This window comes from Silurus meridionalis, chromosome 4, assembly GCF_014805685.1.
Source record: "Silurus meridionalis isolate SWU-2019-XX chromosome 4, ASM1480568v1, whole genome shotgun sequence".
Lineage (NCBI taxonomy): Eukaryota > Metazoa > Chordata > Actinopteri > Siluriformes > Siluridae > Silurus > Silurus meridionalis.
The window spans coordinates 12,445,841-12,517,929 of record NC_060887.1 but is presented as its reverse complement, the minus strand read 5'-3'; the positions used below and the strand labels follow the sequence as shown (position 1 = coordinate 12,517,929).

General features: G+C 40.7%; 1 protein-coding gene and 1 long non-coding RNA gene across 7 annotated transcripts in view; both read right to left on the bottom strand.

The window, feature by feature from the left end:
- The window catches only part of cicb (capicua transcriptional repressor b), a 50,959-nt gene extending 32,322 nt beyond the window's left edge, over nt 1-18,637 (bottom strand). For 2 of the 6 annotated variants that reach the window (XM_046846260.1, XM_046846262.1), the window contains exons 1-2: nt 18,412-18,635; nt 5,851-9,595 (exon numbers count right to left, since the gene is read on the bottom strand). In XM_046846260.1, the coding sequence (XP_046702216.1) occupies nt 5,851-9,481 (3,631 nt within the window). In that variant the 5' untranslated portion in view covers nt 9,482-9,595; nt 18,412-18,635. Of the gene's footprint in view, nt 1-5,850; nt 9,596-15,238; nt 15,306-18,411 lie in introns of all 6 variants that reach the window. The other 4 variants (XM_046846263.1, XM_046846265.1, XM_046846261.1 and 1 more) reach the window with 3 other exon arrangements.
- A 38,194-nt stretch (nt 18,638-56,831) lies between these two features.
- LOC124383944 lies at nt 56,832-63,274 on the bottom strand. Its single transcript, XR_006925308.1, has 5 exons — nt 63,206-63,274; nt 58,950-59,064; nt 57,923-58,001; nt 57,624-57,787; nt 56,832-57,053 (listed from the first exon to the last, which is right to left on the bottom strand). It is a non-coding gene; the product is annotated as an uncharacterized LOC124383944 (long non-coding RNA).
- Nucleotides 63,275-72,089: the final 8,815 nt, after the last annotated feature.

The window sequence follows — 72,089 nt, the reverse complement described above, 5'->3', positions numbered from 1 at the left end:
TGGAATCAACAGATAGACCCGAGACTACACTTGTATCCTCTTTTAACAGATGGATCAAATTATTAATTTCAACCCTCTGGTATATTTTGCTTTCTTAATTTTTATGAGAATATCAAATTGTATCAAAAGATGTGTTTCCAATTTTTTGCCATGACTTTGAGCTTTAAGGGTTTTTTCAGCTGGAACTGTGTTAGAAAAAATGAGCAAACAATTTCATCCTAAAGACTGAAGATGAGCAAGACGAAGGACTGGCACAACAACGCTCAGATCTAAACCTCGATTGAAACAGGTTAAACATGTCCACGTAGGAGTGAAGCACAGAATTTCTTCTTAAAGCTGACATTTTAAATACACTTCAATTGACAAAAGTATTGGGACGCCTGCCTTTTTCATCCATATATGGTTCTTCCCCAAACTGTTATTACAAATTTGGAGGCACACAATCACATTTTCCCTTCAAATAAACTCAGAGACTCAAACCAACCCAGATCCATATTAGGTGTCCACAAACTTTTATAAAAGTAATTGTGTCGTTATTGTTATTGTGTAGAAAATTATTCACACAAAGTGGACGATTACAAACTATGATTTGTCTGAAAATTAAACATCAAACTGTCATTAAATTTGTCATCTTAAGAGGATTCACTGAAGTGATGGCAACGAAAAGCAATACGAAAGAATGAACACTTGTATTCATTATGAAACATTTATGTGGAATAAAAATGTAGTATAATAAAACATAAAAACACTAATTAACGGATGCTGAATAAATAAACTCTCTTATGTGACTCTTTCCGGAGAATTCTCAATACCAGAAGTTCACTTGTCTTTTTAATTCAGCAGAAACACATTTGGGTTTTTTTTTTGTTTTGTTTTTTCACTGCAAATGTACATGCAAAAAAAAAATCCATGAAGTAAAGTGATCAATCTTTAAGCACACTTTGAATCCCTGTGCATTCTGTCAATTTAGAACAGTGAAACAAAAAATACATACAAAAATGCCAATGAACTCTGGCCTAACCAAGACACCAAATACACTAAATGTCCAAAAGTTTGTGGACAACTGACCGGAAGATTCATTTGTGTGTTTTGAAAATCCCACATTAAATCTCCATTCACTGTTACAATATAACCTCTAATCTTCTGGGAAGACAGGTGTCCCGATATCTTTGGCTATATAGTTCAGCTTATTTCTAAACGGCTAAAAAAAAATTTACGAAATGAGGTTGTAATGTAATATCAATGTATATGTAGTATAGAAGCAATTCTATTTTACTCCACACTAAAACAAAGAGCCAAACACAAACTCATGTCTGAAGTGTGATAATGCATTCTAATAATTGATTGTAAGAAATGGCTGCGCATGCCAACCACGCTTCAGCTGATCAGCTTCCAAACAGGATGACTGGACACAGGAACGCACACTTTAATAAAAAATAGTAACTAAAAGAGGCCTTTGTTGCTAACTGCTGTACGGTGCACAAGGCTGGAGGAATCAAAGAAAGGAACGAGAGAAGCAAGACGAGGACAGGAATACAGAGACTGGGTCAGACGAGGAGATGAGGAAGACTAGGAGAAAGGCATACGCTTTTGCAAGGACGCAATCTTTAATAAAATTCACATCATTTTATAAGTTTCGAGTTGGAAATAAAAACACTTTGTCCTCATTCTCCTATTAACTCAATGCACTGTATAAAATATAATTTTGAATTGAGGTACTCAATCTTTCTTGAATAAATTTAGCACACCAAATGTATTGGGACACCTGATTTTTCCAGACATATGTGGGTCTTTCCCGAACTATTACCACAAAACCGGAGGCACACATTTGAACGAGATGTCTTTGCCACAAAACCAGCACCAATGGTTTACATGGGTTGGAGTTATAGAGCTCTGACCTCAACCTTATTGAACCTTTGGGATGAACATTGAATGCTGGCTCACCTCACTTACATCAGTACATGACTTTGCTAACACCCTTGTAGGTGAATGAGCACAGAATTTACACAAGCACACTCCTAAAACTAATGGAGCATCTTTCCAGAAGAATGGCATGGCAGTTATTGCAACAGCATATTGCAGGGGTCACCAACTGGCGGACTTCGGTCTGAATCTGTACGGCAAGATGGGTCTAGCCCGCAAATGCCTTTTCACATAACAGAATAAATATATGCCAAACGCTATTTTCTAATAAAATCTAATTTATATCAGGCACACCAAGGTCAGCTCAGTAAGCCGTTTGGGTCGCTACTACAGTTACTATGCGCACTGTTGCTACGATCAGACATGCAGTTGTGCGTGCAATGAAGGCAGCAATGAGCGATGCAAGAACAGATAAAACTTTCAGTGAGTGAAAAACAATGGCAATCTTGAAAATAAGGAAAATTGATGCTGGAAACCGAGTTTTTCGAGATGCTTCCACCTATAAGTTCAACTCAGTTCAGTCTAAATGACGATTTTATTTAATTTTCATTTGAGGTTATTAACATTTTTAGGGATGTAAAGGAACTGTACAAATGAACAGATCAAATGTTTTTTGCACTTTTGCATTTTTTCAACACTGGCACTTTATTTTTTGCCTGTTTGTGTCTCTGAATGATTTTGCTGATGATATTTTACCAACTTGAAGCATAGAGACAAGAGAGCAATCTTAAACATTAGATACATTTAGTTAGATAGAGACAATAAGTGTAAAGTTAAAATGTAATATGAGATTTTTTTATTTCTCTTTTTTACCAAGTGAGGAATGCGTTCGTTACTTATGATCTGTGATCTCATTTCAGCAGAAACAAACAAAAAAAAACACTTTAAGCCTTTTCTTTTATTTATTTATTTATTTTTAAATTTTTTATCTATAATTTGTCCAATAAAAATGTTGTCTACACTCATTTCTCTAATCTGGCAAAAAGCATCAATTCATGTTTTTAGGTATATAATCAGCTGGCAAGGAGGATTCATTTACTGGACCTTAAGCAATTTTAGTTGAAGACCTCTGACATATAGGATCCAAAATAGGGAATTCAAAAAGCTCAAATTAAATTGTTGGATGGCAACAAACCTTTGTCCATATAGTGTATGAATACAGCATTCCCACATAAATGGTGCGTCAGAACAACCAGGATAATTAAGCTGCCATTAGAAAAAAAATTTATTTCTTCTTTAATTTAACCAGCCACCTACCTTATGTCTATTTCTGATGTGATCACACATGGAAAGCATGTACTGCCTACCATTTTGCAAGATTTGTTCTTGATTATGCAGAGACACAGATCATGAATTTGTTTTTTTGTCATCTTGAAAAATACAATTCAGCTGGAATGTGGCAATATTTAAAACATATACCAAGGTTTTATGTCATGTAAAAAAAAAACTCTCCAATTTTGTTATATATAAATGTGACCACATTTCAATTCTATTTTATGTTCTATTTAACCCTTTCCCTTTCTATTCCTTACCTGTGTGCACTATATATTTGACTATGTGGATGAAATTTCAGTCCTTTCTTTCTTAGTGAGTGCCCTTTTTTTTAAATATTATGACCATTAGTCGTAGAGCGCAACTGGATTCCGGCCATATTTTGTTTCATTAGAACTGCTGCCCAGTATTAAGATTAAGTCTGTCGCTCTCTCTCATATGCAGACGACTCCTCAGGATGTGTGGAGTAAAACCATTTCTTTCTCTCTATTTCTGAATTGATTTTTCTGTGGAGAAAATCCGAAAAGTTGCCAATCCGTCCAAATCTCCAAACCTCTTTATTATTCCTGCATTGAAACATGAGATGTTCATACATCATGTCATTCTCTTTTCCCTCCCAATCACATAGGCAGATTATGCTTATGTCAACTCTCTGCATAGGATGGTAAGTAGCTGATAAATGGTACCTCTATACCTGCATCCCGAAGGCTCATCCAGTCTGACAATAGCCTACCAGTTAAACACCACGTTCTACTCAGGCCTCTGCATTATCAAGGAACGACACTGGCTCTGCGCATGCCAAGCTATGAATAAGCTATGGTAAGCACTAAGCTAGTTCTAACCCTGAAGATATTTTAGAGTAAGGGTACTCTGTCTATTCCTCAAGTTCTTCTTTAGTCCACCCAGACACTCAAATAAATTTTATTTTGCCAGGCAAAGTAATAAAAATAAAATCTGCTGTACACTATGTACAAAAACAATGCTAATGCTAATTATTGTAATGGGAAAATGATATAAAAAGTGCTGGTAGGCTATCAGTAGAGACAAGAAAATATTGTTGACTAAACTAGTTATAAGTGAACATGCATGCAGAGAATCTTCACAGGTCCACACCTTGCCTTACAGTGAACAACTAATCTGCTGGGGTTGTATATCAGTGCAGTGTCAATGTCGAAATGGAACCTACTCCATCTTGGCTAAAGAAAAATAAAAAGTAAAATAAAAGTTTTTCAAAATGTAAATTTAATTCATGACATGTTCAAGTATTGTTGTTAAAAGTGTCATTAAAGTATTTTGTGATTTGTAAAGTGATTTGTGGATGGATGGGGAGGATTAAGCGAATTATTTGCCGAGTACAGCGAGCCGAATCAGCGTGTGCTGTGGGTAGGCTTAGTGATGCTAGCGAGTTAATGGCTACAATTTGATTTGTGCAGGTAGTAAAGCTGGCGAAGCAGCCACGTTTATTTTGTTTCTTTCTTTATTCCTTCCAGAATTGTTTGAGTGTTGGCAAAAATAAACTCTCCAGTACTGCTGCGACCCTGTAACGACTCGTCATTCCACAACACAATGCAAAGAACACGAGCACCCGTCAGAACTGAACACGACCGGTTACATTTGCATCTCCTGCTTTAACATAAACTCAATCCAATCCAATTCCATTCAATACAATTTTATTTGTATAGCACTTTTAACAATAGACTTTGTCCCAAAGCAGCTTTACAGAATAAATAGATTAAGAATATACAATTTAGTGTAATAAAGTAGCCAGACATAAAAACGGAACCCATCCTCATCTTACTGACACTGAATGTTCATTATAGCTCCATCATTGCTGAGGTCATAATCTGTTCATTGATGGTTGCTTGAATGCAAATCTGTTCATGGCAGTTGCAGAACTAACCTATTGTAGCAAACTGTTTGCATTAATTAAGGTCTAAATCCATCTTCATGGTAAAATAGTCAAATAAATAATTATTAATTTCACTAATTTAATAGTAATATAAGATTGTATCTATAATTCACTCTGTTATCCTTATTAATTTACAGTATATTAATCTGTGTATGATTATATATTTATTTATTTATTTTACAATTTGTATTTTTTCTTTGCTGTCAAATATGCCACATATAGCGCATACTCTGTATATCAAATAGTAAAGGTTTTTTACTTTTCATCTGTACATTACAGCACAGCAAAATTCTTTCTTCAAATATACCAGCTATGTTAGAAAACTGGTGTCAGAGCACAGGGTTAGCCATGATACAGCACCCCTGGAACACAGAGGGTTAAGGGCCTTGCAGCTTGGCAACACTGGGGCTTGTATCCTGCCATTCCAATCCATAAGCCTTAACCACTGATCTACCACTTCCACGATATGAAAAGAAATGGAGCTTCCACTACCAAAATAAGCCACCAACAACAATTACTATACATTAGATATAGCATAAGTAATTAGATACATATACCCTTACAATAGTATAAAAAAATAATAGTATAAAACCAAGATAAATTTTTATTTTTTTTTAAATAACATGTATTGGTGCAAGTATCCACTTGGCCCAGTGTCACACAAATGAACCTTTAGTTAACTGTTGACATTTAATACATATTAAAGTACTTCTTAAAATTTCTATTAAAATATAAAAAATTCTTACCAGTTCCTGGTCGTCCCATAATGATGTCCTTGCATGGCACAGGATGCAAAGTCTCTGCAGGAAGTAAAAGTGGCAACAAAGCTGTTGGGGCAGGATGACATGGAACTGGCTGCTGCAATTTTGTTATTCCACACTTTCCTTGATCTCCTCCTCCTGAACCAAAGGAAGCCGAATCAGGGGCAGGACTGGGCACAGATATGCAAGCCAAGGTAGGGCTAGACTGAGTGGTGAGGCTTGTAGGGTTGGAATTCGGAAGGGAAGAGATGGAAGACACCAGAACCAAAGTTGATGAAGGGCTATGCAATAAGACGGCCCCATTAGTGGAAGCTGCACCATTAATTGGAACAGGCATCTGTAATCCTGCACTAGACAAAACACCAGTCATGCTGTCATGCTTGGGATTTATACCATCTTTATCTGCAATCTTTACCAGTGGACATTCTGTAAATTTTGCCAACGGTACCTCAGGATTTCGTACAATTACTGGAGAGTCTCGCAGTGTCTGCTGAGGGACTGCACGTTGTGCCCCTGATTCTAAGGTTAAAGGAGAAGGTGGGAGTGAAGAAGCTGTGGATGAGGTGGGCCTTTTACTGTGAGAGAAAGTGGTTGTTAAAGGAGAAAGTACATGAAAGGAAGTGCCTACTGAGAGATCTCCTGTGCTATGGTCCAGTTCAAGTTTGGTGCCATCCTGCATAACAAGAGCAGTGGGTTGTGAGGTATCTGATTTATGCTTGTTAGGACTTACAGGTACAGTAAAGGTTAAACTGGTTTGGAATGGTGGTACAATGCCAGATGCAATTCTCTCCCGATCCTTCTCTGCCACTAAGGTACTAAGCTTGGAGTTGCTAGTACCACTGGTATGTCTGTGTCGACGAGAAGGCAAGACTGTTAAAGTTGTAATAGGACTAAAATTTGCAGGACGAAAACCAAAGAGTGGAGAAGGGGAGGGAGAGGGAGTCGGAGAGAAAGGTGACTGATTTGATATAGGGGAAAATGAGGGCGTCCCTGATCGTGAACTTCCCAAAGACACTAGCATGGTAGCAGCCTCACATTCATCAAAGTCAAACCGTGAAAAATCCTGTGGCAAAAGTGATGGAAGAACAAGACGTGGTCGCGAGTCAGTTCCCCGACTGCTGGTCTCACTACTGTCTCGTGATGTCTCCTCCCAGTCAAACTCACTGCTCGCCCCACCTCGCAGGTCTGAAGGGGTTGCAGTTCCTGAACTACTCCCTCCTCCTCTCTTTAGCTCCCGCTCTCCACCTGCACCTTCAATCTCTTTAGTGCGCATGGAGAGATGTCGAGAGCAGTAGCCCCTACGTTGAGACTCTTTCATGCAACTGTCCTTTGAACATAAACGCCGCCACTGCTTTCCATTAAATTTTTTGCGAATACCATTGGGTGTACACACCACGTCACCTTTCTTATATATTTGCTGAGCAGCAGAAAGTGGAGTTCGTGATCGTGAGGAGGAGGCAGACGATGAGGCAGAACTCCCTGGGGTAGGGGCAGATGGAGTGGAGGTCTTGTCCAAGGGTATAAGAGAACGTTTTGAGTTAGGTGAGGGCAGCACAGTTGTAGAAAGGGGTTGCAAAGGAACTCCATTGGAGCCAACAAAAGCAGACAAAGCGGGTTGATGAGTGCTGCCAGATATTGGAATAGTCAAGTGGGTGCCCAAGGTTGTGCCAGCAAGACCTTGGACAACAGAAATGGGACTTGAGTATCCAGAAGGCTTAGAAATGAGTTGTCTATGGTCATTGGGTCTGATTGATTTAGGTACTCTTGAAACCAAAGTTCCTACTGCATCTTGAAGAGGTGCCAGATTAAGCCTTAAAACTTCCAAATCAACCTCTGGAGTCTGTAGTTGTTTTCTTTCTCTCTCTCTTTCTTTTGCTCTTTCTTTATCTGTGTCTTCAGCCACCTCTCTTCCGGTCACTATGATTAGTGCACTGTTTGACATCAAAATTGCTGGAGAGGGTGTAGATGAAGAAGTTGGTGTGCCCTCATACAGTTGACCACCAATATCAGAATTCTTCTGAGGTGGCCTAGAACTTCCCATAGTCATTCCCCTACTAATCTGACACATCTCTCTCTCTACATCCATATCTTCTCTTCTTTCTTTTTCTTCTTTCTTTTGCACTTCGCCTTCCCATGGTGGGACAAGAAGGCGCAGGCTCTGTCGGGAGACCCACACAGCCTGAATTCCAGTTCTCTGTTGCTTTTCATCTTGTTTGTTTCCTGATTTTTTGTGATTATTCTCTTCTTGCAGTAGCACTCTGTATGGGCAAGCAACAGCTGGATGGGAATCTACCTGTGACACTACTCCTTCCCTATACCATTCCTTTCCTTTATCTTCTCCATAAGGCACACAAACATGTGTCCCGACATCCACTGGATCATGGCCTGGTGGAGGGGCATCTAAAATAAGGTCTATTGTTTGGTCTGGGTGATTTACCAGTGTATTAAATGGAAGCAAAAGTTGCATCTCCTCCCCATCAATATGCAATTCTATACTGAGCTGCTCTTTGGTAGCCCCACGCACCACACCACGGATAAAAACACACTCGCTAAATGCCTCTTCTCCTTTTACCTCCTTCATTCTCTGATGACGAGCTAGCACCCTCTGATTCTTGAGTCCTTTAGCCAATGCCTCAGCTATTTCCGAAAAACTTTCTTGCAAAGGTTGTTGGTTGTTTTGGGTAAGGAGTGGATCAAAGGATAGTGGTCTGTTTAATGGGTATTTTGGTATGTTTAAGGTAGTCCCTATATTTTGGTACACATTAGAGGGCTCCACCACCGGAGATTTCTCACTGGCTGTTTCTGTGGACGATGAGCAAGCTGAGTTTGGGGCAACCTCTCCAAATGCAACTGTTTTCATCTGGTCCACTAGGCTTTTTGTAACACATGGAACTTCATCGTTGATAACCTCTCCCACATCCCCTCTCAGTGATGAGGTTTCTGTGCTTGTTTTATAGTCTGCTAAAACGTTGTTGTTTATGTTAGCAGTCTTTACAACATCTTCATCTTTCATCACAACATTATTAGCTAGAGGGAGGCTATTAGGAGTAATAGAGTTACTAAGTTTACCGAGGTGATTGCTATTAGGTGCAAGCGAAGGTACAGGAGGAGTGATTGGAGAGGGGCTGACAGTTCCATGTTCATACATATACTTTTTCTTAGGCACTCTGGCTTTGAAGGTAGCTGTTTTCCTACTGGAGAGTGTGATGGGACTATGATTGGTTATAATAGAGTTGCTTTTGTCGGAGCTGTTGGCTGCCGTGTTTGTGCTGAGTGAGTTGCTGGTTATACTGTTTGTCATGGTAATATTATGTGTTTTTGAGTTAGTATTTTCAGGAGTAGTCATTTTATTGACCCTTACTACAATTTGTTCGGCTTGGTCTACGTCTACAGACAGTCCTTTTATCTGTCCTTTTAGCCCTTCCTTGTTGGGAGTATTGCTCCTCTTGGCTGTCTTTCCTTCAGAGTTGTCCAACTTGGACGGAGCATTTTTCTGGGATGACACTGCAGCAGGTGTAGTTTGTGATTGTCTGTCATGTTTATCGCCTCTCTTCCTCACACTTTTTGCCCGTGTGGACAGAGGAGAGCGCCCTCTCTGTTTTTTCAGAGATCTCATCGTTGTCCACCTTTATTGAAAAATCTCGTAATCTTCTATTATGGATTTCTTTTCTTCTTATTCCTAAGCGGGCTCACTCAGAGTGGCTTTGATGTTATTACACCTTGCGACAGTCTGTAATGAGAAAAAGGGAATTTGCCTTAGTGTATATGTGAAAGAAAATAAAAAAATAGACAAACTAACAACATAGCAGTGAGGAAAGGGGTCCAAACTTTTTCCTATCATCCTGAAGCCTTCCTGCTACTCTGAACCAGGTACAGGTAAAACCCCTTTTTTTTTCCAAGAATGTATGGTAACTCTCTTTGGCCTGCTATCGATTAACAGGACACAACAAAAAAACTTCAAAAACATTCACAGCTCATATTATCTGAGATGATATTATCATAATCATGTTTAAGATAAACATCAGAGTCGTAAATAAATGTGTGTTTTAGTGGTAGCTCAAGTCAAATCAAATGGCTTTATTACAAATGGCTTTATTTCAATCATATACATTTGTACAATACAAAGTGTGAAATGCAAAACAGTTTCTCCAGGACCAAAATGCTACATAAGAAAACATAGAGTTACATGAGAACTAGCAGTACAGTTCGAAAACAAAAGTAGATCTACATACAGGACCACGTAAAGTGTGTGCGACCCATATTTTTGCAACCACAATACAATAAGAAGCAAGTTTTTTTCATTATTACTTAAGCAACCGCTGGCAATGTTTCTGGCTTCTTGCCATTCTGTGTACTACAATAACCAACAAATGTTTTTGTCCAGGCCTAAAATTTTTACCTCATAGGTCTTTTGATGGTATAACACTATTACCAGACTGTAAAATAAATGTAATGAACAAACATAAATTGTGGTTTACCTTTTGCCCTTTTGCTTAAAAAAAAAAAGGCAAATGGAAGTAAGAAGGAAATGTGATGGTATTTTATTCCCAGCAAACTGGAGTAAGCATTTCACAGTTCTACTGATTCACTTTTTATCTAAAAAGTTGTAGTTAATATTTTTTCTATATACCGGTAATCCATAGTCCAAAATTTCATTGAGATAAGAAACCTAATAAAGTGTTACAAAATCCTGCTTGTATACAATGTTAAATGATACACAGATATGTGCAAATGTCTTTTTAAAATTTCCGTACATGCAAAATTACTATACCCTGCAGTAGACGAAACCAAAAAATCAAACATTATGAATTGTGATTGCACTTTATTCCTTTATAGAAAAAATTTACTGGTATGCTATGCCAAGCAACCTGGAGGTAACATGTCACAGTTCTACTGAATCCCTTTGTCTGGTTGCCAGGCCACCTTAATTACAATTTTTATATTAAAATTTTATTCTAACTTCTAGCACCCTATCTGGCACACTTTTTCTTTGAAATATACATGATAATGTGTGAGAAATCATGGTTAATATAATATATATATATATATATATATATATATATATATATATATATATATATATATATATATATATATATAACTATAATTTCCCTGAATTAAGAAAAACAGCTTCAGACACACTTGGAATCCAGACAGCTTGTTGCTCCAAATGCTTTCGTCAATTGGAGATTTCTTTCTGACCTTGCAATCCAGTTCCAGAGCAGTTCAATAGGATTTAGGTGTGGTGCCTGGGCAGGTCATTCAATGATAGATAACACTCCACTTACAGAGCTTAAACATATTCTTCGGGTATTCATCTTGTTTGTTGGTTCCAATTAGTCCCAGTCTGGATGGAAATGCATGGTGGTGAAGTATAGAATGGTAGCCATGCTGGTTCCATGTTCCTTTTACCTACAATAAGTCTCCACTGTTCCTTGCTCCAAAACAACCCCAAACCATTAAGCTTCCACCTCCATGATTGACTGTGGGTGTGAGACAGTCTGCTAACATCTTCTCCCCTGTACTACATCTTATATAAGGTCTTCATATGTTAACATAAGTCATTCACTGTTCAAAACTTGTTCGTTTTTTGCCTTTTACTGTTTGTTGCACATAAGCAAAATAAATATTTGTGTCTCAAAAAAAAAAAAAAACAACACAAAAAAAAACCAAAAGATGTGCATGTAACAATATATAGCAAACATGTCAAATATGTTCTCTTTCTATCTCTCTCTCATACATGCACACAATTTTTTTCATGGAAAAACATATTTAGCTTCCATGCAGCCCTACAAAATTGTAGGAAGTGAAAAGGCTTGGCACGTACTGTGTTTAACTGGAAATACACCAGTAGTGCTCTCTCTCTCTCTCACACACACACACACACACACACACACACACACACACACACAGACATATGATTCATGGTCCAAGATGCCTGTGAACGGAGAATGTGAGAACTCTTATTTAGACATTTAAAGAAATATGCTGCTGAATTCGATTGCTGTTGATCTGTAACTGACTGCATTAGCACCAGAGATTCCTGTATATTAATGTGTAAAACTTTTTTTTTTTTTTTTTTTACTGGTGAGGATTTACACTCTATCTCTTTGTGAGGAAAAGATGCTTTACAAATATACCAAATAAATGACTACAAATAGCAGTGGTCTGGTTAAAAAAATTAAACCAGTGTTTGACTGGCCTTGTCTTTAACATCCATCAAATTGCAACAAATCTTTATGTACACTTTTGTGTAGTTTTGTGTAGAAAGAAATCAGTTGGTCTATTCTTGAAACTTTGCCATAATAGTGGTTATATGGAGACATACACAGTCTTGATCTTTCTGTGACTGCGATTTAATATACACTACATGGACAAAAGTTTGTGGACTATAGAATTCGCATGCGATTTTTGCACATCCCATTTAGTGCCTCTTGGCTGTTATAAGCTCCATTTATCTGACCGACCAAAATCATTTCTATACTATTTAACCTTAATAATATTGCATGTATAATATTGCAAAATCATTGAAACAGCACCATAATAAATAATAAAGGATAAAAGATCATGCTATAAAGGATGACATTCAATAACAGCATGTCATTTTAAACTATTAAACACCAGAGTAAAAATACACAATATGGACGAAGGTTTGTGGACACCTGAGCATAAGATTCGTATGTGCTCTCTAAACATTCCGATCGACATATAGTCCTGCTCAAATGTTCAACCTCCATTCTACTGGGAAGATGTTCCACTAGATTTTGAAGTGTGCTTGTGGGGATTTTTTGCTCATTTAGCCACAAGAATGTTTATAAAGTGATGTAGGGTGAGAGTTTGCAGAGTTTGAGGTCAGAGCTCTATAGCAGGCCACTCAAGATCTTCTATGCTGGAACAGTTTTGGGTCTCCTAGTTCAAGTAAATGGAAAATTGAAAGCATCCACATCCAATCCACAATACAATATACAATTGTGTGCCTCAGAATTTGTGGTGACAGTTTTGGGAGGAACCACATACGGCTGGAAAAGTCAGGTGTCCCAATATTTTTGTCCTTGTAGTGTGCTTAAGCTCAAATGATATTTAGACTATTTCTATTTAATTTAGTTTAAATTAACAAGCACCATGACCATGGTCTGACTTCCTGTCAGAACATGAACTGTATTGTATTACATAAGCATTACATATTAAATACATACATATTACATGACTACAAGTCATACTGTGGTAAAAGTGTCTCTCAATTCCCTTATTCTGGAATGGAAGTGGCTATTGTGATATACAAGAAAATTTATTAGTTGCTGCAGTTTTGATAATAACAAAATAATAAATAAATAATAAGGATAAAAAAATAACAATAATAATTATTATAATTATTATTATCATCATCATTATTATTATTACATTTTTCCAAGCAAACCTCCAATTTTTAGTCACATTACAGCATACTGGAAAAACAAGCCAAACTGGGGAAAGGATTATAAATTAGGACAAGAAGTAATGTTTTGTTGTCAGCATTTATTAAATAAATGCTGCCATTCTTTTAATTGAAAGCTGTGTGTATCCGAACGATCCCTCGATCCCATTTGTTCATTATGATATAACAGCAATATCGGGGCTATGAGTAGCGTCGATACCTCGTACTGATTTGATCCTGGCATCCTCACAGTGACTTTCTTTTTTTTTATCCCTCTCTTTCTATCCCTCTCTCGGTCTCTCTCTTCAGGCTTCTGCAAAGTTGCCAAGTTCTGCGAAATGTCACAGGCATTACGGAGACATGAATTGAGATCATTGGTGAGTGGGGTTCGTGTGCACGAGCATGCGAGTCAGTCAACATCATACTCACGCCAGTAAATCAATAAATAATATGTAAAAGAAAAGAATTATAATTTGTTAAAAAAAACAATAATAAATGAGCAAATAAATAATAATACTGTAATTATAAATTATAAAAAAAATTGCTTCTTTTTACCTCAACAGCAGTATATGCCTACTAATATAATTTCTATCTAACTTTAATAATATTGTATGATAATTATAACAATCAATAAATAAAAAGCTCATGTTATAAAGGATGTCATTTAAAACAATAAAAGTAAAAATGCAGCATATGGACAAAAGTTGATATTGAATTGTAGATGCTTTTTGAACATCTGATTCCACATTTAGTCTCCTTTTGCTGTTATAATAATCTCCACGCTTCTGGGAAGATGTTCCACTTGATTTAAGAGTGTGCTTGTGGAGATTTGTGTTCATTCAGCCACAAGAGTTTTGGTAAAGTCAGGTACTGATGTAGGTGAGGTGAGGAGGCCTGGTGTGCAGCCAGCATTCCAATTCATCCAAAAAGTGTTCAGTAGGGTTGAGGTCTAAGCTCTATAGCATGAGATCTTCCACTCCAACCCATATAAACAATATGATCATGGAGCTGGCTTTTTGCACAGGGGCATTGTCATACTGGAAAAGGTCTCCTACTTCAAGTGAAGGGAAAATTAAATGCTTCCTCATTCAAATACATCCTATACAAATGTGCACCTCCAAGCTTGTGGTAACAGTTTAGCGAATAACCACATATGGCTGGGGGTCAAGAAATGGCAGGTGTCCCAATACTTTTGTCCATATATATTTTGCATTTTGTCCAGTGTATAACAATATAATGCACATTATATTTCCAGTTATAAAAAATATGTACTTATTAACATTGAGATTACTTCTCGAGAAACATTTCCTTTCCTAATCTGTTTGTATTTACAAAATCTCTTACTGCAGCATTTTGTATTTATTTTCACATTGAGTCATTAACAACTGAATACATAAAAATTCTCATTTGATCTAACAAATACAAATATAATCATCTCCTGTTCCATGTCAATAATCAGTCCTGTATTTTTTTATTTATTTTTTTTGCTCCAAAAATATACAGATTCGTTTAAAATTACATTACATTTACAAAACACTTCATCACAATTATTTTGAATTTCCACTTTGGGGGGAAAAAAATAAGGACTCGGATGCGTTACATGTGTGAGAGGATCGAGTTGCTGACTGCATGGTGTGTGTGTGCGCACATCTGCGTGTCTATACTTCGGACACGGAAACAAATCAGCAATGGTTCATGTATATTTTTTTCTGACTCGATTTGATTTTTTTTTAACAATAAGTGCATATATATATATATATATATATATATATATATATATATATATATATATATATATATATATATATATATATAGAGAGAGAGAGAGAGAGATAGATAGATAGATAGATAGATAGATAGATAGATAGATAGATAGATAGATAGATAGATAGATAGAGTGTATTAGCTGTGTTTAGTTGAGACAAGATTATGATTATGGTAACAAAACTGACTACTTACACACATCAACGAGTTGACCAAAGCATCAGAACGCAGTGTTTTCCTTTCATCACCTTATTCCAACATTCTATGTTAAATGCACAAAAAATAAATAAATAAATAAAAAATAAAAAATATATATGTATATATATCACTGACCTCGACTGTACAATCATATGACACAGAATTATCAGCACACACACTCACACTTTCACACACACGCAGCAGTTATCACAGGACAGATGAATTATCTGTAAGTGAATTAATCAGCCCTTGTTGTGGTCGGTATTAAAAGCATGGACAAAGACGCCCTTTAACAATTACGGAAATCCATATCGGAATAAACGACCAAAGGTCTGACCTTAGGTGCGGATGTAAGCTCCAGTCGAGCTTACTCACTTCGCACTCGAGATGTTCTGTGTTGAAACAAACAAACAAAAATAAATGTACAAGCAAATAAATAAATTAAAACCCAATAACAATGTAACCTGAAATGGGGCCGTCCCTAACATCTGTAATGTACAATTATAATGTACAAATAAACAAAATTGGACCTTGGTCATTTCTTTGCAGTGCATCACTGCAGCACACACACACACACACACACACACACACATACACACACACACACATACACACACACACACATACACACATACACACACACACACACACACACACACACACACACACACTGTTTTGTAAGACTATGACAGCCAAGAATGCACAGGCCAGACTTCTCACCTCAAGAGCGATTCAAATATGTGGAAAAAGTGGACAGAGTTGTGATTCGTTTCTGCCAACCTACTGTGGTGCGAGCATATTGAACCTGAAAATGAGTGTTGATAGTGCGCTTCCTGACTGCTACTTCAGAACATGCGCACGAACACACACACACAACACGATGCAGAAGGCAAGAAATGCCGGCACCTTCGCTGTAATCACAACAGCTCCATGCTGTGCTCGACAAAGTAACTCTAAAATTAAATATCAATTGGGCCCCGTATGTGTATGTGTGTGCAGGTGTAGATGGTGTGTATGGTGTATGTGTGTGCATGTGTAGATGGTGTGTATGGTGTATGTGTGTGCATGTGTAGATGGTGTGTATGGTGTATGTGTGTGCATGTGTAAATGGTGTGTATGGTGAATGTGTGTGCATGTGTAGATGGTGTGTATGATGTAAATGATTAGGTTGTGTGTGTGTGTGTGTGTGTGTGTGTGTGTGTGTGTGTGTGTGTTTGCACTGCAGATCAGCACGTACGCCAAAAACACATTTTGGCCCACGGAGCAGGGCGCAGGTTGCAGGTCTGCAGCAGTGCAGGTTGATTCTCCTGAACTGGAGCATGCACCTGTGCTCCAGCAGCACCTTCCGAACCACATCTATTCCTATTGCTTACTTATTTCACTCATTTCCAGCTCTAGTATTCTGAAACCCGTGCACCATCCTAGATGAGTCAGTTCTAGAACTACTACTCTGCTTGTTTTTTGTTTTTAAAAAGTCAGCAGGTGACATATAGAGTGCCCTGGAACTCAACTTTTCCAGAACATTTCCTACACTCTTGACTCCTGGAGTCACCTCCTGACCCTCCCTGGGCCTACAGCTACCCAAGTACAGACAGCATCCCCAGCACGGGGAGCATATGTGTGTGACACAGCAGAGATATATTGTTCCGTCCGTGCACGTTCCCCCCCTAAATATCTCCAAGCCCTGTGACTCAACAGCCACCATCGACCTCGCAGAAGATACGCGTCAGTTATCAATCCGACACCGATAACATACAAAGGTCCTGAAGCAGGTCGAGCTCCTTTTCCGACTGAAAAGCGAGAGAAATAAACATCTCGTTGCCTCCTTTTCTTTTTTATTTCCACAGCCATCATTATGGAGAGAGACCCTGCTCACAGCAGACTGCAGAACGTATAAGCCTTTCACACCGATTTCCATGTGTCTGTTTTACGGGATAGAAACCAGGAAAACGGTTAAAAGGTTGACAGCACTAAAACAATCTTTTTTCCATCTGGAGGTTCTCACTAATGCAACCAAGAATAAAAGAAGTTAACGCTTTATATAGCTTTCCAAAAAAAATGTGATAGAAGGATGCTTTGGCTCTTAATGAGTAATGTAAAGCTTGGCAGTATTGGATTCTTGAATGTTTTTTTTTTAATACAGATAGAAATAAAGGCAACTCACAACTCAGATTGCGCATGAAACACACACACACACACACACACACACACATACACACACACACAGGGGGCTGTAGTACTACAGCTCCTTCCCCAATGTCACAGGAATACTCCTTACACAGGAAGCAAGCCAGGTGCCGTTTTCCCATAGATTTAGGATGTCATGGAGGACCTTGTGAAACATGCAAACATCATGATTAAACATGGTGATTGGATTTCTGGTGCTTTTTGCCATGGTACTATGCAGCAAGCTCGGCTCGCGCGCACACACACACACACACACACACACACACACACACACACACACACACACTGTGAGAGAGACAGAGAGAGAGAGAGAGAGAGAGAGAGAGAGAGAGCTCCTTCGTGCACGTAGTAAAGTTGCAAATGATGTTTATGCAACGCGCCAGTACGCAGCAGGTCATGAGCACCTTTAGTGCCGTGGAAGCGCGCGCACACCCGTATACATATATGTGTGTGTGTGTGTGTGTGTGTACGACTGTTCACTGTGTGTGTGTGTGTACGACTGTTCACAGCTTATTGAATTATAGTCCAATTCGGTGGGGGAAAAAGTGTTTTTTTTGGCGTACAAGTAGAGTGTGTGTGCGTGTGTGTGTGTGTGTGTGTGTGTGTGTGTGTGTGTGTGAACAGAAGCAGAAGCGGCCGAGGGCAGCCGGTGCGCCTCGGCAGCGCGCGAGTGCGGGGATCGGGAGTTTTTACGATATTAGTGTTCGTATAATAAAAAAAACCCCGAAAAGACAGGAAGTGACTGCTTATTTAATTGTTCTCGAGCTTCTCTGTGGCCAAAACGTTGCTTTTACAACATCAGACAAAGTTTAAATTGCATCCCCACCCCCTCTCCTCTCATCTCATCTCATCTCCTCTATGCGTTCTTCTCATCTTTTCTTACTTCCTTTTCTTTTTGTTGATTCCCCACGCCACTCATTCATTCTCCCAAATACGATCAGAAGCTAGTCGATCATTAAATAAATCGTGTTGCACTAACTCACCCGAGTACGCAAAAATCGGAAGAAACCTCCCCGCTCCGACCTGCAGCCTCTGAGTCTTCTGCAATGTCCAAGTGGCGTCCAGAAACGATCTCTGTCCCCGGCATTTAACTTTCCTCCCCGATCCGCTCGGGCATCTTTTCCTCCTCACACGAACGAACTCCGAGAGGCACTGGGAAGAAGGCAGGGGGAAAAAAACTCTCCGCGTCCCTTTTCCACTACAGTCACAAAATGGTGAATGAACCACTAACAGCTGGGCCGCTCGACCAATCGGAGGGCGCCGACGGATACAGTAGCCAATGGGCGCGCGAGAAGCTACCGCGGGGTGGCCCGAGTTGTCAAAGCAGCCACGAGTGGCGTGCGAGCGGAGCCAATCGGGGCCCGCGTCGGCGTTTGGGCCACAAAGTGGACAGTATCCAGTGAGAGTGCCGGGAACCATAGGAACAGAAAGGGGGCGGGCGCAAGGGGGAGGCGCTCGGAGGTTGCGTTGACCAATGGGGCGCTGCGTGAGATTTTCACGTCGCTCTCGCTCATAGCGGGGCAATGTTTACGGCGCAGTGTGTGTGTGTGTGTGTGTGTGTGTGTGTGTGTGTGTGTGTGTGTGTGTTTCCTTTGGATTCCCTGTACTTAAATGTGTATATCTTTATCAAACCTGAGTGTATGGAACTCACTTGAGGTAGACCTCTCTCTCTCTCTCTCTCTCTCTCTCTCTCTCTCTCTCCCTGTGTATATATATATATATATATATATATATATATATATATATATATATATATATATATATATATAAAAATAAGCGTTAAAGCCATCGAGATTCACTTTGACTTTCTCCTCCTTGCTCCGGAATTTTTCTTTTTTTCTATTTCCCCCCTCAAGTCTTGCTCTCTTTTTCTCTCAGCAACAGACCCTCTCCTTGGTAGCCGCCAGCCTATCACGGCGCGCGTTTTCGTCGGTGCTGACGTTGGCGACGCGTCGCCCCACCTCCTCTTTACGATCTCAGCTGGAGTTTTGTCGTTGACGTCACCGTGCCGAGCAGCGATTGGCGACCCGGCCGGCTCCTTCAGCCAATCAGCGAGCCGAGCGGTGAAGTCACCACGCATGTTGCCACCAGCTGGCCGGTGTGGGCGTGGCCTGGCGTACTCGCTTAACCCCGCTGCCTTGACTTATATAGTAGTATTGCTTGGGGAGTTTCATGAGACATGGGATACTCCTCATTTACAGTGAACTTACCAAAGTTTCTGCAGTGAAAGCACCTGTTGGAAATACATTATATATGCAGCTACAATTCTATATAACTATATAACTATATAACTATATATATATATATATATATATATATATATATATATATATATATATATGCAGCTATAATGCAGCTAATGTGTAAATCCGAATCGGAAAATTCATCCTTTATTCAGTCAGATATCAGATCGAAAATGAACACCCTGGATAAATTAGATAAAGATAAAACGTGAAATGCTTACAAGTGATATAGTTCCAGTTACATAATCGCTTTTTATCAGTACCCAAGCTGGACCTGAGGCGCCACCTGCCGTTTGAAAATGTAATCACTCAGCAAACAGGGAAAGTGAGGTTTCCTTTTTGGTTTCCTCAGTTTGAACATAACACAGGGAAAGAAGGTCAAACACACCCATGTGACTAACACGTTCAAAGATTCTTTTCATATGAAAGCTAGATTAAAATAAACAACCACATTCTTTGGGATTTAACTAGTTATACATATGAAGTGTTTTAGTTTTAGTTCAGGTTTGTTGATAGTAGTGTGGCGGATAGTTTTTTATACCAGAGATCCCTCGTGTCTGTTACTTTCTGGCTTCCTTTTTAGTTAGTCTTGCCTGAGGCCTTTCTTGCACCTTGATCACATTGTACCGTGTCTTTACCTGTTATGTCACAATAAGGATACTTAATTTCTCCCTCCCTGTCAACCATCTACTCTCCTTTTCTATCTCTCTGTCAAGTTATACATGCTCATAAGGTACCAGTGACCAGTGATCCTGCCTCTTTCCTCTTTTCACATCTGCCTGATCCATCTCAAAGCCTTACATCTGGATGGCGTTCTCTTCCATTAGAGATCACTCTATGCAGCTGGAAATGGTTCCACATGAACAGCCTAAAGATCCATGAAGTTCATGAGCAAATCAGGATTCATGAGGATGGATTTGGATTGTTATTAATATTAATTAATAACAGTCTGCTACAATGGCTTAAGACTGCAATTTGCATGAACAGTTGATTCTGCATTTTAAGACTCATCACCTCGCAACCTCAACAATGATGGAACTGAAATGAATGGACATTTGGTTGGCATCCAGATGAGGATGGGCTCCCTTTTGAATCTGGTTCCTCTCAAGGTTTCTTCCTCACACTATCCTTGGAGATTTTTTCATGCCACAGTTACCACTGGTTTGCTTATTAAGAATAAACATTTAGGCACTAAATGTATAGGCACTAACATATGAATTCAGTTTTTATAACCTATTTATCTCTGTAAAACTGCTTTAACCATTGTTAAAGGTGCTATACAAATAAAAGTAACAGAAAAATAATAGAATTGAATTGACTGTAATGAATATACAGTAGGTAGTAACTGATACTAAACTCACTCAGTTTAGGCTTTTCATATTAGTATCCGTAAACTCAATATTGACCTTTTCAAGACCAACCCCCTTAGCAGACAGAGGAATTCCAGGGCCTACATAGTTAACATTAGTCACATTAGGCAGATTGGAAATGTAATTCGACCCAAACATGTACCATCTGCAACTTTGCAGCTACAATATATGGCCAAAAGTTTGTGGGCACTTGACCATCACACCACTATGTCCCATGATAGATTTAGTCTTCCTTTGCATTTATAATAAGCTTCATGTGGGAAAGCTTTCCACAAGATTTTGAAACATGACTGTGGAGATTTGTGCTCAGGTAGCCACAAGAGCACTAGTAAAATAGGGCACTGACATTAAGGGACAAGGCATGGTGTACTGTTGGTGTTTCAAAAAGATGGGGTGATGTCAGGGCTTCATATCATTCCAGAGACGTGGCACTTTTCATTTCTTAAATTATGCCCTTTACACATCATTGCCTAAATTAGAGATTTTTGTTTACCGAAGCACCACTTGAGTGAAATCCCTTATTTATGACTTGATACCCTGCTATTTCTATTTTATAGCAGATTTGCACATGCACAAATGTGATTGCACACTAAATTAATCTTCTTCTTCTTTCAGCTTCTCCCAACAGGGGGCGCCACACAGAGGCTCATCCATCTCCATAGCACCCTGTCCTCTACATCTGCCTCTTTCAAACCAACTATCTACATTATCATCGGTCACCACATCCATAAACCACCCCCCTTGGTCTTTCTCTTTTCCTCCTTCCTGCTGGCTCCATCCTCAGCATTCTCTTACCGATATACCCCATGTCCCTCCTCTGCACATGTCCAAACCATATTAGTCAGGCCTCTCTCAATTTGTCCCATTAAACATCCTACATGCCCTGTCCCTCTAATAAACTAATTTCTAATTCTGTCCATCCTCGTCACTCCCAATGAAAATCAGCATCTTTAGCTCTGCCAAGTCCAGCTCCACTCCTGTCTTTTAGTCAATGCTACTCTCTCTTAACCCCTCCTTTTCTCCATCTATACCCACTTCATTGGTGAAGTCATATCCTCACATGGGTTTTCTTACCACTGCTCTGCAGATGAATCTCAACTCATTATCAGATACCACACTCTCTGCTCTCCCCTTCAGCCACTGCTTGTAACCTTGGACAATAAACTGTCCTTTTTCATACATGTCGCTAATGTGGCTCATTCCTGACAATTTCTTCTCTATAACATCCGAAGGATTTGACCATTTCTGTCCACACAGGCTGCCCAGGTGCTTGTTCAGTCTCTTGTCATTTCGAGACTGGACTACTGCAACTCTCTGCTGGCAGGTCTTCCCCTGAACGCTATTCATCCACTGTAAATGATCCAAAATGCAGCTGCATGACTTGTGTTTAATTTGCAAAAGTTCTCCCACACCACCCCACTGCTGCGTTTCCTTCACTGGCTTCCAGTAGCTGCACATATCAGATTTAAAACACTGAAGATTGTCTACAAGGCCAAAAATGGACCAGCACCATCTTACTTTAGAGACTTTATCACACCTCGCACTGCACCACCCTGTCTGAGGTTCTCCAGCACTGCTCAACTGGTACCACCTTCTCTTAGAATGAGAGGTAAGTATACTTCAAGGCTCTTCTCTGTTCTGGCACCGAGGCGGTGGAATGAACTTCCACTAAATGTCCGTACAGCCGAGTCTCTGACTATCTTTAAGCGACGATTGAAAACCCTCCTCTTCCTGAAACACTTAAATTATCACTTTCCAAGTTTGCTTTGTAGAAATCAAGAGTAAAATTTATATTAAGTTTGTAATCTAGCGTACCAGTGTAGATGTATTCATTGCATGAGACTCAAAGCACTTTTGTAAATGTGCGCCATTTTTGTAAATGCCACAAATGTAAATGTAATCCATACAACATCGCAGGTCTCACCACAGTCATATAAACTTTCCCTTTCACTCTTGCAGATACTCTTCTATCACAAATCACTTCTGCTCTCACTCTTCTCCAGCCACTCCACCCTGCTTGCACTCTTTTCTTCACTTCTCAAAAACACTCTCCATTACTTTGCACAGTTGACCCCAGGTACCTAAACTACTCACCACTCCACTGCCCTCTCTTTCATTCACACACATGTACTCTGTCTTACTCCTACTGACTTTTATTCCCCTTCTTTTCAGCGAGTACCTACACCCATTGCTCGAATTGAGTCAAGTCTTATGGGGAGTCCCCAGTTGTTGTGTAATTCATATATTTTTTAGTAAAATAATCTTGGGAACCCCCCCTAAATCAATTTTTTCTTGCCATGGGGGGTCCCTAATGCCTTATGGGGGATTCCCCCAGCCCCCCCACAATTCGAGCACTGCCTCCATCTCTCCAGGGTCTTATCATCACAATCTTAATATCATCCGCAAACATCATAGTCCATTGTTTTTCACTTGGGAGCATAGGCATTGATGACATTTATCATCACCCCTTCAACTTCGAGCTTCATGTTCATCACCCGAGCTTCTCTTCACCTCCACTACACTCTTAATGTACTCTTCCTTCAGATTATCCCCTACACCAATTCTCTTTCCATCCACACCATGATAGAACAGTTTAAACCCACCTCCAATGTTCCTGGTCTTACTCCCTTTTCACTAGTTCTCCTGAACACACAACATATCTACCTTTCTCCTCTCCATCATATCAGCTAATTTCTACCGGTACCATGTTGGCTAACAATACCTGTGGTGGTTGTTGGTAACCCGGGCCTCGACTGACCCGGTTAGAATTTCTGATTTGTGATGCGCATATTTGATTTGGCACGTTTTACACTGGATGCCCTTCCTAACACAACCCTCCTAATTTATTCGGGCTTGGGACCGGCACTAAGAGTGCACTGGCTTGCTAATGGCTGGGTTTACTGAATCAATCATAGACTGTAAATCCTACATCATACACTTAAAATGCTGTTGTTGCCTGGATTTAACATCTCACATATTTGGTTTACAAGCAAGGCATTTCTTAATTGCATTATATTATCTTTTATTGGAGTTTGGTTTTTATCTCATGTCATGCAATGACCTTCTGTGTATTGTTGAGTTAGAAGCTGCTTCTCTTGTTGTTCGTTGAAGTCCTCCTTTAAGAATTTGTACTTGCTTTAAAAGTGTTTGTCTTTAATCGATTTTAAGATCGCATGCTGAAAGAGGCAGGATTAAAGAATCCAAAAGGTATCAGTTACAGTATTAGGATGATCTACACCACCCTTCTGGCTGCTCCTGATAGGGCTCACCACAACGGATCATCCTTCTCCATATCATACTGTTGTTATATGGGTTATATGTGGCCAAAAGTATACGGACACCTAACCTTTAAGCCCTTCTGTGGTTCTTCAAACTGTTGCCACAAAGTTTTAAACACACAATTGTATAGAATGATCTTATTGAATGCTGTATACAGTTTCATTACAATTTAACCTCGCTGAAACTAAGTGCCACTAACCAGTGACCTTGTGCACAATAATATTAATCAAGCTCCATGAAGAAAATGGGACAAGGTTGATGTGAATGAATTCAAATGTCCTGCACAGAGCAATGACCTCAACCCCATTAAACACTACTGGGGTGAACTTTAAGCATTTCACCCCAGGCCTCCTCACCCAACATCAGTGCATAAATGATTACAAATCCCAACAGCTACACCCCAAAATGTGGTGAAAAGTCTTCCAAGTAGAGTGGAGCTTATTATAATCTTGAATAGGGTGTTTGAAAAGCACTTATGGACTCCACAAACTTTTGGTCATACAGTATATCTCTGATTGCAATGTTATTATTATTTTTGTTATTTTTATTATTATATATGTACAATATTATTTTACCTAATTATAACTTTCAAATGCACATAAAATGTAATATATTGCACACATTTTCTATTTATATGCACAAAAGTTCTTTTTTAAATTCTTTTTAATACTGAAAGGTCCAAATATGTACCATAATTCTTTTCAAGTGTACACTAAAGATATGTTTTCAGGTAAAATGTGCTTTTTAATGGTACAAAAGATAAAAAAGTGTTGACCCCATGCCAAGGAAAAAAGCACAAATTAGTATAATTTCTTCTGAGATTATAACAACAGGAGACATGAGTTCCAATGATTTGTTATCTATGTAAAAGGAAGACATTTTTCTTACCATTGTTATAATAAAATAATAGATAGCTTTAACTGTAAACTGATTAATACAAACAAATTCACATTGCAGCAGAGATTTCGGGTCGCATCCTTGCTGAGTCTATGTTCAACGTTTATTTTAGTTCTAATTCAAATCTCCTTGATGTTCAGAGATCACCTTTTGCCTTTACACATATATTCATTTTCTATAACAGATTAATGTAGTGGTTGAAAATCAGTACTTCTTGAGACAAAATTAGGAGGAAAGAGCCTTATTATATCATTACAGTGGCGTTACAGAGCTATCTTTGGCCTGGAGATGATCACCTAGTTCATTTTGCTGCATCCACATAATAACAGATTTAACTCCTTTGTATTCAGTTATTCTAATGCTAGCTAACATTTCAAAGTTTAGAAACCTGTTATTAGTTACCATGAGCTATAGTTTTCCCACGTTCCTTGGAAAAACTGCACTAATTTACCATCGGGTGGTAAAAACTGTGTGTGTCTTACTTGTGTGAGCCAAGATGTTATTGTCGGCTACACAATAAACAGTAGGCCGTGATGCAAAACATGCATAGTGGATGACACCATGCTGAAATGCCTCGTTAGAACTGCCTCCATGCTAGGGACTTGACCTTTGATCTGGCCCGTCCCATGATGACAGCCCCTCTCTTTGAGCATAGAAATGTCATGTCAGTGAACTGTCACGCATCCAAACCCCCCTCCATGCCACTGGCTTTATTGGCAGACGAAGACTGAACTGAGGAAAGCAGTGAAAGATTAGACAGATGACAGCCAGACGGACAGTGAGACGATGGCAAGACAATGGAAAGAAGAGGCATTGTTTTTTGAGTAAGTCAACCAGACTCATGAACACTGCAGAATCACCACAATTACAACAACATGCTTCATTCAGTCAGGTGTCAGTCCAGGGTGAGACCCTGGTTAAAAAAAATGATGTCCTCGATGATGTCTTCAAGCCTTGGTCTGACACACCTGATTGAATTTATCGCCTCAGGACTGAGCTGGATAGTTTTAGCACTTGTATGGAGTGCCGACTGTTCTGCATTAAATCTCGATAATTCAAATCAAAATCAAATCAAATTTTATTTGTTACATACACATACATACAGGGTATGACATGCAGTAAAATGCTTTTTATGACGGTCCGGCATAAGGAAATAGGATGGGGAGAAAAATAAAACAGGAAAAAGAAGGCAGATAAATAAAGTTTAAAACTATATAAAATATAGGAATATATAAAAGATATATATGAGAAAAAAAGGTGTATACAAAATATGCTTGTGGCAGTAAACAGTAAAACAGTAAACAATTTAAGGTGGTTTATGTAATTGTCCTTAAAGTGTCTGTGTGCAGTATGGAGTGGTATAAATAAAATATAAAATGCACTCTGCTGTGCGAGTCGAGTTTAAAGTGTTGTAGTGCAAAAGAAAAATATGTGCAGAGAAAAAGTGTGATGATGGAGAGAGTGGGCAAGTTTTTAGATCCTGGGTGTTCCCTGGTTTAAACTCCAAATGGCCTGCTGGAAGATGCTTCTCCTCATCCTCTCTGTGTTCGCTTTCAGGGAGCGGAAGCGTTTCCCTGAACGCAACAAAGAAAAGAGTCCATTGTTGGGATGGCTGAGGTCCTTCACAATCTTCCTGGCTCTGATCCTGCACCGTGGGCTGTAGATGTTCTGCAGGTTAGGGAGCTCGGTGTGGATGGTACGTTCAGCTGAACAGTTTAAAGTCTAAAGTCCCTTAAGCATCTCAGATGGTACAGACACTGCCGGGCTTTCTTCACCAGGGTGACAGAGTATTGAATACATTTATGTTTTAGGGTGTGTGTGTGAGATGGTGTAGTGTCAGTATGGATTGGGTAGTGTCAGTAGTAGGAGTAAGGATTGGGTTGTGTCAGTACAGATCGGGTAGTGTAACACAGATTGAGTAGTGTGTAATGCAATGCAGATCGGGCAGGGTTGGGGTTAGGGTTAGATCGGTTAGTGAGCGTGGGTGCAGAACAGGAAATGCGAGTACACATCGGGTAGTGTGAGTGTGAGTGCAGATTGTGTAGTGTGAGTACAGATCGGGTAGTGTGAGTGTGAGTGCAGATCATGTAGTGTGAGTGTGAGTGCAGAGTTAGGGTTAGATCGGGTAGTAAGTGTGAGTACAGATCGGGAAGTGTGAGTACAGATCGGGTAGTGAGAGTGCAGATCGGGTAGTGTGATGCAGATTGGGTAGTGTGAGTGTGAGTGCAGATCGGGTAGTGTGATGCAGATCGGGTAGTGTGAGTGTGAGTGCAGATCGGGTAGTGTGAGTACAGATCGGGTAGTGAGAGTGCAGATTGGGTAGTGTAATGCAGATTGGGTAGTGTGAGTGTGAATGCAGATCGGGTAGTGTGATGCAGATCGGGTTGTGTGACCCAGATCGGGTAGTGTAAGTGCAGATTGGGCACTGTGAATAGAGATCAGGTAGTGTAATTGCCTGTGTGTGTGTGTGTGTGTGTGTGTGTGTGTGTGTGTGTGTGTGTGTGTAATGGTGTAGTGTCTGTAGTGTCGGTAAGGATATCAGTACAGATCGGGTAGTTTGAGAAGCATTTGCCCTTTCTCTTTTACCTAGAGTTAGGTTTTAGGGTTAGGGTTAGGGTATAGGATTACGATTTGGGTTTGGGTGTAGGGTTAGGGTTTAGGTGAGAGTTAGGTTTTGGTTAGGGTTAGGATTAGGTTTTGTTTAGGGTTAGGGTTATGGTTAGGGTTAGCAGTTAGGCTTTAGGTTAGGTTTTGGGGTTAGGTTTGAGGTTGGGGATTGGGATTAGGGTTAGGTTTTAGGGTTGGGGATAAGGATTAGGGTTAGGTTTTAGGGTTAGGGTTGGCGTTAAGGTTAGCGGTTAATATCAAGATTTAGGGTTAGGGTTAGGTGTTGGGTTGGGGTTACTGCTTAGGTTTAGGTTTTATGATCTGGGTTAGGGATAGGGTTGGGGTTGAGGTTAGCGGTTAGCGGTTAGGGTTAGGATTCAGAGTTAGGTTTTAGGGTTAGGGTTAGGATTAGGATTTATATTTAGGTTTTAGGGATGGGATTGGGGATATGGATTATGGTTAGGTTTTAGGGTTGGCTTAATGTTAGCGGTTATTGTTTATGGTTAGGTTTACGTTTTAGGGTTGAGATTAAAGGTTAGTAATAGGAATTAGGGTTGTAAGGGTTGGGGTGAGGTTTTAGGGGTGGGGTTAGGGCTGGGTTGGTGTTAGGGTTAGGTTCAGGGTTCAGGGTTAGGGGTTGGGTCTAGGGTTAGGGCTTGGGTTAGAGTTTGGGTTAGGGTTAGGGTTAGGGGTAGATCAGGTAGTGTAAGTGCAGATCTGGTAGTGTGAGTGTCAGTGCAGGGTTAGGGTTAGCTTGGGTAGTGTGAGTGTAAATGCAGATTGCGTAGTGTGATGCAGATCAGATAGTGTTAGTACAGATCGGGTAGTGTGATGCAGGTTGGTAGTGATAGTACAGATCGGGTAGTCTAATGCAGATCAGGTAGTGTGATGCAGATTGGGTAGTGTGAGTACAGATGAGGTAGTGTGAGTGTGAGTACAGATTGGGCACTCTGAGTACAGATCGGGTATTGTAATTACCTTTTTGTGACGACCTGTGTGTTTGTGTGTGTGTGTGTGTGTGTGTGTGTGTAAGAGATGGTGTAGTGTCAGTATGGATTGGTTAGTGTCAGTAGTAGGAGTAAGGATTGAGTCGTGTCAGTACAGATCGGGTAGTGTAACACAGATCGAGTAGTGTGTCACAGACAGGGTAATGCAATGCAGATCGGGCAGTTTGACACAGATCGGGTAGTGTGGCGCAGATCAGGTAGTGTAGGTGTTAGTGCCGAACGGGTAGTGTGAGTGTCAGTGCAGGGTTGGGGTTAGATCGGGTAGTGAGTGTGAGTACAGATCGGGAATTGTGAGTACAGATCGGGTAGTGAGAGTGCAGATTGGGTAGTGTAATGCAGATTGGGTAGTGTGAGTGTGAGTGCAGATTAGGTAGTGTGATGCAGATCGGGTTGTGTGACCCAGATCGGGTAGTGTAAGTGCAGATCAGATAGTGTGATACAGATCGGGTAGTGTGAGTGTGAGTACAGATCGGGTTGTGTGAGTGTGAGTACAGATTGGGCACTGTGAATAGAGATCAGGTAGTGTAATTGCCAGTGTGTGTGTGTGTGTGTGTGTGTGTGTGTGTGTGTGTGTGTGTGTGTGTGTGTGTGTGATGGTGTAGTGTCTCTAGTGTCAGTAAAGATTACGTCACATCAGTACAGATCGGTAGTTTGAGGGCATTTGCCCTTTCTCTTTCTTTGCCTGCAATGCTTTCTGTTTTTCCTAGGGTTAGGTTTTAGGGTTAAGGTTTGGGTTTGGGTGTGGGGTTTGGGTTAGGGTTAGCGGTTAGGTTTTAGGGTTAGGGTTAGCGGTTAGGTTTTAGGTTAGGTTAGGGTTAGGTTTGAGGTTGTGGATTAGGGTTGAGTTTTAGGGGTTGAGGTTGGGCATAGGGATTTGCGTTGTGGTTAGGTTTTAGGGTTGGGGTTAAGGTTAGCGGTTAGGGTTAGGATTTAAAGTTAGGACTAGCTGTTAAGGTTAGGTTAGGTTTTAAGGTTAGGGTTGGGGTCAAGGGTAGAGGTTAAGGTTAGGATTTAGGGTTAGGGTTAGGTGTTGGGTTTAGACCTTAGGTTTAGTTTTTTGGTCTGGGTTAGGGTTGGGGTTGAGGTTAGCGTTAGGGTTAGGATTCAGGGTTAGGTTCTAGGGTTAGGGTTAGGATTTATGGTTAGGTTTTAGGGTTGGGATTAGGGATAGGGATTATGGTTAGGTTTTAGGGGTTGAGTTAAGGTTAGTGGTTATTGTTTAGGGTTCGTTTTATGTTTTAGGGTTGGGTTTAAAGGTTGAGGATAGGAATCAGGGTTAGGTTTTAAGGGTTGGGGTAGATTTTTGGGGTACGGTTTTAGGGTTGGGGTTAAGGTTAGCGGTTAGGGTTAGGATTTAAAGTTAGGACTAGCTGTTGAGGTTTGTTTTAAAAAAAAAACTGAGTTTTGCCTTTTAGGGTTGGGGCTAGGTTTTAGTCTTAGGGGTTGGAGTTTAGGGTTAAATTTTTGGGTTAGGGGTTAGGCTTTAGGGTTAGGCTTAGAGTCAGAGGTAGGTGATAACCTGGTTGGTCAGGCCATCAATGGCCAAATAAGTCTGTATTCACCTCTCATTTAGGCCTTGGGGATAAATAGTACCTAGTTTCTGAATCCAAATTATTTCTGCTTTTTTCTTAGGAGCACAGACCATTGCGAATTGGCCTGTAGGACCATAAGCCTGAGAGACTCCCATCCATGTTTTCCGGATTGGCATGTAGGACCATGTCCTTGAGGGATTCCCATCCGTGTTAGGGCTAGAGTTAGGGATAGAGTTGGGTTACGGTTAGGGATAGAGTTGGGGTTACCATAGGCAACGTAACACAAATAGCTCTCGGAGCCCGACCCTCCATCGCTGATATGGGACTTAGATTTTATTTTTATTTTTTTAAAAGACAACCTTAAGTGCTCTTAGTGGACAGAAATGTCTGCCCGCATAGGATCAAGCAGACGGTGCGGGGGAGGTCCTATCTGAATTGGGTTCCCCGGGAGCCAGGAAAACTTAAAGCATTTTGAGAGCAACACAAGGGCCCTCAGGGGCCCCTGAAGAAAACTAGCTCAAAGGCCAAACCTCTAAGTCCCGTATACACGACGCAGGGGCTCTCCATAGGTACCTGACCCTCTGTCGTGGATACAGGACTTAGAGCTTTTATTTTAATTGTTTAAGCCATAAATCATCCTCCCACACACTTTTAACACACACAGAAAACATTTACAAGAATACAGAACACATGCATGTTCCTTTGGTTCGAATGCCACAAACTTGATATTGTAATGGTATGAATATTTATTTTGACCAAATAAATATAGAAATGTCCAGGTGTTCCATGAATTACAGTTTCACATGTTCTTGGTATCCAGAGAGTTCAGCTGAAATGCTTTACCATGCCTTTTTTTAAACTTGCATAAGGTGTGTTTCTTTTTGACCTTGAGATCCAGCAGTTCAATAGGATTTCGGTGTGGTGACCCTGAAACCTTAAGGGTGACTGTGTGTGTGAGCCAGTCTGATAAAATCTTCTCTTCTTTTTTCCATTTTAAATGCGTAAATAATTCTTTAGTAATTTCACGTCCACAGACATTTCCGTGTGCTTTTGACTATTACTATGTTTGTCGCATAGAAAGAAAAGAAGCATGCACATGCATCAAAAACCAAAAAGAATTTGTGTTTTAACATTTCACATGCATATGAATTTGTCTATATGTGTAAATGTGTGGATGTTTGTTTGTGTGTTGGGAGTGTCTGTATGAAGATGTGTGTGTGTGTGTGTGTGTGTGTGTATACATGTGTGTGTCTGTATGTGTGAATGTGAGGATGTTTGTGTATGTGTGTTGAGAGTGTGTCTGTATGTAGATGTGTATGAGTGTGTGTGTGTGTGTGTGTGTGTATGTGTGAATGTGAGGATGTTTGTGTATGTGTGTTGAGAGTGTGTCTGTATGTAGCTGTGTGCCGTTTATCTATTTAAATATGCTTTTTTTTTTACTTAACAACGTAATAAAAATCGTAAACGAGTGCGTGTATTTTCTGCTCTCGAGCGCCCTCTAGGCAGAATTACATGTGAGAGACGCTTCCGGAAGTGTGTAAGTTTTCATTCACACTTCAGGAAATAATTAATGTTTTAGCCAATGAGAAGAGGTAACGGATATCACGTGATCGACTGCTATAAAATGGGAAGGACTTTCTGCTCCGCGTCACTCCGTTTCACACCCAAAAGATTTATAAAGAGGTAAGTTTAATTTAACATTGTTTATTTCATTATATATTTTTTCTCACTATGTAGCCAGTGACCTTGCAGCTACATCACAGTAATTCTTACTAGTATATTAATAAACTGACGGTTTATAAACAGGCTACACGCTACATACATACATACATACAATGTTGAGGTTAGCTATTTGGCTGGCTAGCGCCGGCTAACGCTAGTTATCACTGACACGCTAGTTAGCGCCAGAGTTTACCAGTCGTATCTTTTTTTAATAAAATATGCATTTATTTATTTTTTAAAGCTTATTTAATTTATGGCTCTGTCTGCTTAATTTGAAGTCTATTTAAACTCTCAGAGGAGCTGTAGCTTGGTCATGTATGGGTGTTTTTTCCACCCATCATTTACACAATTCTACAGATAGATGTTTTAAGGCTATGGCATTGAAGAGGAAATGTGCAGAAATGAAAGGTTATCATTTAAGAGATGTGCAAGCTGAATAAACAAGTCATCTATCTATCTATCTATCTATCTATATATCTATCTATAAATAACACATTATATACACATACATGAATGTGAAATGTTGGGCAGAATGTACAGTAGGGATATACAGATACATATAGATGAATAATAGTGCAAATGTATTGAGAAGTAAAAAAAAGATGTTATATACAGTGTTTTGTGGTGATCTAGCGGTGTAGTGTAGAGTTCAGTAGTATGATGGTGGATGGAAAAAAAACGCTGTCCCTGAACCTGCTGGTTCTGGTGTGTATGTTCCTGTATCTCTTTCTTGATGGAAGCAGGTTAAACAGTTTGTGACTGGGATGTGAAGAGTCCTGTTGTGAGCTCTGCGCAGACATCTGCTGTGGTGAAGGTGTTCAATGGCAGGTAGTTAGGTGCCAGTGATGCATTGAGTGATTTTGACCAGCATTTGCAGGGCTTTACGTTCACACACAGTGGAGCCTCCGTACCATACAGTGATGGAGTTGATCAGGATGCTTTCGATGATGCAGCGGTAGAAACTGAGACTTCTAAAGAAGTACAGGCGTTGTTGTGCTTTCTTAACCAGAGCTGAAGTGTTCTGGTGCCAGGACAGATCCTCAGAGATGTGAACTCCCAGGAACTTAAAGCTGGAGACTCTCTCTACCTCAGTTCCATTGATGTTGACCGGTAGATGTCTCCTGCTGTTGGATTTCCGAAATTCCACGATGAGCTCTTTAGTCTTCGAGGCGTTGAGGGTCAGGTTGTTGGTGGCACATCACACTGTCGGGCTTCGGATCTCTTCTCTGTAGGCAGATTTGTCGTTGTTGTCGATCTGGCAGACCACGGTCATCTGCACCAGTTTGAAGATGTTGGAGTTATACAGAGGAGCACAATCGTATATTAACAAGTTAGGGAGGGAGTAGAGTAGTGGGCTCAGAACACAGCCCTGTGGGATGCCAGTGTTCAGAATGAGGGTTGAGGATACCTGGTTGTCCAACCTAACAGATTGAGGTCTGTTGGTAAAAAAGTCCAGAATCCATCTGCAAGTGGAGGTGCAGATATCCAAGTCACTAAGCTTAGTGATCAGTACAGTTGGAAGGACTGTTTTGAACGCAGAGCTGAAGTCAATAAACAGCATTCTGATGTAGGTGTTGCTTTTATCCTGATGGGTGAGAGCTAAATGAAGAGCTGTGGAAACTGCATCCTCTGTTGACCTGTTCGGGCGATAGGCAAACTAGTGTGGGTCCAGTGTAGGTGGTAGGCCTGCAGTGAGGTGATTCAGGACCAGTTTCTCAAAGCACTTCATAGCGATAGGGGTGAGTGCAACTGGGCGAAAGTCATTCAGGCATTCGGCAGCTAAGTGCTAAGGCACTGGTATGATGGTTGCAGTCTTCAGGCATGTAGAAACCGTGGATTTGGCCAGTGACAGGTTGAAAATGTCGGTGAAAACCTGTGCCAGTTGTCCAGTGCATGCTCTGAGAACACGTCCCGGTATGCCATCCGGGCCAGCTGCCTTGTGTGCATTCACTCTACTAAACGCTGAATAAACATCTGTTGTTGAGCGTGAAAGTGGGCTGTAAGCAGTAGAAGAGTCTGTGGTTGAGGTGAAATGTCCTATGCCTTGATCGAAACGAGCAAAAAAGTGATTGAGTTCGTCCGGTTGGAAGGCACTGCTGGTTGGTTGAGCTGTAGGTTTGTAGTCTGTGATGGTCTGGATGCCTTTCCACCTGCATCTGGGGTCAGAGTTGTGGAAGTGCTCATCTTTGTGGAGTTTGAATGTGAGTTTGGCTCTCCTAATGCCTATTTTCAGGTTGGCCCTGGCTCTGTTGTAGTCTGTACGTTGCCAGATTTAAAGGCAGCATCTCTTGCTTTCAACAGGAGACGGACTTCAGAGTTCATCAATGGCTTCTGATTAGGAAAGCATTTTACGTGTTTGACGGTAGTGACATTTTTCATACCGAGTTAAACGTTTATTTCATACATTTAGAAATGTTCGTGGGTAGATTCTGTGAAGTGTGAAGTCATGTTGCTCTGATCTTTGTTGTGGTGGGACAGTGTGTGTGTGTTTAAATGCTTCATCTGATGGCCATGAATAAACATGAAGCTGCATGCAATGCAATGCTGAATATCATGTCTTATCTAATTCATATAAATTTAAATTATCCTGTGTTGTTGGTTTTAGGTAACAGTAGAGATCCCCAAGTTGTTAGTCAGAATCCAGTAGAATACAGTAACGAATAGCTGTTGAAATGGTCCATTAAGACTTGAGTATTTGTCTAAAACATCAGACAACAAGAAAATGTACAATGAATACAGTCTGACACAGAAGCTCTGCTATAAACCCTCTTTCTCATACATTATCAGGGTTTAAAGTTTGAGTTTACAGGTGGATGAACTCCATAAGGTCTGTAGTATTGCATTGAGATGTTTTTTCATTATTATAATTTTCTGATAGTGTCCTTCATTATGGCTTTTCCTTGCTTGTATGCATTGTGTGCCTTATTTCCCGGTTTCTTTCTGGATGAGTTAAAAGGGAAACCGAGGTTTGCCCCTTTATTAACGCAGGCTCTAGGGTCAATTGTGCTGTGACTTGAAAAAAGAAACAATACCATCAGACCTGTCGTTTTGTCGTTATAAGCACTTTTCTAGGTTACAATTGCACCACAACTGGCTTTTTATTGATACAAACATTAGATTTTTCCTTTATACCCTTGTGAAATTAAGCTAGGAAAAAGATTTAAACCATACATACATGTAAAGATAATCATAATATACACTAATTTAACAAGCGTTTTTTTACTGCACTACTTCACCACCTTCACCTGCCAAATACCATTTTAACCACTGCACTTTCTATAAGTAGTTTGGCAACTGCCAACTGGCAACACACCACATTAAATTACCCAAATACTAACAGACGGACTTGTTTATAAATTAGATCATGATGTCAGTAGAGTAACATGGTTGCACAGTTACATACACTTAGGTTATGCCAAACTTTGCTTTATTGTTAATAGTTCATAGTTATTTCTGAAATTGTGTTCACTTCACTCATTGCACACATTATACATTCAGTTATTATATCAAATCTAGGTTTTAATGTAGTTTTTCATATGTGTAATGATTTACAAATATTTTTAGAGCCATAATGTGAAAAAGGAGGACCAGGATACAGCCTATTGATGATGCAACATTATGCATTCTGTCATCGATGGACAAGCCATGGCTCATGGAAAAATGTATTGATGCCAATAAAGGTACAGTGATATTTCAATTTAATTTCAATCCAATCTTTATTTCTATAGCACCTAACATTTAGCAGGTAGAGCCTAGGTGCTGAACAAAGTGAAAAGGGCAATGTGCAAAATAGTGATAGAGTTAACATAAAAGTAATAAAATAAAATAAGCATTAAAACACAGCAAATAAAATAAACGTTAAGAAGCAGGAGACTAAGCAAACCCTCTACAACACAACAAAGGCTTTGGTAAATATGTGGGTCTTTAGCTTTAGAAGTAGAGAATTCCCTTTTAGAGGTGAGATCAGGAGCGAGGGAAATTCAAAGTTAGGAGCTACCACTGAGAAGGTGCGATCACCTCACGATTTATATCTTGTTCTAGGCACTTTGAGCAGTACGTGATTAGAGGACCTGAAAGTTCGACCATGGGTGCGCAGATGGATAAGTTGATTTTAAATAGGTGGGGGCGTACCAGACAGATCTGAAAACAAATAATAGGATTTTATATTGAATCCTGTACTGTACTGGGAGCCAGTGGAGAGAGGAAAGGACCAGGGTGATGTGTACACGCTTACTGGTACCAGTTAAAAGCCGTGCTGCATTGTTCTGAACCAGCTGTAGATAGAGAGTGGACTGAGTAATACATTGATAAAGAGCAAATAATAAAAGCACGAATGGGTTTTTCCATGTCTTTTATTGAAACGAAGGCTTCACTTTTGATAGTAAACAGAGTAGAAAGAAGATTTTACAACTGAGGTTATTTGCTTCCAAAATTCAAATTGCTATCAAATATGACGCCTAGGTTCTGGTGTAAATTAGGCTGCTCCTGCGTACTAAATAGTAAACATTCACCCTTATTGTTATTAAGACTTAGAAAATTACTAGCTAGCTAATGTTTAATGTCAGTTAAACGGCTGGACAGGGACTGGAGTGAATCTGGTTTTAAAGGAAACTATAATTGGATGTCATCAGCATAGAAGTGGAATGAGATATTGTTTTCTAATTATATTTCCCAGAGGTAGCATATATAGGGAGAAAAACACCGGGCCAAGTATCGATCCCTGTGCTACACCAAGGGACGCTCGAGGATGAGATGCCACCCCATTTCACAGAAAAACTACTATTTAACATGTAATTCATGAAGCAAACAAACGCTGTACCTCAAATTCCAAACAGGTTGTTTAGCCGAGAGATAAGAATCTTATGATCTATGGTGTCAAAGGCTGCGGTAACATCCAAAAGGATCAACACAACTGGGCAGCCACTATCTCTTGTGAGCGTTATATATCATTGCGAATCTTTAATTGGGCAGACTCAGTGCTATGACGTGTTCTGAAACCAGATTGAAATTTATCCAGAATTGAATTTTCATTTAAAATTGGTTATAATTGATAAAAATACAAGTTTCTCTAGTATTTTAGAGAGGAAGGGTAAGTGTGAAATGGTGAATTTTTTTTTATGATGGAGTGACGACATCGTGTTTAAAAGCATCTGGCACATACCTCAACCTAAGACAATTATTAAAAAAGGCTACAAGGACCCATGCAACTGAAAACTTCTTTTAGTAGTCTTGTCAGTACTACATCAAGAGGAGATGATGTTGGCCTTAAGGATAAAACAATGTCAAAGAGTGGAGAGAGAAACGGGTTCGGAAGATTAAAAAACAGCTGAGCACAAAGGAGCCATAGTGCTCTCAGGGACCTGTCCTATGAGTTCCTGTCTCACTGATGTGATTTTGTCAACAAAATAAATATTTCACAACAATTTTTGAATTGTTGGGCTCTTTTACACACACACACACACACACACACACACACACACACACACACACACACACACACACACACACACACAGGTTTCTTGTCTTTTTTTTTTTTTTTTATGGGGCCCTCCTGACTGGACCTCACTAAGTTTTTATATCATTTGGGCAACAGTTTTCAGTATCGAAACCTGACTTATTACACACATTATTGTGCACATTATGACCTGTAAGATATCTTTGATCACTAGTCCTAGATTAGGTTAACCCAGAATACTCAGTTCTTGTCTTTATCCTCTCTTTATACACTTACGCTGTGAGAAAACCCAAACTGTCGCCTTATGGCTAATCCTCATTTTGTTGCTTCTGCTAAACGAATAACATGACCAGATGTGGAGTTTTTATGTTCTCACAGTATGGTAATATGTATCTTGTTGCCATTATTAGTTATAATAATTTTGTTGTTTGCTTCTAGAATAACCTTTTTGTATGTTTCTGTTGACCATACCCTGAACTATCCTTTTGTGGCATGTTACTTTGCTCGTACACACACAGTGGTTTCTGTATTTCTGTTTTGGGCTTATCTTTTGCAGGCTCAACATAACCTTGTGGAGTTGTCTCTCATAACTGTCTCTTCTGTCACACACACACACACACACACACACACACACACACACACACACACCCTTACCTGGCAGCCCACCCCCTTTCTCTCCTTCACTTTGGAAGTATATCTTCATGTGTGAGACAATAAAATTTGGAACTTCTCTCTGAAAGCTGACTTGTGTGTTTCATTCAGACTTCCCTGTGCACGTAGGAGAGCAAAGATTGAGAGGAAAGGCTAAATTGGGGGGTAACCTGTCCAGGGGACAGAAGACAATCCTGCCCAAGCGGCAGAGGATAAAACACTTCCTTATAGTTTCTTGGGGGCTCCTCCTGGATATCAGCGTTCAGGTGAGTGCAGATTTGGTATCTTGTCATATCGTTGAAAGTGTAGGCACGCACCTTGTATTCATAAGCGAACTTGTTGTCGATGTTGTACCGTCGTGTAGCGTGCGCTGAACCGTCTCTGCAATCACAGTAACTTTACACGTCTAAATTTTATTAAACCGCCTTATCTATCTCGATCTCTGGCCTCCTTGCTTTGTATCTAACATTGTCAGACACTTGTACCTATATTGGATCATAGGTAATTCTGGAAAAAAATATCCTAAACCAGATCCTGAGGAAGCCCCTTGGGACTGGATGAATCGTTGTGGTCTTACCTTTTATACTACCCCCTGGCTAGACAATTTAGCATGGTGGACTGAATCACAACCTCAATTTCTGACTAATCCTCGTGGTGGTACCTTCAAGTCTGAATACCTGAAGTCTGCACATTCCCAAATTATGAAGGTTTGGCTGATCCTAACTGGGGTTATTCTTACATGGGTGATAGTTATCAAAAATCGGTGGAAATGAAACCAATCTGGGTATATCACTCTATACCGAACATAAACAGAGAACTTATGTCTCTGCCAGAATCGAAGCAAAGCCAAAACCATTTTTATCGCCAAATGCTCCACCCCCACCCTATCAGGATGGTGGGTTTGTGTCTCCTTCGGTCCCAGAGATTGATCCTCCTCCCTGGCCCAAAACCCACACTAATGTGTTATGCGTTTGGTCAAAGTCGGCCCGTGGCCTGTGGTTCATCCGCCCTCGATCGGGGAACTTAGAGACATTATCAGGGTTCTTCCGTCCCCAATTTAAACCTCTGCATTTTGTTGACATGCTAATGAGCTCAACCCACCATAATCAGCTGACAGGCGCAGACTATAGGTTCATCCTTCATGCAATACGTCGACTCAGTTACTACAGTACTACAGACTACAGTTACAACAAGGAAACTCTTATTGACGCGGTGCCCAGTTTACACCCTAGGAATGATGAGATTAAAATGGAAACAAAAACGAAGGTGGAAGACGAGGGGAAGGGTCGAAAAAAGTAAGAGCAAAACCACCGTCTATTATTATCACTGGGCTGAGCGAGAGCTCTCGGATGTTAAAAAGGAGTTGACTAAATTCCTACTCCAGCAGCAGCAGGCCAACAGAGATCTCTCTCAAGTAATTAACTGTAAACAGGAGAAGGGTGAAACCACTTCCAAATTTTTCACACGATTTAAGGAGACTTGAACTTTATTGGGAGCGATGAGTTAGAAGACGCAGACAGTAATCCTCTGTTCCTTACGACTTTTATGCATAACTGTCGTCCAGAGGTACAGAAAGTCCTGAAGTATCAGCTCACCAAACGGACACTACGAACACAAATATTTTTCTGCAACATTTTCTGGTTTTGTTTTTATGCCTAATTGTCTGTTTAATCTCTTGGGCCGAGATCTCAAATCAAATCAATCAAATCAAATTTTATTTGTCACATACATGCTTTCGGTCTCCTCCGAAAGCATGTACATCAGGGGTGGCCAACCCGCGGCTCGCGGCTCTTTGGCTGGTTTCATGCGGCTCTCACGTTCATATCGAAGTTTGTGTTTGTTTTTTTTTTAATGTGTGTTCGCTTCGCTTGAGTTTAATACGGTATTTTTAAGACTTAAATGAGCTTGTCCCTGCTGGGAAACTTTGCAGTATATCAGATCTGGGCCAAATCAGGCCCTTTGTACGACCCTGTTCGGCCCGCGTGAGGCCAATCATTAATTACAGGGATGCACCGAAAATTTTCGGCCGAAATACCTAAATCACCGAAACAACATGGCAGAAACACAATTGTAATGACACAATAAAAAAGCACAGCAGCACACGGTTATCTGGATAAGAGCAACATGTCTGCGGTGTGCGGATAGCGATTTGCAAAACATGCAATGCTGAAATTTCAAGAGGGGGTGTATCTGCAAAGAGTTTCTCCAAGTCGGGTTTAATTTATCACCTGAAATCCAAACATCCCGATTGCCATTCTAAATATGAGAAGAATGTGGCGCAGAAAAGTAAAGTCAATCCGAGCATGCGCACTCCGTCTGTAGCAGACGCTTTTGAAAAGGCAGGAAAGTTTTCCCAGTGATGGTGCCGAGGCAAAAGGCATAACACAAAAAATTATGGATTTCATTGCCTTTTGAATTGAATTTTCATTTCGGTGCATCCCTAAAATATTATCGTTGGTGTGGCCCTCTGACACAATTCATGTTTCTCACGTGGCCCCTTGTAAAATATTAATTGCCCCAGTCTGTGTTTTCTACCCTGAAACACGTGAAATCAAAGCATCGATCTGTTCTGACTGACACCCATGTGAAAGAATTGCTTTGAGTGGCAACAAAGGAGTACGAGGCAGATTTGAAGAGGATTGTTCAAGGCAAGGATGCCAAAAGTCCCACTAAGTAACATGCATAGTAAAAGAAAAACGCTATTGTAAATTATTATATTTCTGTTTGTGGACTTGGTTAAACTGAGAGTTTGTGTGTGTGAGACAGTGCACACAATGTTTATTGTTGAAAATGACTGTCCTGTGGTCTTAAAACTGTAGGAGTCAATTTCTGTCATTATGTTGGGGTGTGACATTTACAATAAATCTGGCTGAGCAGAGGGGTGTGTGTGTGTGTGTGTGTGTGTGTGTGTGTGTGTGTGTGTGTGTGTGTGTGTGTGTGTGTGTGTGTGTGTAAGAGGAAGGTATGGGTGATGTTCATGTGTGCCCATGTGTATGATGTGGCTCTTTGCGGTAACACAGTAAAAAATGTGGCTCTTTGGCTGGTTGGCCACCCCTGACATACATAGAGGGTACGACATGCAGTAAAATGCTTTAGAGTTCGTCCCTTACCACAGCGGAAAAGACTGCCGGGGAATCAATGAATCCCTGTGGCAGCAGACGTGTCCAGTTTCTCTCATGAGTAGGCTGCACATTTCTCTCACCTTTTCTGGCTCTAAACTCACGGTTTCAGTTCCTGATTCTGCTCCTCTGTCATATCTTTCTAACATGGACATTAAAGACTGTTTTTTTCTCTACCACACAGAAATTGCCACTCCCTCCTTCACTGGAAGAATTGCCATCTCTCCTCTGGGCAAAGCATAAGGACGATGTGGGCTTGGTTCATTGTCCTCCTTATGAAGCTAAACTAAAACATTTGCATCCTGTGTTCAAACAGTGTACGCTCTCTGAATCAAATTTGCAGGGAATGGACAAAATCTTGACCCCTCTGTTACAACAGGGTGTGATTTATCAGTGTGTGAGTTCCTGCAACACACCCGTTAATCCAGTTCCTATACCGGACGACACTTGGCGCTTCAATTTAAACTTAAAAAAAAAAAAAAAAAAAAAAAACCTGTTGTGCCCGATGTGGCCTCTATTATCGCTTTAATTCCATGCAATCATACAGACTTCTCGCTGATTCTGCCTTTTTCAGCATTCCTGTAGAAGAGCACACGCAGCCTCTTTTCGCCTTCCCGCACAGGGAGTGCCAATATACTTGGACACGTCTGCTGCCACAGGGATTCATTGACTCCCCGGCAGCCTTTTCCGCTGTGGTAAGGGACGCTCTGATCTTTTGATCTTGCTCTCCCCTCTGACCCCTCTGTCTTACACTATGCAGATGATCTCCTGATCTCTGAGTCTCCCTGTGCCTCCTGCGTCATCTGACAAGAAAAGGATTCAAGGTATCCAAAACCAAACTCACAGTTTTGTAAAACCACTGTGACATACCTAGGGTTCGAACTCTCTCAAGGCTCTCTAAAGATCGTATACAGGTTCTTAACACAAGGCATCCCTCCACAGAGCATGCTCTCATGGCTTTCCTGGGACTGATTTACCACTGCTGTCCATGGATACCTGACTGCTCTTTTCACGACAAACGACTCCGCTCTGCGGAGTCACACAATGATCCTTTGCAGCACCTGCTAAAGTGGACACCTGAGATGAATGAGACGTATGAGGCTTTGCAGTCAGCTCTGTGTTCAGCTCCCACTCTCGGACTTCCAAACTAGTTTTCAGCCTCTGCTGTTTTGGCGCAGGAGCATGGGGCGTGTATGAGACCATGTGCATTCCTGTCCAAAACACTTGACACTGTTTACCTGCATGTCTCCTGCGGTGGCTGCCTGTGCTGTGATGGTTCAAGACGCTGAAAAATTAGTGTTGTCTCATCCTATGATCTTGCATCCTCCACATCAGGTGAAACAGGTCCTTCAGAACTTGCACACACAACACATGACAGCTCAGAGAAGATCCAGCTATGAAACTATGCTTTGCTCAACCAGTAATCTGGAAATCAAGGCCACCTCCTCTTTTGACACTTTAGGTTTTAGGTTTGATTAACGCACAAGATGACACTGCACGACACATGATTGCTGCTCCATGGTCATTTACTCCACTAGTATATGCTCTGATTTGTCTTCCACTTCTTTAGATATGGGTGAGTCCCTTTTTGTGGACGGCTCATGTTTGAAGCCGTATGATGGTAAATTTCTGTGTGGTTACTCTGTCTGTTCCTTTCCTGATGTCACTGTTGAAGCTTACTCTTTGACTTTTTCATCTGCACAGGCGGCTGAACTGTTCGCCTTGACTCGTGCATGTGTCCTTTCTGAAGGAAAAGATGTCACAATCTACACTTACTTTGGTATTGCGCGCGATTTTGGCCGCATCTGGCAATCCCGTGGTTTCCACTCGGCTGAAGGGAAATCCATTTCTCATTCGTCCTTTGTTCAGGACCATATCACTGCTTACTGTCTTCCTCGCACACTGGCCATCGTCAAAACAATAGCCCATTCTTATGACAACAATGCCTCCGCATAGGCAATTCCTTGGCTGACAGAGTGGCAAAAAGTGCAGCTCAAGCTCAGGTATTCTTCCCCTCTCTTAGCGTTCCTATTAACACCGGTCTTCTTTCCTCCGCTCTCATTCCTGATTTACATTTGCCATCTGTCCAATCCTCAGCCACCCTGAATGATTCTGCCTTTTTGCAATCACACAATGCCTACGTGGCCTCCGATGGCCTTTGGTATAGTGCGGATGGTCGCCTATGCTTTCCGGCTCACTGTCATCTGACCTGATGGTTGTTTTAGACAGGTATCCAAGATGAGATTGATTGCAGTCCCCCACGTTATTGTATATCTCCACATTCATGATTTTCTAAGAATTAATTGCTTGCTCATACTTTTGTTTTGTATTTCAGGCAACAAATAAGCAGGCCTGTCCCATGGCAGCAGAGTATGAGATGTTCCCAGATCCAAGTTCCCAACAATTCACATAAACATGATGTTAACGCACAGGTATACATATAGGCATAGGAATAATGTAGGAACTGTCATCGCTGTTTATGTGGACTGGTACACTATGTAGTCACATAACCAAGACAGGAAGTTGTTTTATATTAGTATTTTGACTTCAATACCCAGTGACCTACTTCTGAAAAGTGGAGTTACCTGACAAACACCATTTTAGTCTATCCCTCATACGTCTGGAATCCTTACACATATACATTTGTAGTGTTGCCCTTGTGGGGCCTGCCCAAACTCATTTTAAGGTTTTGTTGTTTGAATTGTATTTACACACGCACACACTGGTTTCTTGTCTTGTATTTTATGGGCCCCCCCGACTGGACCTCACTTTAAGTAATTTGATATCATTTGGGCAACTGTTTTCAGTATCAAAACCTGACTTATTACACGCACATTTGTACACATTATGACCTGATGGTTGTTTTAGACAGGTCTCTAAGATAAGATTGATTGCAGTCCCCTACATATTATTGCAAGACATGAGAATTCTAGAAAAGCCCCTGACATGCACTTGGCTCTATTATGTGCTGTTTTAGAAATGTTTTTGCATCAGCTTACTTTGCATATTTCCACATGCATGATTATTTTTAGCGTATAATTCATTTTTGGTATTTTTGTTGTATTTCAGGTGACAAACAAGCGGGCTTCTCCTGTGGTCAAAGAGGCTGAGAATTCCAATCACTATTCAAACAGACACGATGGTAGAACACAGGTAATGTTGTATCTTTTGGATATATTTACTTGCATCATTACTCTCAGCTTGTAGCGTGTTTCATTTGGTTTTTGCTTTGTTACTCGGGTTATTACTGTCAGAGGGGTTTCCATTGTGGATTATTCAAACTCTGGTGAATCCAGTATGGATATTCTAAAAGAGCAAGCTCTGACTCCACACCATGATGAAGTAAATGAACTGTAATGTGCTCTGGAGATGAATTTTTACACCAGTGAAAGCTCTTAAGTTTTGTCAAAATAAACTGTGTTAACCTCTTAGGCTTTGTTGTTGCGTGTTCTCAGGTGTTAATTTTTAGCAATAGATTAAATAAAAAGTAACCATGACTAAATCTCAAGCAGCGATTTCACATCACTGTTTTTCACAGGAAAACGAATGTATTTGCTGAATGCAACAACATGCATTAACAAAATGCACTAATTGCACTATTATTGTAATAACGAGTCACAAACACATCCACTGCTGCTAATCCCGGTTTATTAGGAAAGATCCAGAAGGTCCAGTGAACATGCTGTAAAGCATTTCTGCTTCAAACAATCAATAGTGTTGTAATTTAGATGTTTATTCTTTTGTTTACATCACAAAACTTCGGCTGGTGTTTGTGTTTTATATATTTCCGAATAACTTTCACATAAAAAAACATCTTGTTGGTAAAAAAACCAAATATGGCTGGTAGAATATAGTGTTACAAAACAGTTGAGACTACAAAAAAAAAAAAAATAATAATAAAAAAGTAAAAGAGAAATCTTTGGTTGAGTCTCTCTGCAGGGTGTCGTTTTTATTTATTTATTTATTTTTTATGCGCCACCTATCATTTCAAACCTTTTCTTTCCAGCCAGTACCATTATTAGTACCATTGTTTAAAAAAAACAACAAAGAAAACAAGGGAAAAAATGGACAATCAAAAAAGTTGTTTTATCTGAGATTTGCTAAAAAAAAAGCAGCGATGTGAACTATTTTTTGGGGGCGGAGTAACAGAGACTTGGCGATCTATTTCAGGAGCATACACATACATAGTGCATAAAGAACCTTGAACCATAAAACTTTCAAGTACCAAAAACTTGATAATATTCAAATGTGCAACAAAACTAAAAACAATACTCTGAAATAAAATAAGTGCTGTTAAACTGTTCCAATGTCCAACTCAGTCAAGGTGCTAATATCCTTCTCTCTCTTCCTCACCTCAGGTCTGAGCAGTGCAGCTGTTACTGCAGCCTGTTGCTCCAGAAAATGTTCAACCATGTCACAAGCACTATTCCATCTCGTTGAAACGTCTGTTATAAGTTTGTGCACAGGGAGCTCCAGTAACTTTTGTTTTTCCTGTAAAACATGAAGTCCTGCTGCACTTCTATGGAAATATCCAGTGATGCGTCGTACTCCTCCGAGTAACTTCGCGACAGCGGGCGGCTTCAGTGCGCGCTGCGAGGCCAGATTGAGAGTGTGCGCATAGCACTTAATATGGAGAAAGCCCATGTTAGACGCATTGTCTGTGACTGAAGCAGGGTCTTTATCCGGTAAACAATTCTCAGAGGTTTACTCCCCTGCCTCTGCCACGGTTGTGCTTTCTCGCGTCAGCTTAAAACGGATACGGCGTCATCTAATACAGACAACAACAAAATACGTTTCACCCTCTGTTGGAATAAAAGGCGGTAACGTCTTCCCCCCCACCTCTCTGGAAAAGTAAAATAATTAAATATATATCGATTCTGAGGTAAACAAATCGATCTTAAAATTGTTTTAAAAAGAATCGCAATAGTTTGAATTGATTTTTTTTTCTCCCACCCCTATGAGTTTAGCAGGTGTCTCTCAAACAGGGGGAGGGAGAAAAGGATCAGACATAGTCTCAGATAAATGTTTGTAGTAATCTCATTTGTTATGAAAATCTTCATAAAATTTGAAATATAAACTCATGAGACATGTGGCTTTCAACCCAGTACTTTTCTGGATTGCTCCAAGACTGATTTCCTGTTCAATGCAGGAAATGTATATCTATGGGACTTCATCATCTATAACATATCTTTTTGAGCAATATCAACTTTGATGTTTGACAGTAAAGCTCAGTGTCTTTTTTTTTTTTTTTTTTTTTTTTTTCTCAGTCAGGTAGAGCTGCAAGTCCTAAAATTTGGGTGGGGCGGGGAGGGGTGAACCAGACATAGTCTCAGATAAATAGTTGTAGGAATCTCATTTTTTATGATCTCTTCATTCAATTTAAAATATAAACTCAGGGGACATGTGGCTTTTAACCCATTACTTTTCTGGATTGCTCCAGGACTGATTTCATGTATTTATACGAATATATGATTTTTTTTTTTTTTTTTTTACAGTACTTAATCATCTATAACTTATCTTTTTGAGCAATATAAACAGTGAATAATGGACAGTAAAGCCCAAAGTGTCTTCTTTTTAAAGATATTTAAATTGTGTATGTAGTCCACTTTTATAAGTAACTGTTAACATTTAAAGTTAGGTAGGGCATTTCAGCTGTGAGTCCCAAAATCTGTGTCGAAGGCTAAACAGGTGTTTCTCTATTTTGTATTTGTAATGTTTTCTCAGGGTTGTTCTTAAAACTGTACTTTTTGTTGTGAAGCTGCGTGCACATTGTCTGAAGGAACTGCCCTTTTCTAAATATAAATACATGCTTTTTGAGGACAAAACATGTGAAGAGATTATTTAATCAATTTTCCTCCTGAGTTTCCTAGTGGACACACCTTGAATTAACATGTCCCTTTGGTTACTTTATTTTCAGTCTTTTCTAGGGGTGCCATCATTTTTGTCTAGGCCTGTTCCATGAGTTTATTTTTTTTTTATAATTCCGTTGAAGCATGTTTGAAAAGCAATGTCTGACTTTCATTGGTTAACATTCATAGAATTTTGATTTACTTTGGTCAAATTAAAGTTTTTTTCTGTGACCATTGTGAGTCATTGACCGAAGGGTACCAACAATTTTGTCCACGTGTGTGTATACACACGTGTGTGTGTGTGTGTGTGTGTGTGTGTTTGGGTGTGTATATATTCTGACTGGGTCAGAACATCTCCAACACTGCAGCGCTTGTGGGATGATTCTGGTCTGCAGTAAATATTATTAAGTGAATATTTGGCATTGTAAATCGAATGCTGCTCCCTGATTGGACGAGCCAAAAATCGAATGCTGCGTTCTGATTGGACGAGCCAAAAATCGAATGCTGCGTTCTGATTGGATGAGCCAAAAAATCGAATGCTGCGTTCTGATTGGATGAGCCAAAAAATCGAATGCTGCTCTCTGATTGGACGAGCGCAAAAATCGAATGCTGCTCTCTGATTGGCCGAGCCAAAAATCTAATACTGCGTTCTGATTGGATGAGCCAAAAATCGAATGCTGCGTTCTGATTGGCCGAGCCAAAAATCGAATGCTGCGTTCTGATTGGCCGAGCCAAAAATCTAATACTGCGTTCTGATTGGCCGAGCCAAAAATCTAATACTGCGTTCTGATTGGCCGAGCCAAAAATCGAATACTGCGTTCTGATTGGCCGAGCCAAAAATCTAATACTGCGTTCTGATTGGCCGAGCCAAAAATCGAATGCTGCGTTCCGATTGGCCGAGCCAAAAATCGAATGCTGCTCTCTGATTGGCCGAGCCAAAAATCGAATGCTGCGTTCTGATTGGACGAGCGCAAAAATCGAATGCTGCGTTCTGATTGGACGAGCCAAAAATCGAATGCTGCGCTCTGATTGGACGAGCCAAAAATCGAATACTGTGTTCTGATTGGCCTAGCCAAAAATCTAATCCTGCGTTCTGATTGGACGAGCCAAAAATGGAATGCTGCTCTCTGATTGGACGAGCCAAAAATCGAATACTGCGTTCTGATTGGCCGAGCCAAAAATCGAATGCTGCTCTCTGATTGGCCGAGCCAAAAATCGAATACTGCGTTCTGATTGGCCGAGCCAAAAATCGAATACTGCGTTCTGATTGGCCGAGCCAAAAATCGAATACTGCGTTCTGATTGGCCGAGCCAAAAATCGAATGCTGCGTTCTGATTGGCCGAGCCAAAAATCGAATGCTGATCCCTGATTGGCCGAGCCAAAAATCTAATACTGCGTTCTGATTGGCCGAGCCAAAATCGAATGCTGATCCTGATTGGCGAGCCAAAATCGAATACTGCGTTCTGATTGGCGAGCCAAAAATGGAATGCTGCTCTCTGATTGGCGAGCCAAAATCGAATGCTGATCCCTGATTGGCCGAGGCAAAAATCCAATCGGCCAATCAGGGAGCAGCATTCGATTTTTGGCTCGTCAATCAGAACGCAGTATTCGATTTTTGGCTCGGCCAATCAGAACGCAGCATTCGATTTTTGCTCGCCAATCAGAACGCAGCAGCATTTGATTTTTGGCTCGTCAATCAGAATGCAGCATTCGATTGGCTCGCCAATCAGAACGCAGCATTTGATTTTTGGCTCGTCCAATCAGAATGCAGCATTTGATTTTTGGCTCGTCCAATCAGAATGCAGCATTTGATTTTTGCCTCGTCCAATCAGAACGCAGTATTCGATTTTGGCTCGCCAATCAGGAGCAGCATTCGGTTTTGGCTCGCCAATCAGAACGCAGCATTCGATTTTGGCTCGCCAATCAGAGCAGCATTCGATTTTTGGCTCGTCCAATCAGAACGCAGTATTCGATTTTTGGCTCGTCCAATCAGAACGCAGTATTCGATTTTTGCCTCGTCCAATCAGAATGCAGCATTTGATTTTTGCCTCGTCCAATCAGAATGCAGCATTTGATTTTTGCCTCGGCCAATCAGAACGCAGCATTTGATTTTTGGCTCGGCCAATCAGAACGCAGTATTCGATTTTTGGCTCGTCCAATCAGAACGCAGTATTCGATTTTTGGCTCGGCCAATCAGAACGCAGCATTCGATTTTTGGCTCGGCCAATCAGAACGCAGCATTTGATTTTTGGCTCGTCCAATCAGAACGCTGCATTCGATTTTTGGCTAGGCCAATCAGAACGCAGCATTTGATTTTTGGCTCGTCCAATCAGAATGCAGCATTTGATTTTTGCCTCGTCCAATCAGAGAGCAGCATTCGATTTTTGGCTCGTCCAATCAGAACGCAGTATTCGATTTTGGCTCGCCAATCAGGAGCAGCATTCGATTTTGGCTCGGCCAATCAGAACGCAGCATTCGATTTTTGCCTCGTCCAATCAGAGAGCAGCATTCGATTTTTGGCTCGTCCAATCAGAACGCAGTATTCGATTTTTGGCTCGGCCAATCAGGGAGCAGCATTCGATTTTTGGCTCGGCCAATCAGAGCGCAGCATTCGATTTTTGGCTCGGCCAATCAGAGCGTAGCATTCGATTTTTAAAATTTTTTAATTCTAAACTCTTTCAAAAAAGGATTTTAGCCACTTGTGGGGCTCGGTTTCTAACGTGGTATCCTTGCGAGGTCCAAGTCAAGGCAAGTCAAGTTTATTTCTATAGCGCTTTTCACAACAGACATTGTCTCAAAGCAGCTTTACAGAAATCAACAGTTAAGGTGAATGGTGTGCATTTATCCCTGATGAGCAGCCGTGGCGACTGTGGCAAGGAAAAACTCCCTTAGATATTATGAGGAAGAAACCTTGAGAGGAACCAGACTAAAAAGGGGAACCTATCCTCCTTTGGGTGACATCAAGAGTTTGATCATAAATCTTTCAACAATACAGAACACTGGAGAGAGAGAACTAACGTGAGCATTGAAGTATAAGATAAGTAAATGTTCTTTCTACAGTCTTTGGTATAAAAGTAGGAGCTACTGAGCTCAACATTTGTGATCATCACAGATCCAGCAACAGCTTCTCCATGCCAGACCCTTTAAACACTCCAGGAGGTCCAATGTCAAACTCCACACATGCAGTGGGATCCAATTGGCACTGGTACGTCTCTAGATGGTTCAGGATGTTTGCGAGTTCGGCTTCTACTTCTTTAAAGTCCATAATCTTCACGAGGTGGGACGTGACTGGAGCTGGCCAAAGCCTCGGGATGGGAGAGAAAGAGAAGCAGTGGAGAGAAATTAGCGTAGCTTATGTTCATTATATAAACAGCACAAGTTGATCATCTTCTGGAGCACAAGGTTATGATGTGAGACGTGTTATGTGTAGGCTTTGCTAAAAAGATATGTTTTCAATCTGCACTTAAACTGGGTGAGTGTGTCTGAACCCCGAACACTGTCAGGAAGCCTATTCCAAAGTTTGGGAGCTAAATGTGAAAATGCTCTACCGCCTTTAGTGGACTTTGCTATTCTAGTAAGAAGCCCAGAGTTTTGAGATCTCAGGGAGCGTGACGGATTGTAGCGTGTTAAAAGACTGGAGAGATACATGGAAGATAAACCATTTAGTGCTTTATAAGTGAGTAGCAGTAGTTTGTAGTCTATTCGAAACAACAGGAAGCCAATGTAGGGACGATAAGATTGGGGTTATGTGATCATATGTGATCATATATTCCGCTACTTTTTTCCCCACGCTTTGAACCCCACGGCTTAAACAAAGAAGCGGCTAATTTATGGATTTTTCCTGGGTTTTCCCCGGTTTCACAAGATTCAAGCCAAAAAACTGAGCCCCATAACATTAGACCAATGAAATTGCCAAACGGGTTAAAGTTAACCCTTGAAACTCTTTATATTAAATCAGATGCGCTCCCACTGAATCGGGCCGCACCACATCATAAATATGGATGAGGTTCCTCCGATGTTTGACCTTCCGCTCACTCGGACTGTCTACAGGAAACGCAAATCATTCGTCACGCTGAAAACAACCGGGCATGGAAAAAAAACGCACTTCACCTGTGTTCTGAGTTGCACGGCATCGGGAGAAAAGATTCACCGATGGTGATTTTTAAACGCACGCAGATTCCAAAAGAAAAACTCCTGAGAGAAATAGTTGTGAAAGGAAGGAGGAAGACAGTGAACAATGACTTTCTTGGTAGGCTACTGTTTAGATACAAGCCGTTGTAACGCGTTTATGGCTTGGGTCATGGGGGAGCTCGCTAACTCCAGTTGCAACAGAAATCATAAGCACAGACAGGTTTCCAAAACTCGTGCTTTTTTATTTTTCTTGGCAACAGCGTTACGGGTTAGTCAAAGAAACTTAGAACTTAAAACATATTCCTCGGTCTTGCACACATGCAGTAATACTGGAAAAATGCGCCGGCAGGCAATTCCCAAAATGCTACTCTGCTCTTTAAGGAGCCACAACATATTTCACCCGTTATGCATGGGCATAAATTTCATTTAACATAAGGGGGGGGACAATAAATATAAAATTTCTCATGAGCAATTTTTGAAGGGGACACAAACAATACTGTCAAATTGTACTTATAAAGACACAGTGTCCCCACAGTATAAAATTTTGTTTTTATCATTATTATTGTAGCATGGAGACTGCATCATTATGGTTATTTTCAAAGCTTTTCTCAGGTTCAATGACAAAGCAAAACAAGGAATTAAAAAAAGTTTACATTTTTATTTAAAATTGATGAAGACACTTAAGAACAGAAAAGAAATTGATTATACAAAAGAATACAATGGGGTCAGTTCAGACGTAACACAGTGCTCATTTAGTAAATGCACAGATAAACTATATGCTAATTGTGTGTTAATGTTAACATTATACCAAGTCGTCCCAAATAAAACACTGCATGGGGAAACGGCTTTGGTGTGTTAGTGTCAGTGCACTATGCTACAAGCTATTGTACACAAGCTAACGTTCACTAGATAAGTCATATTTTAATCGCTAATATAGCAGATTCATGGAAAATTACATCAGCATTTTTGCCGCAACTAATTTATGAATGAGTAACTACATTAAAGAGAATCGCTTTATTTAAAGTGAATAAAATACCCTACTTAATGGAATTGAACATTAATTGAGCCGCAGTCACACACCTGACTCGTGTGTGTAGAGAAGGTGAGATGAACTGGGAACGCAGGCAGTGGGTCAAACCACTGTGAGGAAGGGGAGGGGGGGAACTCAGCGGTTTCTAAATTCATTTCTGCAATTATTTGTGGGGGTGTCCAAAAACATTAGGCAATAGTGTAGCATTAAATAATCTCTTCACATGTTTTGTCCTCAAAAGCATGTATTTATATTTAGAAAAGGGCAGTTCCTTCAGACAATGTGCACACAGCTTCACAACAAAATAAAGTACAGTTTTAAGAACAACCCTGAGAAAACATTACAAATACAAAATAGAGAAACACCATTAACACAGTTTATTTTGACAAAACTTAAGAGCTTTCACTGGTGTAAAAATTCATCTCCAGAGCACATTACAGTTCATTTACTTCATCATGGTGTGGAGTCAGAGCTTGCTCTTTTAGAATATCCATACTGGATTCACCAGAGTTTGAATAATCCACAATGGAAACCCCTCTGACAGTAATAACCCGAGTAACAAAGCAAAAACCAAATGAAACACGCTACAAGCTGAGAGTAATGATGCAAGTAAATATATCCAAAAGATACAACATTACCTGTGTTCTACCATCGTGTCTGTTTGAATAGTGATTGGAATTCTCAGCCTCTTTGACCACAGGAGAAGCCTGCTTGTTTGTCACCTGAAATACAACAAAAATACCAAAAATGAATTATACGCTAAAAATAATCATGCATGTGGAAATATGCAAAGTAAGCTGATGCAAAAACATTTCTAAAACAGCACATAATAGAGCCAAGTGCATGTCAGGGGCTTTTCTAGAATTCTCATGTCTTGCAATAATATGTAGGGGACTGCAATCAATCTTATCTTAGAGACCTGTCTAAAACAACCATCAGGTCATAATGTGTACAAATGTGCGTGTAATAAGTCAGGTTTTGATACTGAAAACAGTTGCCCAAATGATATCAAATTACTTGTGAGATCCAGTCGGGGGGGCCCATAAAATACAAGACAAGATACCAGTGTGTGCGTGTGTTTAAATACAATTCAAACAATAAAACCTAAAAATGAGTTTGGGCAGGCCCCACAAGGGCAACACTAGAAACTTACATGTGTAAGGATGCCTAGACATATGAGGGATGGGCTATAATGGTGTTTTATCAGGTGAACTGACAAGCAAATAACCTCAGTTGTAAAATCAATCTCCTTTCTACTCTGTTTACTATCAAAAGTGAAGCCTTTGTTTCAATAAAAGACATGGAAAAAGCCATTCATGCTTTTAATTAGTTGCTCTTTATTAAGGCATTACTCAGTCCACTCTCTATCTACAGCTGGTTCAGAACACTGCACTTCCTCTCTCCACTGGCTCCCAGTACAGTATAGGATTCAATATAAAATCCTATTATTTGTTTTCAGATCTGTCTGGTACGCCCCCACCTATTTAAAATCAACTTATCCATCTGCGCACCCATGGCTGAACTTTCAGGTCCTCTAATCACGTACTGCTCAAAGTGCCTAGAACAAGATATAAATCGTGAGGTGATCGCACCTTCTCAGTGGTAGCTCCTAACTTTGAATTTCCCTCGCTCCTGATCTCACCTCTAAAAGGGAATTCTCTACTTCTAAAGCTAAAGACACACATTCACCAAAGCCTTTGTTGTGTTGTAGAGGGTTTGCTTAGTCTCCTGCTTCTTAACGTTTATTTTATTTGCTGTGTTTTAATGCTTAATTTATTTCTCTTCTGTTTTCATTATTACTAGTTACTTTTTTCTTTTATGATAGATATATTTTATTACTTTTATGTTAACTCTATCACTATTTTGCACATTGCCCTTTTCACTTTGTTCAGCACCTAGGCTCTACCTGCTAAATGTTAGGTGCTATAGAAATAAAGATTAAATTGAAATATCACTACCTTTATTGGCATCAATCCATTTTTCCATGAGCCATGGCTTGTCCATCGATGACAGAATGCATAATGTTGCATCATCAATAGGCTGTATCCTGGTCCTCCTTTTTCACATTATGGCTCTGTAAAAATATTTGTAAATCATTACACATATGAAAAACTACATTAAAACCTAGATTTGATATAATAACTGAATGTATAATGTGTGCAATGAGTGAAGTGAACACAATTTCAGAAATAACTATGAACTATTAACAATAAAGCAAAGTTTGGCATAACCTAAGTGTATGTAACTGTGCAACCATGTTACTTTACTGACATCATGATCTAATTTATAAACAAGTCCGTCTGTTAGTATTTGGGTAATTTAATGTGGTGTGTTGCCAGTTGGCAGTTGCCAAACTACTTATAGAAAGTGCAGTGGTTAAAATGGTATTTGGCAGGTGAAGGTGGTGAAGTAGTGCAGTAAAAAAACTGTAAAAAATTAGTGTATATTATGATTATCTTTACATGTATGTATGGTTTAAATCTTTTTCCTAGCTTAATTTCACAAGGGGATAAAGGAAAAATCTAATGTTTGTATCAATAAAAAGCCAGTTGTGGTGCGATTGTAACCTAGAAAAGTGCTTATAACGACAAAACGACAGGTCTGATGGTATTGTTTCTTTTTTCAAGTCACAGCACAATTGACCCTAGAGCCTGCATTAATAAAGGGGCAAACCTCGGTTTCCCTTTTAACTCATCCAGAAAGAAACCGGGAAATAACGCACACAATGCATACAAGCAAGGAAAAGCCATAATGAAGGACACTATCAGAAAATTATAATAATAATGAAAAAACATCTCAATGCAATACTACAGACCTTATGGAGTTCATCCACCTGTAAACTCAAACTTTAAACCCTGATAATGTATGAGAAAGAGGGTTTATACAGGCTTCCTACAGGTTTCTTCAAGTTTAATTCGTCTTTTTCAAGACCTTTTTAAGACCATTTATATAAAAATTTAATACCAATTTCACGTCCCTACCGGCAAAGAAAAACAAAATCCTTGAACTTGTGTTGATTTATTTTTTTTAAATGTGGAATGGGTAAAAGATAAGCCAAGCAGTGTGAAAAATAAAAACATTTCAGTAGGTCACAAGAAAGTTTGCCAAACAATGTTAAGTTGTTTTTTAACATGAGCTAGCTACTTATTCCATGCTGGGAATATGGGGAACTGAGAGACCCCTGAACAATAAACATTGAAAATCTGAACTCAACAATAAATTAAATGAAATTAAGAAACACAGTCAATGTCTTTATCAAGGACAGTTCCGTCAACTTCTCCTTATGGCCTCTCCGCAAGAGGTTGGACCTGGATATCAGGTCAGCCATCTTGCTTCCTGCCTTCCTTTCAGCCTCCTCAGCCAGCCTATCCGCATCCCTAGCCAGACCCTCACACACCTCTTGTATGCGTCTCCTCTTCACCTTTAGCTCCTGAAGACAGTCCTCTGCCTCTTTCCTCTTAAGAGCCTGGGATTATGCCTCCCTTTTCTTTCTCAAGATGGGCACGATATCTGGTCCTAGCTCTTGCTACACTCTGGAGTAGCGCTTTACTGAGTGGAACCTAGGTATAAGATTGGGAAAAGAGAACCAGAGTCAGTGACAAACTCAAGAAGCCAACTATGTTGATTCTGTCAACTTTTAAGTCAAAAGCATTTTACTAGTCCAGGCAGGGGTCATTCTTACCTGGTAACACCTCCGTGTTGTGTAATATAATCACACACCAGCCTCCGTGTGACCACAGTGTCCTCTTTAATATTGTCTGACTCCACCTCTTTGTTGATAGAGAATCCACGTTTAACTGTAGCTTGGAAGTGGGAAAGGATGAGCAGCTTCTTGCAGAAGCCCCACAGCTCTGGATAAGGTTCCATGGCACTCCTCAGGAAGATGTCCAGCCTCTTCCGCATGGGAGGAAAGGAGAAAGTCCTCACTCCGGCTCTCCAAGGATAGGAAACTGTTGAAGTGCTGCAGTATGACATCTCCTATGACAAAACAGATGAGAAAATATGCGGGGGGGAAAAAAGACATTAGGCTATAGGGCATTACCAGCCAATCAGGTTTAGGATAAATTAATGTGTAGCCTATGATTTTCCTTTCTTATTCCTACCCGCAGTAGTATCAGTTAGCTGTTAGCTGGAGTTAGAAACCTCTGAACCAGCCCTTTCATGTGCTTTCTGCATCTTTCTGGGTCTTTCTGTACATTACTGATGGATCCAGGAACACCATTCTTCTCATATTTAGAATGGCAATCGGGATGTTTGGATTTCAGGTGATAAATTAAACCCGACTTGGAGAAACTCTTTGCAGATACACCCCCTCTTGAAATTTCAGCATTGCATGTTTTGCAAATCGCTATCCGCACACCGCAGACATGTTGCTCTCAACCGTGTGCTGGCTGCGCTTTTTTATTGAGTCATTACAATTGTTTCGTCTGATATACCGCAAAGTTTCCCAGTAGGGGCAAGCTCATTTAAGTCTTAAAATACCGTATTGAACTCAAGCGAAGCGAACACGCACATCATAAAAACAAAACGTAACATGAACGTAAGAGCCGCATGAAACCAGCCAAAGAGCCGCATGCGGTTCGGAAGCCGCGGGTTGGCCACACCTGAACTAGACCAATGCTGATGTCTTGTGGGCTGAGCCAGATGGTCTTGTCTGTGACATCCAATTTGGTCAGCTGCAGGGCAGTGATTTAATGGAGGACTTCTCTCTTTATGAAGCGTCTGAGTAGACTCTGTCAAAAGACAAACACAAAAATGTCCGGTGCGGCACATTAATCACCGGCATCAAATTGTCTGATTTTGATGCACAATGTATCCACTATTTTTTTTACACATACTAACCACAAACTCCACATTGTCAAAACATATCAATTGAGCCCAATCAGTGGTGATTATAATGTTAGAGAGCAACTCACCCCCCTACCAGCAGGTGTACTGCACCTACATTTCTGATTTGAAAAATGTGGCAAAAGGAGGCGTTGCCTAGCAGACCGAGGGACGCGCGGGGGGAGTGGGGGCTCAACAATTCCTTGCTATTCCAACTCGCTACGAAGGTGTGGCCGAGACTGGGCATATTTTATACTCCACAGTAGTGATGCCCGATTCAAATTCAAGTACAGTGTAAAGTTTTAAGCTGAAGAGGGCACCACGCTAACGGTTTTTGGTAGAAAATGTACTAAAATGTACTAAAATACCAAAATTAAATACCAGACATGTAGACATTACTATTAGACACTTATTTATACAGTTTATCAGCAAAGAAAAATGATTTGGGGTGAGTTGCACTTTAAGTAAATTATTACCATCATCAACTCAGTCAGGTCCTTCGGAAGGAATGGAAGCACAGGCTCATCTGTCTGATATTTTTTCAGGAAGGGAGTGAAGGTCCTGGCAAGTGCCATGTAGAACTGCAATTTGGCCAAGATGAGTGGATCCTTCATGGCTGCTGCAAATGTGTCATAAGATGCTAACAGAGAGAGGCAGACAGTAAGGCAGGACATTTCAACTTAGCCATATATAACAAAAACAATGACGAGGCCACACCAGCACCAGGGTTAGGACACAGTCACAGACCTATTCACAGCATTTAAGAACGGCCTACCTGTTCCATGGTTCGAGAGTTTCTTCGATTTCACGGCTTCCATGTACAAGAGCAGTGATGGTCAGACTTCCAGGGCTCTCTGCACACCCGGAAGGTTTTCCACCCAACGATGGGCACAGAAAGAAAGGGGGAACACTGTAGACTTGGTTACTGTCAAGTCAAGTCAAGTTTATTTCTATAGCGCTTTTCACAACAGACATTGTCTCAAAGCAGCTTTACAGAAATCAACAATCAAGGTGAATGGTGTGCATTTATCCCTGATGAGCAGCCATGGTGACTGTGGCAAGGAAAAACTCCCTTAGATGTTATAAGGAAGAAACCTTGAGAGGAACCAGACTTAAAAGGGGAACCTATCCTCATTTGGGTGACATCAAGAGTTTGATCATAAATCTTTCAACAATACAGAACACTGGAGAGTAAAAACTAACATGAGCACTGGAGTATGAGGTTATAAGTAAATGTTCTTTCTACAGTCTTTGGTATAAAAGTAGGAGCTACTGAGCTCAACATTTGTGATCATCACAGATCCAGCATCAGCTTCTCCATGCCAGAGCCTTTAAACACTCCAGGCGGTCCAATGTCAAACTCCACACATGCAGTGGGATCCAATTGGCACTGGTACGTCTCTAGATGGTTCAGGAGGTACTGTGATTTAATCCTCTCTCCTGGCAGGCACATTGAGAAACAGTGTGTGCATTGCTTTCAGCAACTTGTCCAGCTGCCATGCAGTGAACCCACACTTGAATGCGTTGTGTAGCGTGTGTAGGCCACAGATCCCCACACAAATGAGCTGAGCACCTGAAGATTTCATTGCAAAACTTATTAGAAACCAAAATCATATTTTGTATCACATGGAGATGGTTTTGAACTGCATATGTTGCACCCATGCATAAATTTTTGCTCTGTAGCAATATGATTGTTTGTTCAATGTAAAGTGCACTACAAATGAAATGCATTTATTATATTATAATAATTATTAATAGATCACACATACCCACAAACAGTAATAGCATTCTAAACTGCTCACCTCCATACTGCTCAGTGTGATCTTTCTGGAAAAGGTCGAAGAGTTTCCAATTCACACTGGGCATATTCATTGAAATGGACACCAGGTCCCTGAGGTTCAGTCTGTCCATACATTCCTGAGAAAAAAAGGTTGCATTTGATTACTCAAATAAGAGGACTGGATGAGCACATTGTTAAGGGAAATAACTAATTGGTCATGTAATATTGCAGTTACAGAAGAGAATATGCACACAAGTTGAGTCTACCAATATAAATTGATGAGCTTTTAAAGTAAAACATGATTATCCTAATTTTGAGATGCGACAGCAGGTCTTGTGCAGTGGAATGTCCCATAAACTGAGAGCCCAGATATATGGACTGAACCTGTCCCTCGTTCCAGAAGCGGACGTGCACATCCAGCTGTTTGTTTTTCGTAGTCTCGTTGAGACTCTCATCAAACATAAGAACGAACGGTGATTTGTTGACTTTGGACACCAGTTCTTCTTTGATGCGGAGAGCTAAACCAAACTTGGCTATGTAAGCTGTTTTGTCAGGACCGCAAGTAAACGTTTTAGTGATGTCGGAGTCAGGGAACATGCACTTGAAAAGCTCCGAGATACCCTCATTTCCACTGTAGGACTGGTGTTTAGCGATTGCATTAAGAGTCCACAACACCTCGGCTTTCATTGTTGGTGTGGACCCAAAAGCTGTGCGCAGATCCACTCTAGTTGCGGCCATAGCTGGAGGGTCTGCAGCGCTAGCAGCAAGCTGGCTAACATTAGCTCCTGTTGCCACTTCAGGCACATTAGCAGATAGCTGGCTAACAGTTGGTTGAAACACTCAGGCGATGGAAGGAGTTTGTTTTTGTCCATTGAGAGCGTTTATGTGCTTGGACGACTTGGCATGAGACTCTAATGCCTTCATTCCCATTGTACCTAGCTGAATCCTTTTTTTGCATATGGTGCAAAACGCCTCAAAAACATTGTTGTCCACTGGTTTTAACCAATGACGAAAAGAGTTTTTAATCCAGCCACGCTTCATTAAATTTACATTTCCCCATAACCTCAGAACGAAATTAGTAGCTAGCTAACGTAAAAACAAACTAAAAATATAACTGCGTGCGTCAGTCAACCTTTCCTGTTGAATGATGAGTTTTTTATTGATTTCTCGCGCTTCTCCTTTGCTTGTTGTGTTGTAGTCTATGGCTGTGGTGTCGTAGCGCGTGATCTTCCTTTTCTGAAGGCATCGCGTGTTCGCAGTATTTTGTACGGTGACCAAATACTCAAGTCTTAATAGACCATTTCAACAGCTATTCGTTTATGTCAGGAAGTGACGTCTTTGGTCCTGGGACATTTCCGGTTAGCTAACGCGCACATTGAAAAAACATTGTGGGAATTTTACACAGTGATATTGACATTTATTATTGCGATTAAAAATTTTCAGTTAAACTAGGATTGTTGACCATGTTGTTCATGCTCTCTCAGACCAGGAACTAACTTGCTGATATAAAAAGAACACATGACACTTGGTTTACAGCAGTGAAGGCTGGATTCTGACTAACAACTTGGGGATCTCTACTGTTACCTAAAACCTACAACACAGGATAATTTGAATTTAATATGAATTAGATAAGACATGATATCCAGCATTGCATTGCATGCAGCTTCATGTTTATTCATGGCCATCAGATGAAGCATTTAAACACACACACACTGTCCCACCACAACAAGAATCAGAGCAACATGGCTTCACACTTCACAGAATCTACCCACGAACATTTCTAAATGTATGAAATAAACGTTTAACTCGGTATGAAAAATGTCACTACCGTCAAACACGTAAAATGCTTTCCTAATCAGAAGCCATTGATGAACTCTGAAGTCCGTCCTGTTGAAAGCAAGAGATGCTGCCTTTAAATCTGGCAACGTAGAGGACTACAACAGAGCCAGGGCCAACCTGAAAAGAGGCATTAGGAGAGACAAACTCACATTCAAACTCCACAAAGAAGAGCACTTCCACAACTCTGACCCCAGACGCAGGTGGAAAGGCGTCCTGACCATCACGGACTACAAACCTACAGCTCAACCAACCAGCAGTGCCTTCCAACCGGACGAACTCAATCACTTTTTTGCTCGTTTCGATCAAGGCATAGGACATTTCACCTCAACCACGGACTCTTCTACTGCTTACAGTCCACTTTCACTCTCAACAACGGCTGTCAATTCAGCGTTTAGTAGAGTGGATGCACACAAGGCAGCTGGCCCGGATGGCATACCTGGACGTGTTCTCAGAGCATGCACTGGACAACTGGCACAGGTTTTCACCGACATTTTCAACCTGTCACTGGCCCAAGCCACAGTTTCTACATGCCTGAAGACTGCAACCATCATACCAGTGCCTTAGCACTCAGCTGCTGAATGCCTGAATGCCTTTCGCCCAGTTGCACTCACCCCTATCGCTATGAAGTGCTTTGAGAAACTGGTCCTGAATCACCTCACTGCAGGCCTACCACCTACACTGGACCCACACTAGTTTGCCTATCGCCCAAACAGGTCAACAGAGGATGCAGTTTCCACAGCTCTTCATTTAGCTCTCACCCATCAGGATAAAAGCAACACCTACATCAAAATGCTGTTTATTGACTTTAGCCTTGCGTTCAAAACAGTCCTCCCCACTGTACTGATCACTAAGCTTAGTGACTTGGGTATCTGCACCTCCACTTGCAGATGGATTCTGGACTTTTTTTACCAACAGACCTCAATCTGTTAGGTTGGACAACCAGGTATCCTCAACCCTCATTCTGAACACTGGCATCCCACAGGGCTGTGTTCTGAGCCCATTATTCTACTCCCTCCCTAACTTCACCCATGATTGTGCTCATCCGTATAACTTAAACATCTTCAAACTGGTGCAGATGACACCACCGCGGTCGGCCAGATCGACAACAATGCCGAAATGGCCTACATGGAAGAGATCCGAAGCCTGACAGTGTGATGTGCCACCAACATCCTGACCCTCAACGCCTCGAAGACTAAAGAGCTCATCGTGGACTTTCAGAAATCCAACAGCAGGAGACATCTACCGGTCAACATCAATGGAACTGAGGTAGAGAGAGTCTCCAGCTTCAAGTTTCTGGGAGTTAACATCTCTGAGGATCTGTCCTGGCACCAGAACACTTCAGCTCTGGTTAAGAAAGCACAACAATGCCTGTACTTCTTAAGAAGTCTCAAGAAAGCTCATCGGTCCCCAGGGATTTTAACGAGTTTCTACCGCTGCATCATCGAGAGCATCCTGATCAACTCCATCACTGTATGGTACGGAGGCTCCATTGTGTGTGAACGTAAAGCCCTGCAAATGCTGGTCAAAATCACTAAATGCATCACTAGCACCTAACTACCTGCCATTGAACACCTTCACCACAGCAGATGTCTGCGCAGAGCTCACAACATTATTAATGACTCTTCACATCCCAGTCACAAACTGTTTAACCTGCTTCCATCAATAAAGAGATACAGGAACATACACACCAGAACCAGCAGGTTCAGGGACAGCTTTTTTTTCCCTCCACCATCATACTACTGAACTCTACACTACACCGCTAGAGCAAAACAAACACAAAACAAAACACTGTATATAACCTCTGTACTATACATGTACATATTACATATCTTTTTTTACTTCTCAATACATTTGCACTATTATTTATATGTATCTCTATCACTACTGTACATTCTGCCCAACATTTCACATTCATGTATATGTGTATATAATGTGTTATTTGTTACACACATACACATACACACACACACATATATATATATATATATATATATATATATATATATATATATATATATATTAAATGCCATAGCCTTAAAACATCTATCTGTAGAAATGTGTAAATGATGGGTGGAAAAAACACCCATACATGACCAAGCTACAGCTCCTCTGAGAGTTTAAAAGGACTTTAAATTAGGCAGACAGAGCAATAAATTAAATAAGTTTAAAAAAATAAATAAATGCATCTTTTATTAAAAAAAGATACGACTGGTAAACTCTGGCGCTAACTAGCGTGTTAGCGATAACTAGCGTTAGCCGGCGCTAGCCAGCCAAATAGCTAACCTCAACATTGTATGTATGTATGTAGCTTGTAGCCTGTTTATAAACCGTCAGTTTATTAATATACTAGTAAGAATTATTGTGATGTAGCTGCAAGGTCACTGGCTACATAGTGAGAAAAAATATATAATGAAATAAACAATGTTAAATTAAACTTACCTCTTTACAAATCTTTTGGGTGTGAAACGGAGTGACGCGGAGCAGAAAGTCCTTCCCATTTTATAGCAGTCGATCACGTGATATCCGTTACCTCTTCTCATTGGCTAAAACATTAATTATTTCCTGAAGTGTGAATGAAAACTTACACACTTCCGGAAGCGTCTCTCACATGTAATTCTGCCTAGAGGGCGCTCGAGAGCAGAAAATCCACACACCGATTTTTATTACGTTGTGGGCCAAAAAAAAAAAAAAAAAGCAGGATGCATATCAGGGCTGCATCCTGAGCATGTTTAAATAGATAAACGGTTTGGGGCCCGGCATTGTGGGCCCCACAACGTCTTTGGGACCCACATCGTTGGTGTGCTCCCTGTCACATACAGACACACACATATATATATACACACACCTAAATACAGACACACTCCCAACACACATACACAAACATCCTCACATTCACACATACAGACACACGCATGTATATATATATATATATATATATATATATATATATATATATATATATATATATATATATATATATATACACACAAACACACATACACACACACACTCATACACACCTACATACAGACACACTCCCAACATACACAAACATCCTTACATTCACACATACAGACACACACGTGTATATAAACACACACACACACACACACACACTCACACTCACACACACACACACTCACACATCTACATACAGACACACTCCCAACACACATGCACAAACGTCCACACATTTACACATACAGACAAATTCATATGCATGTGAAAGTCTTGTGGTTTTTGATACATGTGCATGCTTCTTTTCTTTCTATGCGATAAACATTGTAATAGTCAAAAGCACATGGAAATGTCTGTGGACGTGAAATTAGTAAAAAATAATATTTTGTCTCTAACGTAAGAACGCATTTAAAATGGAGAAAAAAAGAGAAGATTTTATCAGACTGGCTCACACACACAGTCAAGTTGAAGGTTTTAGGGTCACCACACCGAAATCCTATTAAACTGCTCTGGGATGAACTGGATCTCAAGGTCAAAAAGAATCACACCTTATGCAAGTTTAAAAAAAAAAGCATGGTAAAGCATTTTAGCTGAATTTTTGTAGAAACGAACTTTCCGAATACCAAGAACATGTGAAACTGTAATTCATAAAACACCTGGACATTTATATATTTATTTGGTCAAAATAAATATTCATACCATTACAATATCAAGTTTTTTCTGTGTGTATTAAAACTGTGTGGGAGGATGATTTACGGCTTAAACAATTAAAATAAAAGCTCTAAGTCCCGTATCCACGACGGAGGGTCAGTCTCTGAGAGCTATTTGTGTTATGGTGCCTATGGAGAGCTCCTGCGGCGTGGATACGGGACTTAGAGCTTTTATTTTAATTAAGGTTTTGCCTTAAAGCTAGTTTTCTTCAGGGGCCCCTGAGGGCCATCTTGTTGCTGTCAAAAGGCTTCTAGGAACCCAATTTACATTTTTGTCCGTTAAGAGCACTTAAGGTTGTCTCTTCGCGTTTTTTCGAAAAAAAAATGTTAAAAATTAATCTAAGTCCCATATCAGCGACGGAGATTCGGGCTCCGAGAGCTATTTGTGTCACGGTGCCTATGGAGAGCCCCTGCATCGTGGATACAGGACTTAGAGGTTTGGCCGTAGAGCTGACGGTCCTGAGGGCCCTCGTGTTGCTGTCAAAAGGCAGGTGGTCTCAAGCATTTTGTAACACTATATTCTACCAGCCATATTTGGGTTTTTTTTACCAGCAAGATTTAGTTTATTATGCAAAAGTTATTCCGAAATATATAAACACAAACACCAGCTGAAGTTCTGTGACGTAAACAAAGGAATAAACATCTAAATTACAACACTATTGTTTGGTTGGAGTAAAAATGCTTTACAGCATGTTGTTTACTGGACCCTTATCTTTCCTAATAAACCGGGATTAGCAGCATTGGATGTGTTTGTGACTCGTTATTACAATAATATGCATGTTGTTGTTGTGTACTGCTTACACACATTCAGCAAATACATTCGTTATACGTTTTCCATTAAAAACAGTGATCTGAAATGGCTTAGAGCTTTAGAATGATGTATAGTTAGTCATGGTTACTATTTTCCCTTTTTATTTAATCTATTTCTAAACATTAACAAATGAGAACAATGGGATATCGGTTGCGCTCATGCAACAACGAAGCCTATAAGGTTTTAACCAAAAAAAAGTCTCCAAAGTTCCCTACTGCAAATCAACTCTAAACCATTAACCCTAACAGGAACTCTAACCCCTAACACAAAAACCTTACCCTAACCCTAACCCCAACACTAACCCTAAGGCTAACGCTAACGCTAACCCAAACCCTAAACCCAACACTAACCCTAATCCTAACCCCAACCCTAAACACTAACACATTAACATAACCCTAACCCCAACACTAACCCTAAATCATAATCCTAACCGCTAACCTTAACCCCAACTCTAAATCCTAACCCTAAACCCTAAATCCTAACCCTAACCCCAACACTAACCAAAACTTTACTTATAAAACACTAAATGGTTTATCTCCCATGTATCCAGTCTTTTAACAAGCTACAATCCGTCACGCCCTGAGATCTTAAAACTCTGGACATCTAGTAGTTCCTAGAATATCAAAGTCCACTAAAGGTGGTAGATCATTTTCACATTTAGCTCGTAAACTTTGAAATAGTCTTCCTGACATTGTTCGGGGCTTCAACACACTCTCCCTGTTTAATTGCAGATTAAAAACCTATCTTTTTAGCAAAGCCTACACATAATATACGTCACATATCATAAACTTGTGCTCCAGAACATCTGATCACATGCACATTATAAACTTGTGCTGTTTATATCATGAACAGCAGCTACGCTAATATCTCTCCACTGCTTCTCTTTCTCTCCCCATCCCGAGGCATCCAGAGGTTTGGCCAGCTCCAGTCACGTCCCACCTTATGAAGATTATGGACCTTACCTAGAGACGTACCAGTGCCAATTGGATCCCACTTAATGTGTGGAGTTTTGACATTGGACCTCCTGGAGTGTTTAAAGGCTCTGGCATGGAGAAGCTGGTGTTGGATCTGTGATGATCACAAATGTTGAGCTATTTTATGAGTTGCTCAGTAGCTCCTAGTTTTATAACCATAATGACTGTATAAGACTGTAGAAAGAACATTACTTATACTCACACACTCCAGTGTTCATATTAGTTCTCTCTCTTGAGTGTTCTATATTGAAAGATTTATGATCACACTCTTGATGTCACCCAAATGACGATGGGTTCCCCTTTTGAGTCTGGTTCCTCTCAAGGTTAATTCCTCATAACATCTAAGGGAGTTTTTCCTTGCCACAGTCACCACGGCTTGCTCAGCAGGGATAAATGCACACCATTCACCTTGACTGTTGATTTCTGTAAAGCTGCTTTGAGACAATGTCTCTTGTGAAAAGCGCTATAGAAATAAACTTGACTTGACTTGAATAACCCTAAACCCTAACTCTATCTGCTAACCTTAACCCCAACCCCAACCCTAAATCCTAATCTTAACACTAAATCCTAACCCTAACCACTAACCTTAACTCCAAACCTAACACTGACCTCTAACCCTAAAATATAAACCTAACCCTAACACATAAACCTAACCCTAACCTTAACCCCAACCCTAACACTAACGCAAACCCCAACCCTAACCCCAACACTAACCCTGAGGCTATCCCTAACCCCTTACACATAAACCTAACCCTAACCACAAACCTAACCACAACCCTAAAACCAACCATAAACCTAACCCTAATCCCAAACCTAACCCTAGCCCCAAACCTAACCATAACCATAACCCTAATTTAAAATGATAGTATGCATACCTAAAATTCTAGTATGCATACTTAAAATTCTAGTATGCAAACTTAAATTTCTATATACTAGCATTAGAAAAATTGGGTAAATAAAATTTGGTAATTGAAAATGTCTTTTCAAAAGATTGCTTTATTATTTTGTCTTTTGTGTGAACGACTTGTTTGGATTTCACCACAACTCTATCCCTAACCCTAGCCCTAAAACGGATGGGAATCCCTCAAGGTCATGGTCCTATAGGCCAGCTCGCAATAGTCTGTGCCCCTGAGAAAAAAGCAGAGATAATTTGGAATCAGAAACTAAGTACTATTTATCCCCAAAGCCTAAATGAGAGTTGAATACAGCTGTAAGATATCCTTAATCACTAGTCCTAGATTAGGTTGACCCAGAACACTCAATTCTTGTCTTTATTCTCTTTTCATACGCTTATGCTGTGAAAAAACCTAAACTGTTGCCTTTTGGTATGGCTAATCCGTGTTTTGTTTCTTCTGCTAAACGAATAACATGACCAAATGTGGAGTTATTCATGACCAGATGTACAGTTTTTACTCACCTCTAAGTTGGAGGTCCTGGGACTCAGCCTGCCGCTGTGTCATTGGATCTCTAACTTCCTGACAGACAGACCACCAACCCTTACGGGTGGGCAAACACACTTCATCCACCCTCACCTCAGCACTGGAGCTCCCCAGGGTTGTGTTCTGAGCCCCCTGCTGTACTCACTGTACACATATGACTGTGTGGCCACTTCCAACTCCACCACCATCATCAAGTTTGCTGACGACACCGTTGTGGTGGGCCTGATCTCCAACAACGACGAGACGGCCTACTCACAGGAGATTAAAAACCTGGAGAGATGGTGCCAGGAGAACAACCTTCTCCTGAACGTCAGCAAGACTAAGGAGTTGATTGTGGACTTCAGCACAAAGCAGGAGTGGTCATACCAACCGCTAAACATCAGCGGGACCCCAGTATAGAGAGTGGGCAGTTTCCAGTAGCTAGGTGTTCACATCACACAGGACCTGTCTTGGTCCTGTCGCACCAACACCCTGGTGAAGAAGGCCCGGCAGTGTCTGTACCATCTGAGACGCTTAAGGGACTTTAAACTTCCCTCTCAGGTGCTAAAGACTTTCTACACCTGCACCATTTAGAGCGTTCTGATGGGTAGCATCACCTTCTGGTTCGGCAACAGCACCATGCAGGACAGACGAGCCCTCCAGAAGGTGATGCGTTCAGCTGAACGTACCATCCACACCGAGCTCCCTAACCTGCAGGACATCTACAGCACGCGGTGCTGGACTAGGGCCAGGAAGATTATGAAGGACCTCAGCCATCCCAACAATGGACTCTTTGTTGCGTTCAGGGAAACGCTTCCGCTTCCTGAAAGCGAACACAAAGAGAATGAGGTGGAGCTTCTTCCCACAGGCCATTCAGAGTTTAAACCAGGAAACACCCAGGATCTGAAAACTGGCCCACTCTCTCCATCATCACACTTCTTCTCTGTACATATCTCACCTTTCGCACCACGACACTTTGAACTCTGGACTCACAGAGCACAGTGCACTTTATATTTTATACCACACCATACTGCACACAGACACTTTATGGACATTTTACACCACACCATACCACACACGGAAACATTATAGACACTTTAAACCACACCAGACTGCACACGGACACTGTATGGACAATCTAAACCACCTTAAATTGTTTATTGTTCACTGTTGTTTACTGTTTTACTGCTTACTGCCATAAGCATTTTTTGTATATACATCTCTTTCTCTCATATATCTTTATATCCTTATATATTCTTAGATTTTATTTTATATAGTTTTTATACTTTATTTATCTGCCTTCTTTTTCTTTGTATTATTTTTCTTCCCATCCTATTCCCTCATGCCGGACCGTCGTAATAAGCATTTCACTGCATGTCGTACCCTGTATGTATGTGACCAATAAAATTTTATTTTATTTGTTTCGAGTTATTATCGTCAACCGTTTTTATGTTCTCACAATATGTTAATATGCATTTTGTTGTCATTAGTAGTTATAGTAATTTTGTTGTATGCTTTTAGAATAACCTTTTTGTATGCTTCTGTTAACCATACCCTGAACTTTTTTTTTGTGGCATGTGTTATTTTACAACGGGTATGGCCTGTTTCTTTCCTTCTCTTTGGAAGTATATCTTCATGTGTGAGACAATAAACCTAACCCTAACCAAAACCCAACCCTACCTCGTACTCTAAACCCTAACCTTTACCGTAAACCATAACCCTAACCCCTTTCCCCAAAACCCAACCCTAACCAAAACCTAACCCTAAACCCAAACCTTAACCCTAACCCTAACCCCAAATCCTTACCCTAACCCTAGACCTAACCCTAGGAAAAAAGAGAAAGCATTCCAGGCAAAAGAAAAAAAAAGGGCAAATGTACTGTACTTACAGTGCCCAATCTGTACTCACACTCACACTACCCAAACTGTACTCACAATTACACTACCCGATCTGCATCAAACTATTCAATCTGCACTCAAACTACCTGATCTGTACTCACACCACTACAGATGTGGTATGAGTGCTTAATGACTTGGAGTAGGCCAGTGCACAACACTAACACTATCGGTTCTGCACTGACACACGACCCAATCCTTACTGACACTACACCATTACACACACACACACACACACACACACACACACACACACACACACACACACACACACACACAGGTCATCTCACACAGGTAATTACACTACCTGCTCTGGACCTACAGTGCCCAACCTGTACTTACACTCACACCACCCGATATGTACTCACACTCACACTACCCGATCTGCATCACACCATCCGATCTGCACTCACACTCACACTACCCAATCTGCATTACATTACCCAATCTGTACTCACACTTCCCGATCTGTACTCACACTCACTACCCGATCTAACCCTAACTCTGCACTGACCCTCACACTACCTGATCTGTAAGCACACTCACTACCTGATCTAACCCTAACCACAACCCTGCACTGACACTCACACTACCCGGTCTGCACCCACACTCACATTACCCGATCTGCGCCACACTACCCGATCTGTGTCAAACTGCCCGATCAGCGTTGCATTACCGGTCTGTGACACACTATTCAATCTGTGTTACACTACCCGATCTGTACTGACACGACCCAATCTTTACTGCCACTACTGACCGTCACACATAGATAATTACAATACCCGATCTGTACTCAGACTACCCAATCTGCATCACAATACCCGATCTGATTTACACTACCCGATCTGTACTAAGACTAAACAGTCTGCATCACACTACACGATCTGCTTTACACTACCCGAGCTGTACTATCACTACCTGACCTGCATCACACTACCCGATCTAAATTCACACTCACAATACCCGAGCTAACCCTAACCCTGCACTGACACTCACACTACCCGATCTGCACTTACACTACCAGATCTAACCATAACCCTAACCTCTAACCTTAACCCTATCCCTGACCCTGACCCTAACCCTATCCCTAATCGCTATCCCTAACCCTAAATCTTTACCCTGAATTTTAACCCTAACGGCTAACCTCAAGCCCACCCCTATCCCTAATCCCGGCACTAAAACCTAACCCTTAGCCCTAACACTAGACCCAACACCTAACCCTTACCCTAACCCATACACATAACACATAAACCTATCTCCAACCCTAACACTATCCCAAAATACGTCTCCAAAATTCCCTACTGCAAAACAACCCCAAACCCCTAACCCTAATCGCTACCCCTGACCCTATACCTTACCCTAAACCCAACACCTAACCCTAAATCCTAAGTCCTACAATTTGATTTATATTTTTGGAAAGAAATCCTCACAAATCCAACATGTGTCTTGGTGTTGAGGACTGGTGCATCTTTGAGCCTATGTTCAATATGAGTCAAATACTCAAATACTTCTAAAATCAGATACTCTAATAAGACTTTTACTCAAGTCATATTGGAATTGGTAACTTGAATTGGTGACTTAAACTTGTAATGGAGAAAGGTCAGCAGTAAGGTATCTATATTATTACTCAAGAAGGATTTTCTGCTACTCGTTACACCTCTGGTTGTGGTGAAGTTGGTTTCATTTAGCTACAGTCCAGACAAAATTACATGGTGTTGAAGCATGGAATGGTATACATGTTGGTTCCTTTCACCCAAAATAAAAACAACCCCAAACCATTAACCTTAACTGTAACCCTAAACACACAATAAGATGGCAATTTTCTTGCGACTCATTTCCAGTGGCAGAGATGTGGTGTGAGTGCTTAGTGACTTGGACTAGGTCAGTGCACAACACTCACACTACCCGATCCCTCCTGACACAACCCAATCCTTACTGACACTACTGACACTACACCATCTCACACACACACACACACACACACACACACACACACACACACACACACACACACACACACACACACACAGACACACGTGTGACCGAATGAATGAGGTACAGGTGGTGATTGACACTCCTGACCACCAATCAGTAGCGAGCAGGCACTATTTAGAGCGGGTTGGTTTGAGCCTGGGATGTGTCACGTCCGTATCCTCCCCTTTTGCGGTTGCTATAGTGATTTCAGCCTGTCTTTCCGGTGTGTGTCCCTGTTGGATGCTGTTTTGGATCTGTTTACTGCCCTCCATGCAGTTTAACAGCAGTTTATTTGAAGGCTGCGTATCCTGAGCGGTGAAATGATTCTCAGGAACTCATCTATCCGCGTTTGGATCCTTCTTTTTCGTCCTGGGCGATTATTGCTGCAATTCGGCTTTCCTCCGCTGCGCGTTGAGTGAATTTTTGGACTTGTGGGCAAGCATCAGTGTTTTGAATCTGATACGAGCAGCTACTGAAAGCCAGTGAAGAAAGCGCAGCAGTCGGGTGGTGTGGGAGTACTTGGGCAGATTGAACACAAGTCGTGCAGCTGCATTTTGGATAATTTGCAGTGGACAAATAGCAT